Source organism: Quercus lobata, unplaced genomic scaffold (assembly GCF_001633185.2).
Source record: "Quercus lobata isolate SW786 unplaced genomic scaffold, ValleyOak3.0 Primary Assembly Scq3eQI_206, whole genome shotgun sequence".
In the NCBI taxonomy this organism is placed as follows: Eukaryota; Viridiplantae; Streptophyta; class Magnoliopsida; order Fagales; family Fagaceae; genus Quercus; species Quercus lobata.
Window position 1 is genome coordinate 462 of NW_022154783.1, and position 72,089 is coordinate 72,550.

At 34.7% G+C, this 72,089-nt stretch overlaps 3 protein-coding genes across 3 annotated transcripts; 1 reads left to right on the forward strand and 2 right to left on the reverse strand.

Moving 5' to 3' along the window:
* Window positions 1–6,075: 6,075 nt before the first annotated feature.
* On the reverse strand, window positions 6,076–7,353 carry LOC115973364. The gene has a single exon (XM_031093623.1). The coding sequence runs from the start codon at window positions 7,351–7,353 to the stop codon at window positions 6,076–6,078; it is 1,278 nt and encodes a 425-aa protein (XP_030949483.1).
* A 16,498-nt stretch (window positions 7,354–23,851) lies between these two features.
* Window positions 23,852–28,880, reverse strand: LOC115973365 (nicotianamine aminotransferase 1-like). Its single transcript, XM_031093624.1, has 7 exons — window positions 28,468–28,880; window positions 26,166–26,505; window positions 25,746–25,964; window positions 25,419–25,478; window positions 24,756–24,911; window positions 24,575–24,668; window positions 23,852–24,133 (listed from the first exon to the last, which is right to left on the reverse strand). The coding sequence occupies exons 1-7, from the start codon at window positions 28,737–28,739 to the stop codon at window positions 24,009–24,011; spliced, it is 1,266 nt and encodes a 421-aa protein (XP_030949484.1). The 5' UTR covers window positions 28,740–28,880; the 3' UTR covers window positions 23,852–24,008.
* Window positions 28,881–57,316: 28,436 nt separating this feature from the next.
* Window positions 57,317–58,386, forward strand: LOC115973363 (ethylene-responsive transcription factor 9-like). The gene has a single exon (XM_031093622.1). It carries the CDS (start codon window positions 57,465–57,467, stop codon window positions 58,143–58,145), a length of 681 nt encoding a protein of 226 aa, XP_030949482.1. The 5' UTR covers window positions 57,317–57,464; the 3' UTR covers window positions 58,146–58,386.
* The last annotated feature ends 13,703 nt before the right edge of the window (window positions 58,387–72,089 follow it).

The following is a 72,089-nucleotide window of genomic DNA, read 5'->3' on the forward strand; positions in this document are numbered from 1 at the left end:
CAACAATCATTTTAAACTTTTGAGGGACACTTGGCCACCCAGCAGGCGAAAGCGGGCATACTAGGCCATTCTCGCAAAACGAGCCCAACCACCGAATGAACAAAATCCCGTCATCGCCAATCGGTTGGCCTTGATCATTTAACGGCAATTGAATTTTGTACTCACCAGTCATTGCCCATATGTCAGCCAACCTTGTTTTCCCACGTTTTCCAGGCCTATTTTCTGATGCTCGATTTTGTTCCGGTGGTGGATTTTGTACCGGTGTTTGGGTTTGAACATAATCATCTGTATCTACAAGACCAGCAATATTAGGACTGATTTAACAAAGCTTAGAACTAGTGAAAAATATCACACCACGTGAAAATTATGCATCTACCAACTTAAATAATAAAAGGTTTACGATTTCATTTAAACAAAACAGGAGTAAATTTTGGCCTTTCTCCCACGCATTCATGTAACCCACTTACGTAGCTTTCTGAAAAGACGAGCAACCATGCTTCGTTTGGGTTGCCTTCATTTATCCTTAATAAATTTGGATTTAGAATATATAATTTCAACCCGATCTTATCTTTGATCATTCTTAAGTACATTGAATAGATGAAAGTGGACGGAGTGGACCAAAGTGGATGAAATTAGAACAACGATTGAATGTGAACTTTTTACTTTTTTATTTGTTATAATACGAGGATGACTTATCTTAAAAAAAGAAAAAGAAAAAGAAAAAGCTTTTGCATGCAAAAAATGACTTCCCTCTTAAATTGGTACACGGTATGATAAAAAAGTAGTTGCTTGTTCTCAAAGGAATGTAACTCATTGCTTCTGTAGATATTCATCTTACAAGTAAAAGAAATTCTAGTTTCAAATTTATTATTTGTCCTTTACTTTTAAGCAATTTGATGGTGATGGAATTCATTCAACTTCAGCAAATTTGTTTACCAATTTCCTAAAGTTGACTAGTAATTGGAAATTGCTAGCTTAATTAAGCAAGTATAACAATAATCTACAAGAAAGGGACACGTTATTTTTTTAATCTCTCTCAGGATAGAATGATACCCAAGATGGAATAGATCCTACATACTTGGAATTGATAACCAAGGTTTTGCATTTTTCCACACTTTGTTAATTTGGAAATACAGAGGGAATGTCTTGGTTATACTTTACTGCATATAGTTGGCTTAGAGTCAAGTATATAACATGTCAGAAAAATCCTAATTGAAAAACCAATGCCGTGAAATTGGACTGAAGTGATCGAATGGACCATAGTGGACCTAAAGGACCGAGGTAGACGCTGTAGGACCAAATGGACTGAGCATAAATGAATGGACTGAGCAGACCAAATTGGACCAAATAGACCAAAATCGACTGAATTGGACCCAAAGGAAATGAATGGACCAAACGGACCAAAGTCAGCAGAATATACTCAATATATTTAGATATTTTAATTATATTATTAGTTTTTGTAAACCACCAACTCATAATTGAAATTGCAAAACATAAATCCTACAATATTAAAAAATGTGAACCAAATGAATTCCTATAGGTATTAGAATTGATCTAAGCATCCAATAATAAACATCAAACCTTACATTCAAAAACATGACCAATACCTGGAGCCAGTGTCTCATCATCGTCACTTGCAACCGGTGTTGCCACCGGTCTTGCGTCCTCAGAAATGTGGAGTTCCTCATCAGCTGCCTCCACCCGTTGTCGTGACTGTGATGATCCTTGCCCAACGTAAACAAGTCGCAACTGACGTTTCCTCCCCATTCTTGCGTCCATCACCTTTTACAACACAAAGAGGAAAAATGGTTAACAAGCACAGCTAATAATTGTTAACTGTAGTAAAGATAATTATGTATGTTAAAACTATTATTTCTTAACAACACGAAAATATAACAGTTATAACATATATATGCAACAACATGAAGAAGTAACAGTTTCACCTAATAATTATATATGAGTATCAATCTGATTCTTAAGTCATGAGGACACATATATCCTATAACAAAGACACAAGTATAACTAGAGTCTTCATTTCAAAAAAAAAAAAAAAAAAAAAAAAAAAAAAAAAAAAAAAAAAACAAGTCAACCCCATACCAAAATCATGTTGAATGTTTTTCCCTAAAATTTTCTCTTTTAGTATAGATAAAGATTTAGTCTAGTTTGTAGCAACTTTGTTATGTAAATGAAGTAAGTTTAATTTTAGCATATTAATTTCCTACTAAAATTATTTTCACACTTCCCACTTTGTTTGAGTTAGCTTAATCACATATTAGTCATGCTCAATCACAATTAAATCATATACATACTACATACATCATCATGCGATGACTTCATTTTTCTTGATTAAGGCTATATCAAACCTTCCATTCTTGAACACCTTAATGGGGAACACTCCATCTATTTAACTCGAGAATACTCTTATTTTATAAATAGTGAGTCCAAATATGAATAAATAAATTATTTCTTTCTCACACTATCCTTCTCCTTTTCTACTATCTCAAATTAACATGAGAATTATCGATCCATTTTCAATTTTGTCCTGTATCATTATTTTTTAATCCTCTCACTCTTTTATTTATTATCTTATTAAATTTTACTCTTTATGTTGTATACCAACGGACTAAATAATATGATACTACATTCAACTTTAAATATGTGAATTAATAAAATTTGAAAATGCAATGTTAAAGATATTTTGGTCTTAGAAGTCTAAAACCTATTGTAAGTTGATGTATGGGATTGTACATATACAACAAGCACACTAACTTCCACTTAGTCTTTGGTTAATCATCTAAAGTTAAACCTAGTATATAAACCATGTATTATGTTTATTATAAGAAATATACTTAAACAACAAATATGTAGCTATCAAGAACTTTTGTCATAGGCCTAATCACATTAAACTCTCTCTCTCTCTCTCTCACTCTCTCCCTCTCTCACATCACAACTTTAACATGTAAGAAATAGACCATCTCATTTTAAATGAAATGGGGCTATGTCCTGCCCCTTTTGTAATTGCTTATGTTTTAATGTAATCGTCTTTCATCAAAAAAGAGAAAAAAAGAAACAGTATATATCTACATTCTATATATTAGTATATATTCGCATTGTATATACCATATTGGGAGTGCCGTGAACAAGTTGAGTAAAAGATAATTTTTTAAAAAAAGTAAAAAAATATTGAAGGAGAATGATAGTATGGATTAATCCAAATTCATATCATATATATTTAAGTGTCATCTTATGTTTGGTGAACCTAAATTTTTATTCTAGCAAGTGCCAATAGACTTCAATGTATAAGTCCTAAAATCCAATTACAAATTGACATCCGTAGGCAAATTGTGAAAGAGGATAGGGTCATAGACTCATAGGGAGGAATTCACAATAACAACCCTTTCAAACGTCTAGATCCTTCTGGGTTGTGCTTTTCAAGTCATACGCAGAGTCATAGTGACTCTAGAGCCCTGAACGAACCGGAAAGATACGTCTATGTTATTAGTGATTATATGTTCAAACTTTTATTTTTTAACAATTTTGACAAAATAACAGTTTGCACACATATATGCAACAATGTCAAACTTTGCACGCAATATGCCTTTACAAATGAGAACTTATAATTTCAATAATAATTAACTATAACACAATTACGCATACCACAACAATATCCTATTACACTACTCATCATCACTGTAATCAACTTCGTTGTCATCTTCATCGTTGGAGTCATCATCAATGAACTCACACTCATCCAAGTCGTCCATTTCAGGAAGATCTCTTGGGCCAATGATAGAAGCATCAATTGTCATTCCCTCCACATCATCTCGACCCCAACGAAGGTCATCCCTACCAACATCAGGACTAGTGACAGAGTACGGGATGTTCTCAAGAAACTCATTCATGTCATCCTCATCACAATGGGGCCCAATACCTACATCAAATACATCTCTGGCTTTCGTTTTAACGACAACATACCAATCTTTCTGCCTTTTATCTTCAACATAAAAAACTTGTGTAGCTTGAGACGCCAACACATATGGTTCATGCACCATTTCCTCCCCACCATGTACGGAATGATTAACATTCACCATAGGAAATCCAAACTCATCAGTCTTATATCCCCTCCTATTTTGATCATCAACTCATTTACACTTAAATAACACATGTTTGATATTGCTAGAATAATTCAACTCAATGATATCTGTCAACACACCATAGTACGTATTGTCACCTTTAGTGGCAACACTAACTCCACTATTTTGCGTTTTTCTATTTCCCTCGACATTCAAACTCCTAAATTTTAACCCATTTATGACATAATGTTTCAGCCGATTTACTGAAGTATATGGCCCTTTCGAAAGCGTGACAAGTGTATTAGTAAGTCCACTTTTTTCCCTATCAGCAGCAGTCATTGACATCACCTAATATAATCAAACAAATTAATTGAGTCTAATTAGTACCGTCATTCTACTTATGGGAAAGTTGCAAGGTTAAGAAGTTGAATATATGACACGTACGTGAGATCTAAACCAGCCACAAAAGTTCTCCATGTGGTGCTTATGAATAGTAGCATTGGATATACGATCGTGGCCTTTTTGAAGTTCATCCTTCGTCAAACTTTTGTGCATCCTACATGAGATGGCAATTGTATTAGTGTTAATACACATAGCGCACATTGGATTCTCGTGCAATTGTATTGATGTCCATAGTACTTACTCACGAAACTGGTAAATGTTCTCAGAATTGAATAGCACATAGCGATGAGCTTGGGTCAATTCCCTATTGTCTAGTGCCACACTTGAAACCGCCCCTGTTGACTCCTCCATTGTCCTTGTGGGTCGTGAGAATATAGTTTCAACTCCTTCCATATACCGTGAACAAAACGTTAAACATTCCTCCACTATGTAGCCTTCGGCAATACACCCTTCTAGAGCAACCCTGTTTCTTACATAAGACTTAAGGCGTGAGAGGTACCTATAATACGCATGACAAGGTTAGTAATTGACACTAGCTATTACAAAGCACACATGAAACCTCATACTGTACATGTATTACCTATGACTTACCTCTCAATGAGGTACATCCAACGATACTGAACTGGACCACCAATCTTGGCTTCAGTAGCCAAGTGCATGACCAAATGTACCATCACAGTGAAGAAAGATGGAGGAAATATCTTTTCCAATTCACACAACATCACTGTAATGTCTGCCTCAGCACTCGCAATATCAAACACCGTAAGAGTTTTCGAACAAATTTTCGTAAAGAAACAAGCTAACTTTATCAAAGGCCTAATAACGTGCGATGACAAAGATCCTCGTAAAGCAATTGGAAGGAGTTGTTGCATCAGGATGTGATTATCGTGACTCTTTAAACCAGAAATCTTACGTTCTTTGAGGTTGACACGGCGGGAGATGTTGGAAGCATATCCATCGGGCACTTTTATGTCTCGCAAAACTTGCAAGAAACCATCTTTCTCCAATGCAGTCATATGAAAACACGCAGGCGGTATCATATACTTATCATCACCTTTTCGCTGTAGGTGGAGTTCTCTCCTTATTCCCATTTCCGCCAAGTCAAGGCGTGCCTTGTAATTGTCCTTTGTCCAGTCCTTCACGTTTAGCAAAATGCCAAGTATATTGTCCATCACATTCTTCTCTATATGCATCACATCAAGATTGTGTCGCAACTTGTGATCCTTCCAATAAGGCAATGTGAAAAAAATACTTCTCTTCTTCCAAACACACTGGTTTGCCTCACCTCTCTTTCTTTTGTTGTATGTTTCTCGACATTTCTTCCCAGACAACGAGTAAGTAAAGTTTTAGTGTCCACAATTATGTCTGACGCAACTAGTGGCACAGGATCCACTTACATATCAGTAAATCCATCAAATAAAGTATCCTCTTTTCGAAATTCGTGGTCACTACCCAACCATCGCCTATGTCCCATGTAACAGAATTTGCGGCCATTTTTTAGATATTTCGAGTCGGTATCTGAGGCACAACAAGGACACGCAAACTTACCCTTCGTACTCCAACCCGACACATCTGTGTATGCAGGAGAATCATGTACGGTTCACATCAATGCTGCATGCAATTGGAATACATTTTTTGAAGATGCATCGTACGCTTCTACTCCAACATCCCATAATTCCCTCAGTTCTTCTACTAAGGGTTGCAAGTACACATCGATTGCAATCCCTGGCGATTTAGGACCAGGAATAACTAATGATAGAATCAAAGATGACCGTTTCATGCACAACCAAGGCGGAAGATTGTAAGGGACTAGCATGACAGGCCAAGTGCTGTGAGTAGTACTCAGCATTCCAAAGGGGTTAAACCCATCCGCAGCTAATCCAAGTCTGACATTACGAGGCTCAGACGAGAACTGTAAATGCATAGTGTCAAACATTTTCCATGCATCCGAGTCAGCAGGATGCCGCATTACCCCGTTATCTGTACAACCATTAGCATGCCATTTCATAGAACTAGCTAGGTCGGGTGACAAAAACAGTCGCTGCAATCTTGGCTTTAAGGGGAACCATCGTAGGATCTTTGCAGCTTTCTTCTTTCCCTTACTAGATGATGCATTATTACTTGTAACAGATGCCTCATTCGGTTTCCACCTACTTTCTTTGCAACAAGGACACGCCTCGAGGTTAACATTCTCCTTCCAAAATAGCATACAATCATTGGGACAAGCATGGATCTTCTCATAACCCAAACTCAAATCTCGAACTATCTTCTTAGCCTCATAATGGTCCTTTGGCAACTTAGCGTCAGAAGGGAGCATATCCATCAAGAGTTGAAGCAACATAGTAAATGACTTGTTCGTCCAACCACAAAGAGTCTTCAACTGGAACAACACAACGATGGCTGAGAATATGCTAAATTTTGTACACCTAGCATATAAAGGTTTGTCTACATCATCTATCATTTTGTAAAACTTTTGTGCACCATCATTTGGACCTTCAGCCGGTTGTTGCACAGTTTCACCTTCATCCATTAGTTCAGGTGGCATTCCATGCGTGGGGCACAAATCATGCAACATCCCACGAAAGTCATCGTATTGTTCTAGGGACTCTTGGACATGACTACTCTCACATTCAATGGCAATTGGCGCAGCCGTCGATTCCCCATGCCATTTCCAAAGTGTGTAATTTTGAAGCATCTCCTTACTCCAGAGATGTTCACGTGCCACCCTTGGCAGTACCAAATTCATATTCACACATTTGGTACAAGGACAAAAGATTTTCCCATCGCTTGCATGTTTTGATGCAAATTCCACAAATTTAAGTACACCTTCAATATATTCCATTGAACCCCTCTGCTTCTTCATCCAACTTTTATCCATTGCTATACAAAAACAATATCTGACCTACAACAACATTTGGTAATGCATAGCCAGTAAACCGTCAAATTAGATTCATAGGTGATCTGAGACCTATAGGTGATTTGTAAAGAACAAACATACCCAACTATGCATAGATTTTCATAGAACATACATATATCACTACATCTTCTCATAACCTATACTTTCAATTTTCTAAATAGTAACACTAAATGAAGCATAACTTAATGTGATATGTTTCGAATATTTTAAGCATAATTGTTGGAATAAGATATTAACAAATCACATATGCATGTAATTGTAATAATTATAACCTCCAGAATACCAACATAAGTATTTCAAACAAAGAAGTTGTCTCCTACATGTGATAATCTAAACTAAAATCATTTTCCTGTTTGTATGTTTCTTAATATGTGCCGAAGAACCCCTGTGGATTCAATAGTGGTGATTGAACCTAAAATTGTTCATTATTATTATACTATTTCCACTTGCATCTGTAAATATGACATTTACACAAATATTAATAACTGTTATTATGGAAAGAGGAATAAAGCATTTACTGACATATATAGGAAATATGAAGTGTTTTCATTTTCATAAATTACAAACAGGTTGTTAAGAAGGTTGTGCATTCCTCACAAGTCACAACATACATGTAGCAATAACGCAAATGTAATAACTATTTTCATTAAGAGTAATGTATCATAATTTTTTTGTTATGCCTATTAAATTATACAACAAAATTAAGATTTTGTGTTGTGAATCTTCCAAATTTATAAATTAAATAGAAAAGTTGACTGTGTTGGGTGATTTAAAGTTTCTTAAAACCTCACTTATTGTAACTATAGTCGTATTTTTAACATACAAACAAAAGAGTCAAAATGAATGCAGCTATGATCATGTGAAACTTATAACTTATTACAAAGGGTACCTATAGCTACGTTTTTAAAAACACTGGTATATGTGGTGGGTTTTAGCTACATTTATAAGAAACGCTACTATAGGGCAAGTATAGCTAGATTAGGTAATAAATTTTAATTGTAATCAAATATTACACCGAGGTGCATTTCCCACAAGGCAAGTAATGAAAAGAAGGCTACCTTATGTTTGATTCAGCAAGCTGTGGAAGATGAAGAATCACAGATGGCTCAGTGTCTTCCTACCTGAAACCCCCATTACGAAGCAAAAATAAAGCTCACGAATGCTTAAAATTGTAGAAGATTGGACCACATGTACACAATGTAGTACAATCATGTACACATGTAAGATGTATAAGAAAGCAATTTGTTACATTACACACCAAGTATGAGTACTTTTATTTTAGTTGGTAAGAAAAATCTGCAACTACATATTATGTCATCGCTGACCTCAACAAGATTCATTAATTGTTATTTAATTGGAACTCATTTTCAGGGAACCCATTTTGGGTTAATGACAAAGTAGAATAGAAAAAAGGTTATCTTGCTTACTGAATTGATTTTCTATAGAATTGTAATAGAGCACATATACTAAATGCTATGTATAGTGATATTCAATTTCCAAAATAAGTGAACCTGTTGCCCACTTCTTTGAGGTTTGAAGACTTGGTCTAAGTGAATTGTTACGAACAAATCGATATGATTTGTTGATTCTATATTAGCAGGAAAGAACCTAATGCATCCATGTAATTAGGTATTACTTGTTAGGAGTTGATTGTCACATTTTGTTATGGAGTTTAAAGTTGATTTAATTTATGAAAAACGTTAGTCAAGAAGGAAGTTGTATGAAGGGCTGAAATTAATTTAATTTATGAAATTTTATTTCATTTATGAAATAAGTTAATCAAAAGAGAAGATGTATGAAGTGATAGCATCTATATTTAGGTACTTCCTAGCTTATTCAGTTCAGAGGAAGTTGAAGTTGCATACACACACACACACACACACACACACACTCAGGCGTCTCTTCATGCAATATGAAGAGCGAGATATTCACCCATTCAAATATAGTACCACTTCCCTTTTCCAATACAATATTGCACGTTGGATATGTCCCAACTGTGTTTGTTTTACAAATATATTTTAAAAATTTGTATGATACGGCTACATATGTCTCAGATACGGCCCGTATGATACAAATCTTAATTTATATAATTAAAAGAAAAAAACAATTAAAAACGAAGACTTACAAAGATGCAAGTACGCATCAAATTAAGAAAGATAGTAAACAGAACAAAGGAGAGGCGTGGGAATTGGGCGGGTACCAAGACAAAATGATAGAAAATGAAGGTGAATGGCTTTTGAGAGGCATCTGGATTTTCTTGCACAGTGACCGGAAGTTTTAGTGAACTTCGTGCCTCTGCCTATAATTTCAAATCTTTGAGAACATCATGACCTGTGAAAGATATGTAAGGAACATGTTAATTAATAGATACAAAATTCTGTTACTTCATAGAAACAATTAATCATCACTGTATAATAAATTGGGGAGGGTGTTGAAAGTGAAATTCATGTATAGACATATTGTGTCACATAAACCGTTAAGTATATATCTTGACTACATAAGGAATAACAATGCAAAACAGCAAATAGGAAATTTCACTTTCAACACCCTCCCCAATTTGTTATACACTGATGATAATAATTATAATATCCAACAAAAAAAATAATCACAATAATAATAATAATAATACCCTTTATTAAAATCTTAGTACATTATATTTTCTTTGAATATATAATTTCATATGCAAAAACAACCATAATAAGTGTCTAATATCTATTGACAACTAAGTAATGCCACAAATACAATAGTATTCATAATAAATTTCACAATGGCTGAGCTAACAAAATATATATAATATACTATATAATTAGAATTCTATTCTATAGGTTTGTGTTTGCGCCAAGTGGACACACTATTTTTTAAATTTTTTTTTTTTTTTCAGTTTTCCTCTTTATATATAATGCAGCACACTATAAGTCTTTGAATTAACTAACAACTCTACGTAAAAATCTATTTTAGAAATTCAAAAAGTTTTAAAAATACTGCTCCTATAAACATTAAACTACCAAGAAATTCTAGAAATTCAAAAGAAATTTAGTTTATATTATTTTTATAACCCATGAAGATTTTTTTAACAATAACTCAAATGGTCATTACTTTTCAGTAATCATAGTTATATAAATTTCCAAAAATTATATAGAACTTATTCCAAATCGTGACTTGAAGTCACTATTATTTTTTGGGTATAAGTAAAACTGTGTACATCTTCAGAAAAAATCCATATAGAAATTAAAGGAGTTTTGAGTTTTCTTTGTCATAAAAGTGAAGCATTAATACATATCAAGAGTTAAGCATTAATTGACTACTCTCCTTTATTTGGAAAACCAAGGTTTTTAAATCCCCATATCCTTTTATAAGATGAACCTACAATAGTGATGCCGGGGAAAAGAGGAAGGAGATTTAAGGTCAGTGCTAACAAGTGGGTGCCTTTGCCAGGGTGGGACCGGTGGGTTGACTGTTAACACAGGTGTGTAAGAATTAGTAGTCATATTTGTTCTTTGAGTGGTGGTACTTTTGTGATTTTATCACCTAATTAAGGGAAAAAAGACTTACTTCGTGATAATTTTGTAAGTGAAATAAAAGGAATTTATTGACAAAATAAGGGACTAAATTGTCTAAAGTGAAAAGTTATTAGGAATTAATTTAGCAACCAAAGTAAAAATGAATGCCATAATTAAATTGTCACGTACACAGAGCTTTGAGCACTTAAACTTTTACTAAATGAATTGAAACTAGATCTGCTGTACGATTCAGCCCCAAACAAATCAAGAGATGAATTGTTTATAAAGAAAAGAACCTATTTCTTTATCTGATCTTCAAAGTTCAAAGACTTGTCCGTGCGTGAGGTTGGAGATCATATCATAGTGTAAGCCCCACCGAGATTTGCTTGTTCATCATATCATTCCAAACAAACTTTTCAATGAAGAGTACTAGTGTGAAAATATGCCTGCAATGCAAATCATGCAAAAGTAAAATATATATATATATGTAAAAAACAACGTAAAGTGCAAAAAGGTTCGGAGCACAGCTGCTACTACACTACTCCTAAAAAGGTCTTCCTCTCATCTAGAAAACAAATAAAGAATGTCTATCTTTGAAGATAAAGCTAAAGAGTTTCAACGAAAAGCAATAAGCTAAATAAAGTCTAACTTAACGAAGCCAGGGAAAGATAAATCTAGAACCCATTAGAAATTTGAGACATTCTCAGAAAAAAATTTTATTTCAATCTACTGAAAACAAGTCTAAAAAAAATACATATTTTTTAAGAGTCCTTTAGTATTTTTTACCATCTTCTTTGAAAAGTGAAAAATTCAACTTGCACGTGTTCTCACTACAAAAAAACAGGTCTGATGCAAACAAGCTTGGACAAGGGAGATTTGGAGCTGTTTGTAAAGGCTATTCGTTCAAGCATTCTCTACGGAGAACTCTCTCCTTCTCCATTCCGAAATTTCTAAAAATCAAGTGAAAACCTATTGTTACCCAACTACCTAAATAAAAATCAATTCAACCAAAGTGAATAGCATATAGAAAAACTGACCGGTCGTAGTTCTCTTAATGTTGTCTCCTTGTCATCACTATATCGCAAGGTTTATTACTTTGCTTTCCGTATCTATGGATCGCAACCAGTGTTAAAAAATTGAAAAGGAATTGAAAAGAAAGTCATTGATAATTAAAATCTGATTTCCTTAGCTGTATTTTTTGAATATAGCACTTCAAAGTTATACCCCAAATCTGATAAGCCAAATTATCTGCACAAGGAGGTAAATTGCAACTTTAGTGTTGTTTTAAATATTACATTATTTGAATATATAAATTAAGCAAATGAAGGTAAAGGCTTTCAAGCATCGAGATCAAAATTTCAGAGTATAAAATCGAAATTGACTGCAAGTCTGCAATCGATTTCTATTTCTATTTCTATGCTCGTCTTGTCGCATTCTTCAACAGGAATGCACTTCTGAAATTGTCACTTCAATTGTAACCTTTGTGGCCCCTATATTATGTTTGATTTGATAATGTGAATTACGAATTATACATATCTTCCTATACTTCAGATAAACACATTAATACAGATATTAGGAGCCTAAATGAAACAAAGATTTTTTAAAAGTAAATTCATCCTACCGAGACAATAGAAACTTTAATATCATTTTGTTATAAGTATAATTAATCACAGTAAGTTTATGTATTAAAAAAGTGAAGTATAGAACACAACACAAAGGTTTTGTGTTTATATGATTCAGTTTTGTATTTTTTAACCAAATGTGGTTCAGCTTTAAATCTATTTCCATGAGCAATAACAATATATAAGTTTCACCAAGCAAAATAGAGAATTGTAAGAATGCAGACAACAATTTTTTCAGAAAGAAAAAATCAGAACTCTCTCTCATAAAAAAACATGACAAAAGAATTTGGTTTTAAATTATTTGCAGCAACTTAAACTCTCTCTATAAAATAGAGAATAATGCTAAGAACACCTATCTTTCCACGTCCGCGTTTACACTTTACTTACTTGTTAACTCCTGATTGAATTTTAATATTTTCACGTAAATTCCTAACATTATTTTAAAATGAACACGCGTCAGATATATAGAAACCCGCAAACAAAGTGAGCATAGTTGACTTGTATTCGGGAATATTGTCTAATCTAAGTACGAATTTGAGTCAATACAAGCCATATTTTGTTTGTGTTTCCAAACCTACTTTCTAATGTGTGTAATTTATTGTGACGTGGAGAATGGAATACCTTGCATCAAGTAATAAGGAAAAAAAGAAAAAAATTCCTGCAAGAGGAAAAAAAAAGTTGAAGGCTGATCTTTTGCATGTATTTGATCAAATATTTTCATTTTTTATTAAATAAAAGTATGCGAATTCCATTGACTAGACCATTATTTTAAAGCACATGCATTTAACAAAAATTTATAATTCTATCAATGATCATCACCATTCTTTTCATCTGGCCTCTAATCAAAAGAAAAGCAAAAAAAACCTTTGCTACTATGAATATGTAAAATCTGACACAAAAAAAGCTTAATTGACATGAGTCCTCAATGCAGAAATGACTTTTCAATTCTCCATCTCCTAAAGTTTAGACAATTATGTATAGCACGCTTGAAGAGGGAATTAAGAATATTTTTCCAAAAGGGATTCAAGTCATTGATCAGAAGAAGGTGGGACTCTTGGACCTTGTAATTGTATCTACACTTGGCTCCTATAAGGCACTGGAAGAATTCCTTGGTTTGAAGCTTATAGACCTACAGAAGACCCCCCTTCTATTTGCTTGGCTGTCAGCACTAGTTGAGTTACCTGTGGTGAAGGAGGCACTCCTCCTCCTCCTCCCTCATGAAAAGGTGGTGGGGTTTCTCAAATATATGAGAGAGACGGCTCTCAAATCTACTTCAGCTTGACCCTGTGGGCTGTAGTGAAATAAGTGGCAGCAAAGAAGCTGGATGGGTTGTTGGGTTTCACTGACCACTCTTCTATTTCCAGTATTTTTTTTTTTTTTTTTTGGTACTCTTTCTTCCTTTTAATTAAATTGGCTGTTCTAAGGCATATAGCTACTTATGTCTTATATATTTAGTTCCAATATCATAAAACTTTGCTATCAAATTTACATTCTCGTGATAATTAATATATAACTCTACTGAGTATATACTACCAATGGAAAAGTTGAAATAAATCCTACCCAGTTAATCTAGTAGTTCTCAAGGTCTAACGAAATTCATGAGGTCTTAGATTCAAAACCTCCAATTGGCATCTTAAGGTCATTATAATAGATTTTTCCGTTTAATTATATGTTTTCTACGGTGTGGGCGGGGGACTACACCTACATTGGTTAAATCTATATTTTAGTACTCTTTTACTTTTTGTTACTAAGCCCCCATGAACAACATGTTCAAATGATATGAAGCTATTCTTTTATTCAATTTTAACCTATATTCTCAATCTATCCCTCCGAATGTTGGCATCTATCCCTCCGAATGTTGGCAGTAGGGCACACAAATGAGAGACCAAACAATTAGTGAAAATGTTAAATTTATATGCAGGTAGTCTCCTCTACAATGACTTAAACAATTTGTCCAACGAATCTGCCATTTACAGTTAGGTTAGTTTTTTCAACTGTTATAGGATCCGCTGAAGTTCAACAAATTATTCAATCCTCGAGGATAACATGTCACCTTTACCTAATGGTCCTCCCAAATAATAAAATACTGCTACCTTTTTTAAAATTATTGTGTCAGATCCTAGTTAGAGTAGTTTGAAAACTCTCATTTCCCATTTTATATTAGGGCTATTATAACAATTCACAATTGCTTAATGCTAACAGTAGAACACAAGCAAACAGTAGGATATCGTAAATCATATTTGCATGTACGGGCTAAAATATTACCTTAGGAGAGCTTGTGGATAGTGGCAATTTAATGAAACTTCCCAATGCAAAGCCAAGAAAAATAGAGAATCAGAAAGTTGAAGTCTTCATGCCAGTGCTTCCTCTCACCAAAGCTTAGAAAGCTCTCCCTTGTCCACAGAACTATCTTCCTCTGAACTCTTCTCTTTGAGCTATGATCATCCACCTGTAACCGGCAAGTTTCTGCCCTACAAGGATCTATTTTTATAACTAACAATTGCAATGGTGACTGATTGTAAAATATTAAAATAATGCTTGGGATATTCCTCTAGCTACAAACAGCCACCTAAATGTCAGATATGTGCAAGCGATCGTGCACGCAAGTTTATTCTTGCTGCTATAATAATGCAAGGAATACATGTTATACATATGTAGCTTTTGGGCTAGCTTGTAAAGTTCAACTTCCTAATGATCAAGGAAATAATTCTTGTAATCATCCTAATCAGATTCCTATTACTATAAGTTAATTTATTCTTCAGTTCCTGATTTTTAGATAAGTGATAATTGGATTATTAGGTCTGGATTCTGTCTAAAAATCATGATATTAGTATCTTCTCCATTTAAAATGGATCTATTTAATGGTTTTAATGAATTTAACAAATTTAAAGGTGGATCTAATGTCATATCATAAACTGTTAAATTTAAAAAGTAAAATATTTCCCATAAACTAGACTATCTCAATTTCGCTAATATGAGGCTATATATATATAATATGAGAAAGATTATACACTTTATTGGATTCATATTGGATGACACAAATGGCGTTAATTTGCACAAAAATGTGATACTTTATGTGCACCATAAGCAATGCAGCAACCAAAAACATTTCAAGGGTTAGGTACGTATATACAGGGCATATTCAATTGAATTTATCATTACACTGATGACATGGTATGATGGCATTAACCATTTCAAATGCAACTACCTCAAAATATAGAAAAAATAGGCTGGTCCATATAGCTATGCAAGTCAAAGGAACTAAAATATTTAGGACATGTTTTGTACATGGTAATAGATCTTGCAATGAAATGGTTATTTATGTGTTATATATATTCGGTTATTTGGTGCATCCGGGAATGATTTTTACTTAGGAATAACTCATTAAATTGAGAATAGTTATTTATCTTTAAAATGATTGTAATAGTTATTCCTAAGTATGTCTAACAATTTTGAAATTAATATATTTTCAAAAAAATACAAAAGTTCCACGTGCATTACATTTTACAAATATTTCATATGTAAACAATTAATTTTTACAACTAAACAAATGAACAGTAATAGTTATTCAATTACAATATCTTTTAATCCTAGTAATACAAATTACTATTCTTATCATAATCTCTATTTACTGTAACAAACATACACTTACATGATGAGACATTTATTGGAGTCCCAATTAATAAACTCAAAGCATACATGTATAGAACAGTTTATGCATTTCTCTCATGCATTTGAAAATAATAATAGTAATAAAAAACAATTAAACAATTTAGACATGAATTTAGTAAGAAAAGTTTAAATATTCTTTCTCTAATTCATTTAATAAATAGGTTGTAGTGTGTGTGAAAGGAAAGAATCAGTGGCGGCTCAAGGCCCCATTAAAAAAAAGGTTATACCCCTTAAAAAAAATTGCTCACCTAGTTATAAAAAGGCCAAAAATGGTAGAGTAATGTTAGGGATATTGAGTTAATATTACTTTGTCTCACCAATCAAAAAATCAAATCAAATCAAACATTCATTTATAATTACATAATTGAATCTCAACAATATTATTGTCACATTAGTTTGTATGTTTTATATAATAAAATTTGTACCACCTTTAGCATTTTTTTTTTTTTTAAAGAAAATTGTATGATAATAAATAATTTAGACAATATAAAAGGGTTGTGCACTATTTTTTGTTTCACCTCCAAAAGGGTTTAAAACATATTAGACCAATAGAAACTCAATCTAACAAAATCTAAACTGTCGAAGGAAAAAAAAAATGTTTTGAGACTTTCCAATACCTTATAACATATATCCTCAACATTATATACCTAATCTCCCACACAAACACACATACAAAACAATCTCTATCACTTTGTTAACACTAAAATTAAAATTGAAAACTAGATTACAGATTTACTTAAAGAGGCATTTTCTTATCCACGATAAAGTAAACTTCAATTTGATTATTTAAAAAAAGGAAAGTAAACTTCAATTTCTAAAATAAAAATGAAAATTTTCATTTATTTTAGGTACTTAACATTATTTCTGATTCTCTATATAAAATTAACATTATTTTGGTTAATATTAATTTATTAAATTATTTATTTATATTGATAGTTAAATACAGAAATGTCAACTTAAATTTAGGGCTTTAAGCTCCAAAATATATGGCGCCGGCCCTGGAGTGAATCATACCCTTGAATGGTGAAAAACGTGTGGCTGAAGAATGTAGACTTGTGATCGATGGAACCAGTGATTAGAGACCTCCGATTGGGAGTGTATGATCGACGTTCTCCAACAATATCAACATGCCACCGCGAGGAGGATTGGAACCTTCGGTGGAAAAAGCTAGACAATCAACACTGCACAGCCATGAAGGGGTAGATCTAATAAGTTAAATTCGGGGTGTTTTGAGGGCATTCAAGTCATCAAGAAATTCACGTATATACCCCCCAATTTGAGCAATTTCCATCACATTAACCATATATGATTCTATAAAGGAAATTGAATCTTAAATCACATTTTAAATTCTATAGTTTAAGAGACGTATGAAATTGAATCTTATAGTTTCAAATTACATTGATATGTTACTTTTTAAAACTCCATGGATTTTTTTTTTTTTTGACATATTAAAGTTTCATTTGTTACTTCTTTAATATATAGTCCACCATATTATACATTCTAGTATACTTCAGTCGTAGTGTTGATTCAGTAAAATTGTTTTACAGCACGAGTTACCACTGTTTAAGTTAGAGGATCAGTACAGTCAATCTGTATACTCTGTATAAAAGAGCTACTGATTCAATAACACATACCACCATTTCAATTAATAAAGCTTTATATCAGGAAAGTTCTAATATTATAACTTTACAGCGAAAACGCATTCACACAAACAAGAAATTAGTAACATTACTAAAAGACAATGGTACATACAAATGTAGAAAAAACTCAAAACTCCTAAGTCTCAATCACTAGCTAGATCATTCTCCATGCTTAATTTATTTCAAAATTGAAATAGACTTCTTTGATTTATAGAAATTTACCAACGTTCAAAAACATGAGAATAGGAACACCAATAACAAATCAGATACTAGCTAAAAACAAGGTACAATACTTGATTGGCCTAACAACTCAATCATATACTCCCTAAAGATTGTGAACTACGTACTTTGATATAAACCAAATCAGGATCTGATATGGTCAAGCACCCACGTCCACCATCTCTACACGTACTGCTTGCATCAGACAACAATGTTAGATGTAGTTCAATTAATTCCTTGAATACAACTTTGGACGACTCCAATTGATTGAGATATTCCACCATATACAATTGCTCTTAATGAACGAAATTCAAAGGAAAAAAAAAATTTGAATCTTTTTTTTTTTTAAACAAAAAACTTTTAATTTCAATCATTAAATTTAAAAAAAATTGTGAGAAAAATAAGGGTAATAGTACCCCCACACAATACCGTAGACATTGCATGTGGCACTAGGGTATTGCATAAAATCCTAATCCGCCAAAATCCAATATTATTAACAAAATGGATTACAAATGGACACTTAAGCACGATTGAAATATTATAAATAAAGACAAACAAAATCAACGACTAAGAGCTCCTTCATAATATATATGAAAAATTTTTCATATACCCAGAATAAAAAATTTATACCCAAAATTGAATATTTATACTTAAGCACGTACAATTCAAATATATAAACTGAACATTTATACCCAAAATCAAAACCCTAGATTGACGGCCGAAATACCCTAAACCTAAAATCGACACCCTAAACCAAAAGTAGGAAGCCTAAAATAGAAATCAAAACAAACAATTTTCAAAAACTTACTGTTAGTCGCCCTTGCGAGAGTGTGTGTGTGTGCCACCGATCGATGAGAAGGGAACGGAGAGGAGGAAGAGCGGAGGGAGGAAGGGGATTCACATAGGGTGGAAGTGAGGTAGCTTGAGATCGGTGAGAGTGGTCTGAGATCGGTGAGGGGAGTGTGTTGGATCGGTGAGAGTTGTCTGGGATCGGTGAGGGGTTGGATCGGTGAGAGTGGTTGATCTGAGAGCGAGTGTGAATTTGGGGAGTTAGGGTATTTTTGTGTTTGGATGAGGGAATTTTTTTTTTTTTTTTTTGTTTTTTATACTGAAACTTGAAGCCGCGTTTAAAGAAACGCAGCTCCAAACATGTAGAAGCTGCGTTTTTTAAACGCAGCTCAAGCTAAATGTCTAAGCTGTGTTTTAAACGTAGCCCCAAACTTGTAAAGGGTATTTGAAGCATGTTTGAAGCTGCATTTTTTAAACGCAGCTCAAGCATTACTTAAAAAATAATAATAATAAAAAAAAAAAAAAAAAAAACTCGGACAGGACTGAAGCCGCGTTTTTTAAAAACGCGGCTTCAGTCCTAGGCAGCTAAACACAGCCTGACCGGGAAAAAACGCAGCCAGACCAGGGGTGGAGTCGCGTTTTTTAAAAACGCGGCTCCAGCCCTTCCTTTGAGCCGCGTTCATTAAAAACGCGGCTCAAGGGAGAAGCTGTAGCCGTGTTTTTGAAAAACACGGCTACAAAATGCGGCATCAGAGCGCGTTTTTTGTAGTGTGGGGTCTCAACGCAGGAGTGGTTAGGATACTATTATAGTAATGTCTAGATAGGAAAGTCTCATCGATCATCCCCTCTAACCATTTTTAGTTTACCAAAAATAAAACTACAAACCACTTGTGACTCGTTGATCATTCACGTTACTGTCCCTACCAATTGTTAGACAGTGAAACGGGCAACAATATTGTTAGGGTCATATTTTATATTTTATTGTAATTAGCTAATCTTTTAACAAAATACACCTTACTTGTAATTGGGTAGATCTAAGATGGGTTTAGTACTTCAAGAAACATGTTGTTCAAGTCAAGTATTAAAGACATGAAGATTGGTCCAAGAAACAAGTGAATAAAAGTTGTTCATTAAGTCTCGATAGATGCCTGCTATCAAGACTTAATATGAAGCTCGATAAATAGCTTGATAGTAGCTCGATCTATCGAGAATTACGATTTCAGAATTTCTAGTTTTGAAATCCGACCTAGACTTTTGTATTTGTTTAGGGTTTTTTTTTTTTTTTCCTCACAACTCTAGACATATATGAGACTTATTTTAAGATTCATCATACGTGGACACAGAGACCAAGAGACTTATTTTCTTTGTGTGAAGTTACTACGTTTGTATACTATAGGGTTTTGTAACCAAGTGCTTCCTGATCTTCATTGTTGATAAAGTTAAGAACTTTGCAGCCAACAATATCTATGTAAGTTGCTAGAGTTAGTCACGTACTGAGATCCGTGCAAAGCGCTAGTCACAAATTGGAGGTTTGTACATCAAAGAAAAGAAGGCTACTACAAGATCAAGTCCAATTAGATATTAGAGTAAAAATTCAACTATAGGTTGGTATTTCAGGATAGAACAGAGTAGTTGGTAAGATTCCTTATACTTGTAACAGTTTGATTGTTGATTAGTAGATTTTTAGGAATGGTAACCTTAAAATCACTCCATGGGATTTTTGCTTTGCGAGGTTTTTCCTATTTATCAACAAATCACTGTGTCTAATTTATTTTCCGCTGCACTTAGTATTTTTGGTGATTTGTTGATGTCTTCACATTTTGCATACAATTAAATTTAATTAATCAACTTGGTTAATTATTCAATTAACCAGATCAAGCTATCTTAACCCAACAAATATGAAAGCCAAAGATATGCAATCATAGTAAAAACTAAAAAGAAATAGAAAGTGAACTAAACTACCAAAATGGAAAGGAAAATATGAAATTCATCAGAGTACATGGTTCTAATCTAAATCTACCTGAAAAAAGACATAATAATATAGTATGTACTATGTAGTAGTAGTACTAGTATTATTTACCTCCTTGTGGGAAGGAGTCCAGGCTTTGGTGAATAATAATTAAATTCAGCGGAGCGGACAGCGTCAACAATGGCATCTTCGGCAATTGTGGTGGTCCGAAAGCATGGGAAAAGCGAGGGGTCGCCATGGCCAAGAGGCACAGTTGGCCTGGGATCATCTTTGTCAACATTTCTTCTTATATTCAAGAGAACACCATGAACGGTGGTGGTTCCCGACGTTGCTTTCAGCTTTCCGTCCCCCAAAAAATTCCATCTTTCTGCCCCGTTTTCCATTTCTTGGTTCAGCTGGGTTGGGTGTGAACTGAGTGAGTCATATATACATATATATATATATATATATATATATATTGCTTTGACTTCGATGCTGTCGGCCTGTCACTCGCAACTACATATATGCACAGCCCAAAAACAGGAAAAGTGAGGTTGGGAATATTTATATAATAAGCAACTACGTATCCTGTGATCTGACAACGGATGCTTGGATGGGAAGCAAGCTACCTTGACCATCTTTCTAAGTTTTTAAAATGAATTAATACAACAAAATATATATATATATATATATATATATAAATATAAAATAAGCAACTACGTACCCTGTGATTTGATAACGGATGCTCGGATGAGAAGCAAGCTACCTTGACATCTTTCTAAGTTTTTAAAATGAATTAATACGACTATATATATATATATATATATATATATAAATGAATTAATATGACTATATATATATATATATATATATATAAATGAATATTGAGAGTTAACATGAAAGATAAGTAACCATTGCATGTTCTTAGTGCAATGGTCACTTCACAAGTATAAGTGTTTGTGGGGTGTAGGGGACAAGGGCCGGAGTTTAAATCTCCAAGTGGAAGTTTCACACATATATACACTTAAATTAGGTTAGAATAAAAATTCTATCTTGTAAAAAAAAAAAAAAAAAAAAAACATGAAAGATGAGTAGTTAGTGAAATGTTTAATCTCACATTGAAAATAAGAGACTTTTTTTTTTTTTTTTTAACTGTGGTGATTAATTAATTAATATATATTGAAATAGATTTTGGACTAGATCGATATGTGAGCAATGGATAATCAATTTTGTTACAACAATATTCTATAGACTTGCTCTTGGAGTGGATTAAGTTAATTAGCAAGTAAATCGCGTGTTTAAAACACAATTTCAATTATAAACTTAAAATTGTAATACATCAAGACATCACTATAAAAAATAGAAGAAATGGAGATTGGTTTTTGTAACAATAAAATTGAGTTTAACAATTTCAAAGTGAGTGTTAAATGAACTTTCTATTTGACTTTTAAGTCATTCACTTTTTTTTTTTCTTTTTTTCTTTTTGAGAAAGAAGTCATTCACTAATTAAGTGAACTCTTTAAGTGAAATGACTTATGGTGTTCCTTCAACGAGATATAAATAAGTGTTTAAATTATCTTTCATGATTAAGGATATATCAGTTTGTAAGACTTATATAGTAAAATTTGTACTAGTATTATTTCATAATTTAATACCTATTCATTTTGAGAAGAAAAGAAAATATATCTAAATTTGGGGGGCTAGTTCTATGTACATACATGAGTGAATGACATTTTTAACTTGACTATTTAATCGATGCTCCCATTTATTTTTCAGTTTATAATTTTTTTAACTTATGCATCATGGATTCCACTTTTCATGATCTTCTCTATCATTGAATGTCTTACTCTTTTTTTTTTTTTTGTCTATGTTAAATTTGTATGGAGGAAAGTATATCAACAATATCTTACAAGCCTTTTTTTTTTTTTTTTCAGGAGCCCAAAAAAGAAGAAGAAGACGAAAGGCCTAACATAATTCTCTCAAAAATATGTATGTGAGATTTAGAGGAAAATTGACGTTTAATATATATATATATATATATATATTTTTTTTATATATATAAATAGGTAAATTTGAGAGAAAATTTAATTAGATTTCAAATTGGAATTCAATTAAAGTCTAATTTCATGCCATGTAGTGTTCTATCTAATCTAAGTTTTTAATTTTTGATGTTAAGTGAGTTAATTCAATGTAAAAATTGGATTTCAATTAGAGTTTAATTTTGCGGCACGTGTCCCATCTAATCTAAGTTTTTTAATTTTTGTGCCAAATGAGTTAATTTAGTGTAAAAAACGAGGAGTTCAATATAAAAAAAGCCATAAAAAAACATAACCATATATCTAACTCTATGTCTAAAATTAGAGGAAAAGAGAGTTTGAATGATTTTATATTTATGAGCATTTTTTTTTTTTTTTTGGTATAGCTAAAAACAATTCAAATTTATAAATTATTTATGTAATATACTATGATTATGTATAGTCCATTGTTAACTAGGTAATACATACATTTGCTTTTTTAAATCGAAGTTTATAGAAAATTCAGTTAGAATCAAAATTGGATTTTGCTTTTGTTAGCTTTTCATACAAATTAAATTGTTTAGATTTTTGCTATTATTTTTTCTCTGAACTAATGAGCATATTTTTTTTATACTATTTCTATTTAGATATTTTGTATGCTAAGATATTAAATATAACAAACTGTAATTAAGTTAAACAATCCAATGCACCTATCCCCATTCAATTTAGAAATTACTATTTGACCAATTTATTATTTTATTTTGTGTTATATTTAGTAGAATTTCACATAAAATAATTGTGAATTGATATTGTATAGATAGTATCCACTAGTAATTTTCAAAATTATATACATAATAGCAATATAATGAGAAATTTAACGTAACCAATATCCTGAAAATTGCAAGGAAAAATTATTTTAATATCTCCAAATGTTCTAGTCGAACTATGTCATATATATTTAATAACTCGAACTAACGTTAATAGCACCACTACAATTCATCATTTCTGTGCATAAGCACAAATTACATACTAGTGCAATAATGGGAAAAAGCAATTAGTTTTTTCCTTCTCTTCTTCACTTTATTTTCTCTTGTAGAATATAAATTACCAATTAATTGTTTCAGTCTCTCACTTTTTGCATGTGATTTGAAAGGAGACAGTTAGTATGTAACTGTCATACTAGTGCACTAAATTACATACTAGCATAAGCACTAAATCTTATTGTTCTTGGCATGCCTTTGGCAGAAGGCTTTTATCCTTGTAAGGCCATCTTCAAGAATGGAAAGCTCAGTGGCGATAGTTATGCGCAACCAGTTCTTCATCCCCATAGCCATCCCTGAGATAATGCGTATTGTAAATGTCAAATGTGTCACTCAGCTAACACCATTTTAGTGCAACAAATCCCAATATTTCCCTCCCCCCAAAAAAGGAGAGCTTAAACAAAGGCTCTATCCCTTTGAGATCTATATAAACATAAAACATACTTGTAATGTGCATAAATATATATATATATATATATATATATTTATATATATATGCATACTTGAAGTCATACTCGTTGAGAAGCTGAAATGCATAGATAAAGAAAGATTGAAAGCAAGTATAAGACAATGACCTTTAGGTTAATTGACAATGTTTCCAATGGAGATGTACAGGATTCAAACTTTATTCCCTCCACTTAAGATGCATCAATAAAGCATTGAAAGTGTCTTGGCATTTATAAACCGTGATGAATTTGATTTACCAACTGAAGACTCTTAGACTATTTGTGTCTTACCCGGTAGAACGATGACTGATTCCTCTTTTGCCAGCTTGAGGCAGAACTCCATATCATCACCGATGTCTTCCAGTAGGCACAGGTTGATCTTGACCTAAAATTGAAAGTTGGTAACTAAAAGTATATGTATCTGATTTTTAACGAAGGGGCACAAAATATGCTAAATATGTGATTCCCTTACCATTGTGTACATGGAACCTTCAGGTTTATATGGGCAAGTAATGCAAGGGATTTCCTTGATTCTCTCATAACACAAATTTGCAGCTTCCCTTATTATGTAGATGATTTTTGAAAAGAAATCCTCCTTTGTATTTTCTAAGATTTGAGGAATTGCCCCCTGAAACATAAATCAAATTAATTATAATTGTACGAGAAAAAGGTAAAGAATACATGTGATATGTATCATTAGTAGGCTCAATGTCTACAAATAAAATTTAGAAGCAGCTGGGTGGCTGAATATTTATGCAAATTGAAGTAGATGATTCGATTGAAATTTCTTTTATGATGAAAATTTTGCAAAAAAAAAAGTGAAAACATTGAATAAATAAAATTTTAAAACATTACTGTGGGAGTTTGCTTTTAGTAAGAAAACTCTCAACTAAATGAGATCACATATATAGGCTAGGAAATTCCAAGTTACATATTAAAAAGGGTAACAGCTAAAAATTGAAAAATTTGCCTTACAAACGATGCTACTGTAACTGTTACATAATATTGTTGTAGATCATGCATTTGATTTTTTTAAGTGGGCTGTTATAAACTCTAGTAGTGCTTGAAAGGATGAAATATATAGCTAGTAGTCACTCCAGTATGCTCTTCACTAATAGCATCTTATATTACAAACCTGAATGAAGGTTGCAGGATCAGAAGAGACATCAAGGCAGCCCTTAATGCTATCAACAATCTGAGGAAGAAAAAATGACAAAAACTCCATGTAAACAATAATGCTACCCATTAAAACAAGTACAAGGATGTTATATATAGGTTGCAGACTCGTTAATGTCATTGCACATGTATTTCATGAACAAGTTCTATATAAGGAGATCCGTAGTGTTTAAAACATTGGAAAATTGTTCTTACACACTTATTGATATATACTTCATACACACAATGTCCATAATTTGATTAATTTCATGTGTTATATCCACATTTTGTAAGGATGTTCACATACCCCAGTTTTTCGAAGGATGCCATTTGGATCATTTGTAACAAGCCAACCACAACGCCAACCAGGTACAATCCATCTCTTTGAAATAGACCCTAGTGTAATAACGGGTGCAATTGATCCAAAGGTCCCCAGAGGGACAAAGGGATTACTTCCAAAAGTGAGATGGTTATAAACCTCATCTGTAATCACCAGAATCCCAAGCTTTCTTGCTGTCTCTGCAATCTAAAATTCAACAAACCAACTTCCACTAATACCGATTAGGAAATTGAAAAAAACAATAGTATTAATCAACTAATAATAATATGTAAGATGCTGATATATTATGTGAGTAAATATTAATTCTAGAAAGGATCTAATCCTCAAACTCGTGTAGGATTAGTACAAGCTTGTAGCTTTTAACATGAAAGAAGTAATTGAACTCACTTTCTCCAAATGTTGGTGTGAGTAGACATTGCCACAAGGATTTCCAGGGTTGATGATCACCATGGCAACAGTGTTCTGATCTGCAAGAGCTTCAACAGCTTCAAGATTAACCTCCCAACCCTTTTCAGGAAGAAGATCAAAATGGCGAACTTCAAGTCGGCTACAGGCAGCGCGAGCTTCATAGTATGGGAAGCCTGGTCTTGGAAGCAAAATGTTGGCACCCGGACGAGCAAGGACAGTTAATATGACTTCTATTGCTTGTGTGCATCCAATTGTAAGATAAACATCATCTGCTGACAACTTGTACGGGAGGTCCCGAGAGAGATAATCCGCTATAGACCTTTTGGAGTTTAAGCATCTAATTAATTAAATCAGACTAATCTGAATGGTAAGCCATAAACTAATGAGCACTTTTTTTTACACCATTTTATGTATATATATATATATATATATATGATTCTTTGCATTGGCAGCCATAGATAGACAGCATTCCTCTTTCTAACTTTGTCCAAAAACAACCGTATTAATTTGCCTTTTTTAGAGTAGGGAATACCATGTGTATATATATATATATATATATGGAAGAAAATAAAGGTTCCTCTATTATATCTATAATTTTTTGGGGTAATGATACTATGATATCCATCCTAGAATTACTACTTTTATGTGACGTGAATTACCAGGCGACAAAGTTACCATCAGTACAGGTGGACAATCCAAAATGACAAAAGTGAAGATTAAATAAATAAATAAGAAGAAGAAAGACACATCATTTGCCATGTAACATGGAGGAATTGTAGTCAAATTTAAGATGGTGCTGCCTAATGTGACCCTATGTCACAGTCTAATTTGAAAAAATAAAAATACTAGAAAACTATGGTGTTAATATTCAATATCACTAGAGTTATGAGCGAATATAAAAAAATTTACTGTCATGTGTAACCCTGCTATTAACTGTTCAAGGTGATTAAAAAGAAAAAAGAAAAAAGAAAAAAAAGAGGAACCAAGGTTATACCACATGACATAACATAAAGTACTATCACATTTAATGTAAATACTTTCTTATATGACACTATAACAATCTTAACTTGAGAAAGAAATGTTAGAAATCATAAAATTATTATGTTTAACGTGACTTATACCACCAATAGATTTGAAAAAATTATTATGACGTGAAATCCTACTGTTGTTTGTCCAAAAAAAACAAAAAAAAAAAACCAAAAAAACAAAAAAAAAAAAACTAAAGAGAGAGAGAAGAGAGGGGTCCCCATGTGATCTAGCATAAGTTACCAATAAATATAATAAAGTTAGTACATGTGTTATAAGGGTTATCACACACCCAAAAAGTTATAGAGGCATTGTATTTAATGAATTAAAGTGAAAATTTAGAGACATTGCGAAAGTTCTCTGTTAGTTTACCTTAAACATGCAAACTACTTTTACGAAATTTCACCATTTTATCTATAGGAAAATACTTAGGTAGTTTCGGAGTACTACTCCAAGCTCTTGCAAAAGGGGTGGATCACACTATTAAGCCCACACCTTTTGTGATAGTCCAAAGCAGTGATCTAGGACTGCCTAAATTATTTCCTTTGCCTATAACATGAGGCTTTTGGAAATAGTACAATCATGTATAAAATACTAGCCTCATCACACGCCTTCTGCACAGATTTTGAAAATAAGTAAACTGCTAGATTTAGTGTGCTCTAATTTTTAGGGAAAAATGTATCAAACATATGTGCGATATATTTATATAGATTATAGAGAGTGTTAATTTCAGTTTCTTAGTTAGTTTTTTTTTTTTGAATTTTGTTAAATTACAATTTTAACCATATTTTTCTATTTTTTAGGAATAATAATTATCTAATTAGATTATGGCAATTTTTTAAAGTCATAACTAACTCTCTAAATCTTCTTATCAAAACATTAATGACCTGTTTGGATGGAAGAGAGGAAGGAGAGGGAGTAGAATAGAGTTGGTTAAAAATAAGCTAATTTTGTGTTAAATCTACTCTACTCTACTCTACTCTATTCTCCCTCTCCCTCTCTCAATCTAAACGAACCATAAAGAAAATAATAATAATGTGAATATGTGATGATGCCAACAGATTTTTGGCTAATAACACTTTCAATTTCATAAGCATGGAGGAGATGCATGAGTTAATTACCCAGAAAAAAAAAAAGGATAATTACAACTTTGAAGGAACATAAAAATTAAAAAGAATTTGAGTCAGCAAATCCATGGAAGAGAATAATTTTATATAAAAGAAATAATCGATATCACATTTATAGAGTTACGTACCTTCTCGCTGGAAGAACGCCAACAGTTGGTGCATAACAATTGTAGTTAGCTGTTCGAAGGGCATCAACAATGGCATCTTCGGCAATGCCAGTGGTCCGAAAGGATGGAAATGCCGAGGGATCTCCATGGCCAAGAGGAACCGTTGGTCTATCATCATCTTTGTTGACATGAAACATTAACGAGTTGAGAAATCCTCGAACAGTTATCTCAGATGCAATCTTCAGCTCTTCGTTACCCCTAAACCCCCATATCTGCTTTGTCCCGTTTTCCATTTCTTTTTGTTTTTGGTGATCAAGTTGAGTTATGCATGTGATTTTATAGCCCAGACATACTCACACTTATTTAGGCTTTTTAGCTCCATCTTTCCTAAAAATTAGGCCTGAGTAACAATCCATTCAATCCGAGTGACCACACCCCGCATGGATCTGATATTTATTTTCAAGTAGATTCAAGTCATTCAACTATTAAAGTGGAGAGTCGGGTTAGCTGGCCAATTCGACTGCCAAGACTACTGGACCCCCACATATATATATTCATCTATTGTTAGTCTATATATCACATCAAATTTAAAGGTTTTTTTAATTAAGTACTTCAAAATGTTATACTTGTCCTACATATTCGTAAGCATATATACATAGATATACTTTAAAGCCTTTTTTTTTTAATTTTTTTTATTATAGAGAAAATGTTAGAAAATACTCATACTATAAGATGTATGTACTTTAATGTATGAAAAAGTGGACAATTTTTATGATTTATTTCCTTTAATGGTTTATATTTTTGTTGCAAGTCCTTCAATAGTTTATAGGATTTAGAGGAAATAATTTTTAAATTTATTCATAAATGATAAAATAAATTTTGAAGTTTAGTATACAACACATAACAAAGCCTAACTAGCCCAATTCGCCAAGTTGAAATTGCTCAAACTTTCAACCGACCTATCATTTTTATAATTTGGTGGGTTGGCGGTGATTTGGAATTTTTCCAATCCACTAATGGCGGATTGGTTAAAAAAAATTTAATATTGATATTTCATTTATAATAAATAGTCAAGATTATGCCATGTCATAAATCTACTACCAAAACTCCTAATAAAAAAAATAAAAACTCTTAAAATTGTACAAAATATAATCTGTAATTCTCCTTACTTAATCCAAGAAAGACTTGGCTATCAAAAATCCACCTAAGAAGATAATTCACATGTGGCTGTAATATAAAGAAGATGTATATTATCAAGAAAAAAAAGATGTATTATTGGTTGGCTGACACCCCACATGGGTGGCTATCATAGAGGAATAAAAAAACAAATTCTATCAAACTCTTGTATTCTAAAGCATGGTAGAGCTTCTCACGCAGAATTCTAAAAAAATCTTGTATTCTAAAGCATTTCGGAATACTCCAAACCAAATTCTATCAACCTCTTGTACAAATTAGATGTGTTTGTGTAATGAAAATGATATACAACAAAAAGAACTTGGTTTAAGTTCAGTACTTTCAGAGTAAACACATGTCATTATCTCAACGAGTTTAGTGCCACTAGACACATAGAATACAGACAATATAGCAATATAGACAAAATATAAGTACAGTACTTTAGGTGTTGTTCCTTAAGTTCCCTTCTTAAAATTCATCTATATGACTATTTAACTAAGAAATATACTTCTATTTCATGAGAAAAAATTCGCATAACAGAATTAAAAAAAAAAAAAAAAAAAACCTAAAGAACAGCGTTTAAGTACTATATCTAAATCTTGCTCTAGCAATATTATGTGCTTCGTGAGATTTGATTCTTTCTCTAAAAACTTTACCAAAGAAAGGCAAGAAGCCAAAAAAGTGTCCCGTCAAACTTATCTGTGGAATCACCAAAAAATAAAATCCTTTTCAGAATTATCATATATGTGCTGCTGGCTTGTTGTTACTAGTCCGTGAAGGAGGCAGATCTGCTTGAATTTTGAAAAGAACAGTGTCTCATACTCTCATCACTTAACAATAATATAAAATTTTCACGTTCTTTCATTTTTATTTTACCAAGTTATAGGAAAGTTAGCTCCAAATTAAAACCTTGAACAGTATTAAACCAAGTATTTGGATGCGATGTCTATTTGACAAAATTTGGAGCTTTTTATATTTTTAATTGGCAAAATTGTTGGGTTCAAATTTCAAAAACCCATCTAAATTCTAATGCTGACTAGTCCATGCAATTAAGTTATCTTGTTGCATCCTCTAATTATAAGCAAATCCTAGATAATCATTAATTGTTGCTCAAACTTAAAAATTTGTTCATAATTTTCATTTAGTAAACTAAGGTCAATTAAAAGAAAGAGGGAAAGGAACTTTGTTTAATTGAGTATGACTTTTCAAATAATTCCAATTGTAAACTTTTTTAGCAAAGAGCAAATTGTAAAAAGTCTTTTCTTTGGCTAAAAGACTTATAGTTCAACTGGTACCTTTTAGTGTCTTTAACAAAAACAATCAGGCTTTGAATACTCCCTCCCCCAACAAACGAATTATCAAAAAGAAAATTTGTTGCTGTCTACAGTTGTATTAGCTTCAGTTCTGTGAAATTTGAACAATAAAGGCTTTTCCTAATTTGATTTTTTTTTTTTTTTTTCCTATAACGAAGTAAAAAAAACATGCTCTTTTACTTAGAAGAATTTAATATACATCTGACTCAACTTCCGTACTCTTAACGAAGTATAAGCCTAAAAGGACGAATTATTTTACTTTTGATTGGTTCACTAGTGACAAACAAGACCCATTCCTACATTTCAAAGTAAATATACTTACCAGATGTGACTCGATCAAAGAAAAACGAGGGTTTGACTCAATCAAAGAAAAAGCAGCATTATTTAGAGGTATCCGTGTGTTTGACTTCTCTTGATACGTGTGCTGCTAAGAACAATTTTTCCCATGGATATCTTGATATTTAGTATTTGGCGCACCAAACACTAAAAAATATCTCTCATGAGATATTCTAAATCTCAAAAAATTTGATATTCATCAATAGGACATTCTCAAATATGAAAATGTACGGAAAGATGTATAATTTTAATGAATTTTTTATTCTTTTCTCTCTCATATCTTTGTCAGTCTCTTCCTCCTTTTTTTTCTTAAAAACCGATCATAGCTCTCTCATCCTCTCATATTTTCTTCTCTCACCATTAGTTCTCTTCCACGCCGACGCATCACTTCCACGCCAATCTCTCTAATTGTGGTTTTTGTTTTTTGGCCGTGGTTTGATGGGTGGGTTGGGCAATGGGTGGGTTCGGATGGGCAGATCGCCGTCCATCTCAAATCGCCTTGGTTTTTTTTTTTTGGGTGGATGTGGGTTGAGTTTCATGGATTGTAATGGGCTGATGTTGGTGGGTTATGGCGGTGGGTGGGCTGATTTTCATAGGTTGTGATGGGCTGATGTTGGTGGGTTATAGCAGTGGGTGTGGGCTAATTTTGGGTTTTGGTTGATTTTGGATTTTAGCTATGGTGGTCGGTGGTAGTGGGTTGGTTGATTTTGGGTTTTGGTTATGGTTGTCGGCGGTGGTGGATTGCGGTGGTTATAGGGGTGGGCTACTATGGGCAGTGGTGGTGGTGTGCTATGGGCAGTGGTGGTAGTGGGCTGTGTAGTATATATTACTGTCTGAATTTTTTTTAATGATATTTTAATGTGATATATATATATATATATATTATTTTAATGTATGTGATTGAATAATAGAACATCTGATAAATTGTATTGTAAAATAATGTGTTAAAATAATAAAGTAGGTTTTAGGTGTGTCAAAATAACATTTTTTATGGAAGACCTGATGGTGATGCTCTAAACCCATTAAGCATTTTATGCCTTAGAAAATGCCTAGGTATGGGAGTCTCGCATACAATTGAAGGCCGAGCTTTTCTCCAGTTCATCAATTTTCCTCATCCAAAAAGCCCATGAAAGCATAGTTTATCAATCAACTAAAGATAATGGCGTCATATTTGCAGGTCCAATCATGCGCAAGTTTATGAATAAAGCATCCCCTTACAACTTCAAAGTTGGTTTCGTGCCACTACAAGCTAAATAATATGCCATTATTTGAAAAACAGTGTCATACCAAGATATAGAATCCAAGAGAGAGAGAGAGAGAGAGAGAGAGAGAGAGAGAGAAACAAAGTGAGCATTGCGTCCATCTTTGTCAATTTTGCTCAAAAAATGACTTCAAAGCTTTGTCACCACGTTGACACATTCAGTAAACAATTTGGTACTATGGCACCCTACCTCGCAAGATTGAGATATCATACAATGGAAGTATAAACAAAATAAGCTTTTGCACTTGTAATTTCTTCAAAATGGTTAGTATCTTGTTCTTGAGACTTCAAATCTAGACTTGCTATGACAGTATTCAATTCAATCGTATATTGTAACTTGTCAGGATTAATACATATGAGTATATATGACCCAACCTTTTGTAATTCATTGTCTAATCTAATTCATGAGGAAAATCAAGGTTGGGGAGTCTTCATTTTTCACTTGTTTTAATAGTTGAGCTATAAAATAAATAATAATAATAATAACTTTTTGTTTTTAGACCCCTTAAAATTTACAACCAGATTAACCTAGTTATTTAGCCAAATGATTACTTAGTCCAATTATCAGATCTAGGTTAACACAAATATATTATATTAATGTAAAGTGCGGAAAATAAAGAACACAAAAATATGATGACCCAGGAAACCAAACCAGTAAAAACCTGGGGAGGATTTAATCTAGCTATTCTCAAGGTAAACCTAAATCCACTATAAAAGAATTGAAGTTTACACAATAGCGACTTAGACCACTAACATCCTATTGCTACCTCGAGTAGGAAACTTACTACCATGACCACGTGACAGCTCTGAGTCCACAGACTACTTCTTTCTTGAATTCACAGCAAGTACAAACACTCCAGCTTGTGTATCTTTAAGCTTCTTGAATGCAGCAACTGAATGATCACCAAGTTCTTGACATAATTTTGAATCTTGGAAACCCTAAGTATGTGTGAAGACAACCACCTCTTGATCTCACAAAAGATTCACACATACAATATAAGGAGCAACATAAAACGTGGCTAGGGTTTTCCCTTTTATACTTAAGACAAAACATAAAAATCTACACGTTAAACGGGCTTGGACTGAGTTAGAAATTCTGCAGAAAAAATAATCTGCACGACTTTCGATCGATCGAGTCTAATTCTCGATCGATCGAGCTAGATAGAATTGCACTATAAGTTCTGCAGTAACTCGATTCAAACTTTACATAAAACGCATACACTTTGAGCAAGTCTAAACAAGACTTAAAACCTGTTTTAATCATGGTTTGCTAACATTACAAATTAGTGTTCTAATACATTAATTCCTAATCCTTAGAACCTAACAATAATAATAATAATAACAACAACAATAATAAAATAGGGAAATTAACATATAAGGCAAAGTAAAAGAGAAAAGATGCAACATAAAACTTTTTCAAGCAAAAAAGAAAATTGCTTTTTCCATGGCTCCCAATCCCAAACTCATATTGATCCTAACATTACTACTTGCAATTTCTACCATCGTGGCCTTGTGCCATTCCACATGTGACATGGTTAACAGTTAACACCAACACCATTGATAAAAAGAAGACACTTGGCTGTACTACGAAACTCTCCTTCTTCTTTAGTCGAAAATAACACATTAAGAATGTCCCCAGCAGGAGAGTTCTTTTGCCAGAGTTAACACAAACCCAAACATTACCACTTCCTAAATCATATCATATCATATATTATATAATAAAAGTTAGGTTTAGAAGTCGTGGTTGTGCCAAGTGACTGCACCAAATTGCATCAAATTTGTAGATAAAACAACTTCTTATTTGTTCTTATCAACTATATTGTTTTATCACTAATTTTTAGATAAAAATAACAACAATTTTTTAGATAAAAACAACTTCTTATTTGTTTTTATCAACTATTACTTTACCACTTTTTTATTGATGAGACTTAGCTGTGTTATTGAAAGGACTTTTGATTATTTGGCCAACTAATGCTATCTCACCAAATTTTTAAGTTAAAAAAAAATAATAATAAAATTAAAAAATTAAAAAAAATTAAAAAAAAAAAAAAAAAAAAAAAAAAAAACCAACATGCATAGTTAGGAAGAGTTAGACATGTGCATGACTTGGAAGAGTTACATCTATATAATTATTGAGATAAAAATAAGGGTAAATTCCACAAACCTCCCCTGAGGTTTGGACTAATACCAATAAATTCCACAACATTTAAAAAGTGACCATTTTGGTCCTTATTCCCAAATGGTTTGTAACACTGTTACATAACCTCTGTCCTCTCCCTCACCCCTCTCCTGAGTCTTCTCTCTTCCCTTTCTCTAATTCAGAGAAGAAGAAGAAAATTGAAGAACATAACCCACAAAGCTAGCAACTCGATCCAGGAAAACCCACAAAAAGCCAGCGACCACCAACCACTGATCACCAGCAAAACCACAAAACCATCAACCACCAGCAAAGCAATGACATCAACAAAACCCACAAACCCAAAACCATCGACCACCAACAAAACCCACAAACTCATCAGCAATACCGACCACCCCAAAACAAACCCAAAACTAGAAACACAAACCAAAACCCACAAAAATCCAACACACCCACAAAAAACCAAATTCTCTATCACCAATCCAAACCAAAATTGACCCACTACAAAACCCACCACCACAGCACCACCGCAAAGAGGAAGAGAGAAGAGAAATTGCAAACCCACCACCACGGTGCCGAATTTGAGCAGAGGAGATTGAAATGTAGCTGGACATCGCCTGATTCGAGCGGAGGAGAGTGAAACATTACCAATCTAAGCTTAAACATCGCTGAATCTAAGCGGGTTTTTGAAAAATATCTTCAGATCTAAGCCAAAATCATCGGCTCTAAGTAGATCTGAGAAAAATCGTCGTCGGAGCTGAGCGAAGTAGCGCTTATCATTGCCAGATTTGAGTAGAGGATGGTTAATTTAAAGTGCTTGTGGGTCGAGTCGGGTGGCTAGGGTTGCTCGGTTTGGTCAAAGGTTATGGACTCAAAGGAAGAGAGAGAGAGAGAGAGAGAGAGAGGCGATTTTGGAGAGAGGAAATAACAAAGAAGAATGAAGGAAAAAAAAAAAAGTAACGGTGTTACAAACCGTTTGGGAATAAGGACCAAGATGGTCACTTTTTAAAGGTTGTGGACTTTATCGGCATTAGCCCAAACCTCAGGGGAGGTTTGTGGAATTTACCCTAAAAATAATCTTCATTGTGAATGAGTTATAGTATAATATTAATTCCTAATTAGCATAAATGGGAAATCTATAATGTATATTTATCTACTATATATATCAGTTAATAAATATAAAAAAATTGGATATTTGAAACCAAGAAGGGCAATGTGAGTAATCTCGGAGAAGAAATTAATTGCTTTGAGAGAACAGGCCTAAATGGTCCATGCCTAAATACAGATCTTTTGCCTTTTATAGAGAGCAAGGCTATTGAGAGAGAGAGGAAATCAACCTATTGGTATATGCCTACCGTTCTAAACTTTCGGTTTTTCTTTTCCTCTCCTTCCTACTTCCTGGTTTTCTTTTTCTTTTGTTTTACTTCCTTTCCTTCTCAATGCTTACTTTTGGGTTATGTCTTTCTCTAGAAATTCCTATTATTGTGATTTTTGAATCTCCTTTCTCAGTGCACAGCAAGGGGTCCTTTATAGAGCCTGTCGTAGCTGGTATTTACTGTTTTAGCCCTTAACTGCCTTTGTCTAGTGCAAGTGTCCTTGCCGACCACTTACTGGTCGTCAGTGGTTCAACCACCACCACTTACCTATGCTAGCTGCGCCGCTCCCCTCTGCCAAACAAAGAAGGCTATTTAGTTTGTTTGCTTGCTGTGGCTTTTTCTACCCGTTACAGTGTGTGTGCTCTCTCTCTCTATCCCTCATGGCATGCACCTGGTGGTTCCAACTCATCCTTACTTCTTTTGGGTGGTATGTCATCCCAGCAAGACATTTCCCCCAAAAGAGCCTGAGCAAGAACCCCAGAATAGGTTTTTTCCCTCTCCCCACCGCCAGACCATGCCCTTTGACCCATGACCCACCACTTTCTATATCGGTTGGGTACAGACTAGTGGTGCCTGGCGCGTGCTTCACCTTCTTCACCCGCTGCTCATGCACATGCCGTGTTCTGGAGATTATTCTATACGTTTTGCCGTGCACTTTTGGCTTGTTATGGCGTGGGTTGTTCTCCGATCTGCCATTCTTAATGACTTGTTTCTTTTAGGGATTGGGCCTTATTGGATCATGGGCCTTTCTTCCCTTGGCCTATTCTGTTTTCACTCCGTGGCCTTATTCCCATGCTCCTGTTGTACCACTATGTTATTCCTACTGTAATGTTGTTTAACTCAATCCTGCCGGGCCTCTTTAGGCCTGCTATTTATTTCCCTCCTAGTGACTCAGTGTGTTCACTGAGCCTTTCCTTACACTGTTTGCTGGCTCTTGTGTCTCATTTCCCTCTTGGACATCCTTGGCTCATTTGCTTTCCTTGGGCTTTCTCAGCCCTTTACTAATCCTACTTTCCCATAGGCCTTTACTAACTCTCTTTGGGCTTCCCTAGCCCAATTACTTTATACTTCATCCTCGGGGTTGATGGGTCTTCCATTAAACCCCTTACTTTCTTTGTTTACATTACTTTGGGCTTGCTGTAGCACATTCCCGCTTTTCTAAATACTGCCCATGGGTTTGCTTCCTCTCTTTTTCCAGGCCCCTTCAAGCCCGTTTGCTTCTTCAAGACCCACTTTATGAGCCCGTGAGCCATTTATTTCTGCCACTTGGGCAATGGCTTTTTCTTGCTTGCTAACTTTGGTCTACCCATGTTGCTGGGCCTTTTCTCTTACTGGGCTTGCCAAAAATAAGCCTCAACGCCCTTTTATGGCTTCCATCAATAGTCATCCCCTATCTTCCAAGTTCAAGATGTCTTCCTTGTACTCATATGATGGAACACGCTACTCATGTGATCACATAGCCACTTTCAAGACTACAATGCACCTTCAAGGTGTTCCAGATAAGATAATGTGTAGGACTTTCTCAACTACCCTTAAGGGGCCAACACGGGTGTGGTTTAGCAAGATACCTCCAAACATTGTTGGTTCTTTTAAAGAGTTAAGTAAGTTGTTCGTCAACAACTTTATCGGAGGACAAAGGCATAAACGCTTCTCATCCAACCTGCTGACTACAGAACAAAGAGAAAATGAAAGCTTGTGGTCCTTTATCACTCGCTTTAACAGGGAAGCCCTGACAGTAGACAAGACGAATGACAAGTTGCTATTGGCAGTCTTCCACAATAGAGTTAGTTCCAATTTATTCATCTACAAGCTCTATAATCAAGAGCCGTAAACCATGGCTGAACTCGTCCATTCAGCCCAAAACTTCATGAACGCAGAGGATGCAATCATTACCAAGAAAAGGAAAAGAGCAGAGCGAATGGAAGCAGAACTCCCACGCCATCCTGAACAAGGCCCTCGTCTAAAGAAGGCTCGAACAGGAGAGAAGAAAGATAGAGATAACAGGAAGGTAGGGTCATCGTCAAAAGGAGTCAGCACTACATGCCCTTAAACTTTCCACTTGATCAAGTGCTTATGCAAATCAATGATGACCCATCCTTGAAGTGGCCAAAGAAGATGAAGGAAGATCCTAATAAGCACAATAAGAACAAGTATTGCCGCTTCCATAAAAATCACAGCCATGACACAGACGAGTGCTATGACTTAAAGCAGCAAATAAAGAATTTTATCAAACAGGAAAAGTTGAGACATTTTATTGGACGAGATCATAAAGACGAGAAGTTGAAAGGAATGGTAGAAGAGCCATCATGACCCCCACTTGGAGAAATTAGAGTTATTATAGGAGAAACTTTAACAAGGCAATCTTCTAAGTCAAGGAAGACGTACCTGAAGGTGGTATAGAACGTCCAACTCTCTAGACAACCACCAAGGACCAGGGGCGCAAACAAGCAAGCCATTACATTCATAGATGAAGATGCTGGAAGGGTCCATCATCCACATGACGATGCAATCGTCATCACTTTGCTCATTGCAAATTATACAACTAGAAGGGTGTTGGTAGATAATAGGAGTTCGGCAGACATGTTATATTATCCCGCCTTCCAACAAATTAGGCTTGGACGAGATTAACTTCATCCAGTAAGTTCGCCCTTGGTAGGATTTGGAGGAATGAAAGTGCAACCTATGGGCACTATAACATTACCTGTAGTGGTGGGAACATATCCACAATAGATAGTCAAAGAAGTAAATTTCCTCGTTGTGGATTGTTCATCTTCTTCTAACGCCAACATTGGACGACCAACTTTAAACAATTGGAAAGCAGTAACATCTATCTACCACCTATCTGTCAAATTCCCAACAGATTATGGGATAGGACAAGTGCAAGGAGACCAATTAGCTGCTAGAGAATGCTACCTAGCCATGTTAGCTATGGATGAGCATGTATAGACAATGAGCATAGAGGAGAGAAGGGTTATTGCAGAGCTCATTGAAGTACTAGAAGACATCCCTCTAGAAGAGGATAATCCTGAGAAGTTTACTAGAATTGCAATAAGTATGGAGGAGAAGATGAAGCAATACCTCGTCCAGTTCTTGAGAAAGAGCATTGATGTCTTCGTGTGGAGTCATAAAGACATGCCAGGAATTGACCCAAGTGTTATTATTCATTGATTGAATGTGCATCCATCTTCCAAGCCTATTCGTCAGAAGAAGATGGTCTTTGCTCCTGAGCAAGATAATGCCATTAAGGAAGAAGTATAGAAGTTAACCACAGCAGAATTCATTCGAGAAGTTTATTACCCGGATTGGTTAGTTAATGTGGTGATGGTCAAGAAGGCTAATGGCAAGTGGAGGGTGTGTGTAGACTTCACTGATTTGAACAAGGTTTTCCCTAAGGATAGTTATCATTTGCCACGCATTAATCAGTTGGTAGACTCAACAGTAGGTCATCAGTTACTAAGCTTCATAGACGCCTTCTCATGGTATAACTAGATAAAGATGGATGAAGCAGACCAAGAGAAGACATCCTTCATTACCGGTCAAGATTTATTTTGTTATAAAGTGATGCCCTTTAGATTGAAGAATGCGGGGGGCAACTTATTAGAGGCTAGTCAATCACATGTTTCTTCCACAAATAGGACGGAATGTAGAAGTTTATGTGGACTATATGTTGGTGAAGAGTTTGGACGAGAAGAAACATCTGAATGACTTACAAAAGACCTTTGACACACTTAGACGATACAATATGAAGCTGAATCCAAGTAAGTGTGCCTTTGGGGTTTCGTCAGGGAAGTTTCTAGGATTCATGGTTTCATTGAAAGGAATTTAAGCGAATCTAGAAAAGATCCAAGCCATACTGAACATGAAACCATCAAAGAATGTCAAGGAAGTCCAATCCTTCACTAGACGAGTTGCAACTCTAAACAAGTTTGTTTCAAAAGCTTTTTAAAGTTCTCAGAAAGGCATTCAAATGGAAGGACGAGTGCCAAAAGGCCTTCCAGGATCTTAAAGTCTATCTTACCACAACTCCCCTGCTTAGTCCATCCATACCAGGTAAGGAGTTATATTTATACTTGGCAATGACCCTATATGCGATAAGTTCAGCATTAATCAAGGAAGAAGGGAAGGTGGAGAAACTTGTGTATTATACAAGCTGAGCACTAAGGGGAGCAAAAGGATGATATCTGATGATTGAAAAGTTGGCTTTTGCATTAATAACGGCTTCTAGGAAGTTAAGGCATTTCTCCCAGGCTCATGTCATCAATGTCATGACAGATCATCCGCTCAAGAAGGTGTTGAACAAGTTGGAAGCCGCAAGACAACTAATCCGATGGGCTATTAAGCTTAGTGAGTTTGACATCAAGTACCAACCAAGGAATGCAATAAAGGCTCAAACTCTAGCAGATTTCATTGTGGAATTCACTCTAAGTCATGATGATTTAGACGGGGTGGAAGAGGTTAAAGTATGGGTCGTCCATGTAGATGGGTCGTCTACACTATATGCAGGAGGAATAGGAATTGTGTTGCAGTCCCTAAAAGGAAATAAGTTAAAGTATAAGGTTTGTCTACAGTATCAAACAACCAACAATGAAGTTGAGTATGAAACCCTCCTCAAAGGGTTAGAATTGGCTAAGTCCTTTGAGGCAGAGTCAATAGTCGTCCAGGGAGACTCTCAATTGGTCATAGGTCAAGTAAATGGAACCGTGTGAATCTAAAGACGAACAAATGAAGAAATATCTTAATAGGGTGAGACGCCTTATTAAGAAATTTAAAGAAGCTAGTTTTATTCAAGTCCCAAGGGAAGAAAACATAGAAGCAAATGCCTTGGCAAAAGCAACGTCAACAGAAGGATCGATGGACAAGTTTGATGAAGTCCAATGCATGCCTAGCATAGATCTTCCAGAGGTACAGCAAATAGAAGGTGAGGAAAACTGGATGACCCCAATAGTCGCTTACCTAAAGGATGGAAGACTTCCAGAAGAAAGAGACGAGACCAGAAACCTAAGGACTAGATCAGCTAAGTACGTCCTTATAGACGAGATGCTATACAAAAGAGGCTTCTCTAAACCTTACCTAAAGTGTTTAGCTCTAGACGAAGCAAATTATGTATTTAGAGAAGTTCATGAAGGAGCATGTGATAACCATTCAGAAGCTAGAGCACTTGTCCACAAGGTTGTCTGTGTAGGTTATTATTGGCCAACCATTCAAGCAGATGCTAAGGCTTATGTGAAGGTGTGTGATCAATGTCAACGATTCAGTTATGTCCATAAACAACAATCGGAGTACCTTACCCCGATGATGGCCCCATCTCCCTTTATGCAATAGGGATTGGACATTTTGGGACCCTTTCCAATGGGAACCAGGCAGATGAAGTTTCTGGTGGTTAGGATCGATTACTTCATTAAATGGGTGCAAGCTAAACCCTTAGCAAAAATCACACAGCAGAATGTAAAAAACCTCGTCTAGATGAGCATTGTGGGCCAGTTTGGAGTACCTAGGGTACTAATATCAGACAATGGATGACAGTTTGATGACACACCCTTCAGAGATTTCTGCGAGCAACTTGGAATCAAGAATCATTATTCATCACCCTTCCACCCACAAGCAAACGGACAAGAAGAAGTAGCAAATCGATCCTTGTTGAAAATCATTAAGACTCAGCTTAAGGGGGCAAAGAGAGTATAGCCAGGCGAGCTACCAGGTGTTCTATGGGCCTACAGGACGACTATGAGGACCCACACAAGGGAAACTCCTTTCAAACTAGCCTATGGAAGCGAAGCATTCATACCTGTAGAGGTGCACATAGCCAACCACAGGGTGATGAAGTATCAGGACAAGGAGAATGAAGAACAACTTCGTCTTAACCTCGATCTAATAGACCAGGTGAGGATGGATGCGGAGCATAAAATAGCAAGGTATAAAAATCTTATGACTAGATAATATGATACAATGGTGAAATCCAGGCGCTTCAACATTGGGGACCTCGTCCTAAAAAGGTTCTCCTTGGCAACTAGAAACCCGGCTCATGGAAAGCTTGGGCCTAATTGGGAAAGACCTTACAGGGTTATCAACTACAAAAGACAGAGATCATACTACTTGGAAGCCCTAAATGGACGAAAACTAGAGCACCCTTGGAATGTTGAGCATCTAAGAAGATACTATCAATGAAGGGTCAGCTTGGACGAGCATCATCTTGGACGAGCATCATCATGGACGAGTATTATTATGGATGAAGTTGAAGTTATGTGTTGCTTTCCTCATATTTATTTTTGTTTAGTACTAGAACTACATATTTTTAATATTTTAATTCCCTAAAAGTGCATTAGTTTCCAACTTTTGCACTGTCTATGGACGAATTTGTGATAGACGAAGTCATTAACTTAGTCTGTTTGCTTGTACATAAGTATGTTTAATTCCCTAAAGGCATTAGCTTTTAAGCATGTGCCATGCTTGTGGACAATGTTTATGTTGTGTATATACAGTTTGGATTCCCAATGTATACAATGATGTGTCAATTCTTAATTTTCATGTTATTTTCATTCAAACTAATCCACAAGAAGGCTACAAGCCCAAGGCCAGTAAAATCTCTAGTCGCAGGGATGTAATGTCTATAAGCTTTCCTTAAAATAAGGATGAAGCATAGGAAAATAAACCTAAGGTATATTCGTCTAATCAATGGATGAGGTAAAACCTTAGGTATATTTGTCTAATCAATGGACGAGGAAAAACGTGCACGTAAAAATACTTAAAATCCATGGATGAATTTGACCAGCCAAACAATCTAATCTTTGGACGAGTAAATGTTGGGAATGTCTTACCCAAAGAATCATCCAGCTTATGGACGAGGGACAATGCAAGCTATAAGTCAAATTTATGGACGAATAAAGCTAGCAAAAGAAATACCATTCATAGACGAGTTATACTTGGGAAACAAAGAATGGTAGAAGTGTTAAGCATGAAAAATTTATCCTAAAATAGATTATTTAAACAAAGGAAATTTTTTCATTCAACTAGGACGATATAAAATGTTTTCATGAGTGGACGGACCACACTTAAAACCATAGAAATAACATGGACGATATAAACAAAGGAAAATCATTCATATATAAAGTATACAACATGTTCAACACTAAGTAAGGAATGAAAATAAAAATAGACATTCATTCATAAAATTTAAAGAAGGGTAGATGACCACCGTCCAAAAACCCTTAAGTTATTCAAAGCCAATGAAAGCAATTGTATTTGTAGCTCGTCAAAAAACTTGGACGAGGGAATTGTACTTACATGAATCTTAAAAGGAAAAGCCCAAAACAACGAGCACTTTCAAACAAGCTAAAAATAAATAAAATAAATTACTGGGATAAACCACTGGGGGCATCACCCCCGACTTTGGGTCATCCTTGTTGGCATTAGTGGTGTTTTGGGTGGGTTCAATTAAAGCATCTTCCATCACATTGACATCCTCGAAGCTCGTCGGAAGCAGGGAACTCTCTACGGAAATGAGGATTATGAAGGAGTCAAAATCCATCTCAAGGTAGGCCTCTTTGGCATCAGAATGGAAGTCTTCATAGCCAGTAGCATAATGACGATCTAGACGAGTCTTGAACTCATTTGAGCTCTTGAAGGCTGCGACGGCTTCCTCTTAAGCCTTCTCCATAGACGAAGCAAACTCTTGAACCTTCACCTCAAGGTGAGTGATATGAGCTTCCTTCTCAATAGAGTCTGCCTTGAGCTCCTCCGCTTCATTCTTTAGTTTCTGCTCAATTCCCTGTAGACGATTAAGCTTCTCATTCAACCTGATTACTTCCCCCTTTTTCAAGAGGACCTCGTTAGTTAGCTCCTTACTCTTCTCCTTGGCAACCTTAGCCTCATTACAAAACTCTTTAGCTTAGGTGGACACAATGTAAAACTTTGACATGGCCTGAAGGATAGATGGACGAAAGAGAGTTAGAAATTTTCCTTAAATTTCTTAGAAAATAAAATAAAGATAATAAAAAACTACGTACCTTGAAAAGGTCATGGATGGCAAAATGCTCAAAGTCCTTCACTAACATGTTGTAGCAAGCGTTCACCTCATGCTCAGTGACGAGTCCTTTGAACGACCTCCAAGCATAACCCTTGTCCAACACCAAGTTAGGAGGACGTTTGATTGGCTTTGAAGGATGGGTCCTATGAGAAGTTTTGGTTGCAAAAGGAGGAAGATTCTCAGGTTAAACAGATGGAGTGGTCTGGACGGGTACCAAGTTCACTGCCGAGTCATCCAGGTCTACCGTCGTAGAAGGGAATTTTGGAACCTTGGGAGGAGTAGTCTTGCTAGACTTTTACTTCATAGGACCTCAACGAGTGGGAAGGTCACCAAGGTCCACAGAACTAGATATGCCCTTCCTCTTCCCAGTCTAGATGACAGGCTTCTAGACGACCAAAACGATAACATCGTCTTGGACATAGACGTCCTCTTCACCCTCAGTATCACTTGCAACACCTTTCCCTTTATTTTCCTTCATAGTGGCTAACCCTATGGTTAAAAAATAAAAAAATAAAAAATAAATAAAAAAGAGAAGAAGAAGAAGTTGGATGAAGCTTACTTCAACAAGTGGTCTCCTGATGGGCAAGGTTTTCAGCAATAGGCTTAGGACTAAGTCCCCAAGTAGTTAGACGACTCAGGGTTACCAAGCTGTGGAAGGACTTCTCAGGGAAGGCACGAACTCTGTCAATACACTCTAAATAAAAACTGTCCAAGTGCGGACAAGTAACAGCTGCACCAATATAAGAGAAGGTTAGACGAGGAAAAAGTTACATAAAATAAATGAAGAAAGACATACCCTTAGGACGAAGACGACCTAGAAGGTTGGTAAAAGGAGGGAAGGAGGCACTATTTACATCAATTGGGTCCCCAACCCAATTTCCAGAAATTAACAAATAAAAAATTATTTTTTCCAAAGCCTGTCAGAAGAACTACGACCCTTAATCAAACTAAATTAATGGCCCTTAGAAGAGAACTAGTAAAAACCAGCAGATTGTTTAATCTCTGAAGGCTTATAGCAATAAAGGAACTCGTCCACTATGATTGGACAGTTCCCATCAAGCGTCTCATGCAATAACACTTGCATGGCAACTATTGTCCTCCATCCATTAAGGTTGAGCTGGTTTGATCCAATACCCAACCTATGGAAGAGACCTCTAAAAAGAAGTTCAAATAAAATCTAAGATCTGCTAGAAGATAAGAGGTATATACACCAAAACTTGAAGAATGAGAATAGCACCATTCCCCCTCTTCAGGTAGACAAGGTCAAAACTTGCTAGGAATTTGGTATCTACCTATAAGAGTTTTTAACTTACTTGAGTCCAGAGTAGACGCTACCTCAGGGGCCCAACTATAGATTACATTCTCTTCCTCCTCTTCATCTTAAGGAGGACTAGGTGACCATCTGGACAAGCTAGCCTCAGCCCCAGAAGTCATCCTACGTTGCATCTCCTGAAAATCCTTTAAAGGAAAACCAGGGACCCTAGACGAATAATGCTCGTCTAAGGAACTACTATCACTACTATAACTTATACTACCCCCACTACTCTCATAACTACCACCACCACTCCCAGAGGACACGTCCTGATACTCGTCTATCTCTCTCTCTAGGCTACTACTAGACGCAAACATAATTAGAAGAATGAACAAAGGCGAAAACCTAAGGATGAAGGGAAAGAAGTACCTTACGAGACTAAAAGACGAGGACTAAATGAGGCTCTTGGATGAAATGGTAGAAATGAAATTATCAGAACAATAAAAGGTAAGAGAGAGAGAATGTACATATTTATAAGGACTAGAGGTGGGTCAACGAAACGACATGGACCAACCAAAAATTGACACGTGGCATTTTCATCGAAAAATAAATTGATACGACCAGCCAACCATTGAGATTATGACATGTGGCACAATCTGGAACAATAAAATTCACCCTGAGTAAGGTTGACACGCGGTACAACAATTGACCATAAAAATGTTGACGCTTGTAAAAAACCAATAGTTATACTACAGTGTTCTGGACAACCCTTAGATAAGGGGGTAACTGATGGTGAACTAAAAGTTGAACCATCTCCAGTTTGTCCATAGAGTCGTCCAGGACCAAGAAGGTTAACCCAACATAGGAAGGCCATCCACCGTGGGGAGGTCATCCGTGGGTATGAAGGTTATCCATCAAGGAAGTAGCTAGACGACCTCTCAATCCTTAGAAAATTTTCAGAATGAATTTATGTACAAAAGCTTATGATTCACGTTCTACTGTTTAAAAGTATGAGCAAAATCTTTATTCATCGCTATAACTTCCCACTAAGTTCTTAACTTCTACTGGCAGTTGTAGAAGATAAGATTGAACCTTCTAACTGCTATAGCAGTTGTGGAAATTAAGTCTGAACTTTCTAACTTTCGTACACGTTGAGGAAGTTACTAAACAAGTAACCACTCTAAAGCTCACTATATAAGGACTCATCCACATCAAATGAAAGTAAGTTTCTACTACTCCTAAAGTTGGAATTCTTGAGCTCTAGAGGAAAAACTAACTTAAGAATCAGAGGGTTCTTGGCCGGTTCACCCCAGTCACCTTTGATTTTTTTGTTTCTTTCTTTTCAAGCCTTCCAAACAACCACTAGCCCATTAAAGCCCGAAGAATTGAGCCTACTGATTTTCTTTGCATCATCAGAGTTCATTTGAAAATTTTCTTTAATTGTTAAGAAAATAATAGAAATCAATTTTTTTTTTTTATATGATTCATGCTTTTTTTTTCCCTTTAGCAAAATTAAATTGTTTATAAAATCTTTGATTACATATTTGTTTTTTTCTTTATATATGTGTGAAGGTAACAAACCGGAGAGCCCATACCAATATACATGTTGGGCCAAGGGCCCAGTCCAAGGAAGAACCCTTCCTCGGCCATGGAAAGAACCCCTCCTCGACCAAGTATGGCCGAGGACAAAGGGAACGGCCTATCACTAAGGGTGGCATTCCAGGTCACTCCATGGAATAGGAAAAGTATTAAAACAGAAAAGGACAACGGAAAGAATAGAAATATCTAAGGGAAAACCTGTCATTATTGCATTTAGTGCCTTGTACCTGACATAGCCATGCTTTTTTGCCTTTACAACCACTTCCAACAATTGGGAGGAAGGGCTGATGGGACAAGTATCAGCATTAGGAACCCAAATCGGGAGGAAGGAAACTAATATAAAAAAAGGGGGCTTAAACCCCCATCACTTAAGAGGCACCAGAAAAAGCTCCTCAGATTGTGCCGAGGACCAACCGTCTTTGATAAACTCAGTTTGTTCTTGTTTGATCGTGATAAACACCATATTAACTGTTATCCATGCACTGAGGCCTAGCTCTTTGACCCACCCTCTACAAATTTATTGTACAGGGCTCACAGGTCCAAGATCCCATACATCTTGGGCTTGGGCTGCAAAACGTGACCCTACAATTGGCGCCGTCTATGGGAAAAGCTCGTGTGTTAGTGAGTGCAACGGTTAATCATAGTGGGATCAAGTTCCTATCAGCAAGAGTCCCTCAAGAGGACCATTTTGGCGGTGGTGCATGCTACACGAAAGCTTTCGCATCATTTCCAAGAATACACAGTTATTGTCATAACTCAGCTTCCGCTCAAGGCTACTCTTCAAGGTACTGATTACGCGGAGGGGGTTGCTAAATGGGGCATGGTTCTAGGGGCTTCTGACATCAAGCATATGCCCCGTACATACGTTAAGGGGCTAGTTCTCGTGGGTCTAGTTGCCAGGCTCAATGAATCCCTATTGGGGAAAGAAGTCGAGAACCAAGGTCTTGTATGGTCCTCGGACTCAAACCTATGGGGAAACTAGTTACTTAAAAGAAGAATCTAAGTACTAGACAGAACCAAGGTCTTGCATGGTCCTCAGACTCATACCTATGGGGAAACTAGTCACTTCAAAGAATAATCTAAGTACTAGACAGAACCAAGGTCTTGCATGGTCTTCGGACTCAAACCTATGGGGAAACTAGTCACTTCAAAGTACTAGACAGAACCAAGGTCTTGCATGGTTCTCGGACTCAAACCTATGGGGAAACAAGTCACTTCAAAGAAGAATCTAAGTACTAGACAGAACCAAGGTCTTGCATGGTCCTCGAACTCAAACCTATGGGGAAACTAGTCACTTCAAAGAAGAATCTAAATACTAGACAGAACCAAGGTCTTGCATGGTCCTCAGACTCAAACCTATAGGGAAACTAGTTACTTCAAAGAAGAATCTAAGTACTAGATAGAACCAAGGTCTTGCATGATCCTCGAACTCAAACATATGGGGAAACTAGTCACTTCAAAGAAGAATCTAAGTACTAGACAGAACCAAGGTCTTGCATGGTCCTCAAACTCAAACCTATGGGGAAACTAGTCACTTCAAAGAAGAATCTAAGTACTAGACAAAACTAAGATCTTGCATGGTCCTCGAACTCAAGCCTATGGGGAAACTAGTCACTTCAAAGAAGAAACTAAGTACTAGACAGAATCAAGATCTTGCATGGTCCTCGAACTCAACCTATGGGGAAACTAGTCACTTCAAAGAAGAATCTAAGTACTAGACAGAACCAAGGTCTTGCATGGTCCTCGGACTCAAACCTACGGGGAAACTAGCGACTTCAAAGAAAAATCTAAGTACTAGACAGAACTAAGGTCTTGCATGGTCCTCGGACTCAAAGCTATGGGAAAACTAGTCACTTTAAAGAAGAATTTAAGTACTAGACAGAATCAAGGTCTTGCATGGTCCTCGAACTCAAACCTATGGGGAAACTAGTCACTTCAAAAAAGAATCTAAGTACTAGACAAAACCAAGGTCTTGCATGGTCCTCGAACTCAAACCTATGGGGAAACTAATCACTTCAAAGAAGAATCTAAGTACTAGACAGAACTAAGGTCTTGCATGGTCCTCAGACTCAAACCTATAAGGAAACTAGTCACTTCAAAGAAGAATCTAAGTACTAGACAGAACCAAGGTCTTGCATGGTCCTCAGACTCAAACCTATAGGGAAACTAGTCACTTCAAAGAAGAATCTAAGTACAAAACAGAACCAAGGTCTTGCATGATTCTCGGACTCAAACCTATGGGGAAACTAGTCACTTCAAATAAGAATCTAAGTACTAGACAAAACCAAGATCTTGCATGGTCCTCGAACTCAAACCTATGGGGAAACTAGTCACTTCAAAGAAGAATCTAAGTACTAGACAGAACCAAGGTCTTGCATGGTTCTCGAACTCAAACCTATGGGGAAACTAGTGACTTCAAAGAAGAATCTAAGTACTAGACAGAACCAAGGTCTTGCATGGTCCTCGAACTCAAACCTATGGGGAAACTAGTCACTTCAAAGAAGAATCTAAGTACTAGACAGAACCAAGGTCTTGCATGATCCTCAGACTCAAACCTATAGGGAAACTAGTCACTTCAAAGAAGAATCTAAGTACTAGACAGAACTAAGGTCTTGCATGATCCTCGAACTCAAACCTATGGAGAAACTAGTCACTTCAAAGAAGAATCTAAGTACTAGACAGAACCAAAGTCTTGCATGGTCCTCGAACTCAAACATATGGGGAAACTAGTCACTTCAAAGAAGAATCTAAGTACTAGACAGAACCAAGGTCTTGCATGGTCCTCGAACTTAAACCTATGGGGAAACTAGTCACTTCAAAGAAGAATCTAAGTACTAGACAGAACCAAGGTCTTGCATGGTCCTCAGACTCAAACCTATAAGGAAACTAGTCACTTCAAAGAAGAATCTAAGTACAAAACAGAACCAAGGTCTTGCATGATCCTTGGACTCAAACCTATTGGGAAACTAGTCACTTCAAAGAAGAATCTAAGTATTAGATAGAACCAAGGTCTTGCATGGTCCTCAGACTCAAACCTATGGGAAAACTAGTCACTTCAAAGAAGAAGTTAAGTACTAAACAGAACCAAGGTCTTGCATGGTCCTCGGACCTCCTGCTTTGTGGAAACTAACACACACTGGCAACTTTCAAAGTGTTTAAGCTAAATTCAGTCATGTCTCGGTCCTCATACTAGACGCTTAAGGGAAGTTAACGCTATAAACATCATTGTAAATGTTGAAAAGAACCTTAGTACCCGATGATCCCCTCGGACCGTTTACTTTAAATTACACGTCCTTTGGCAATTGCGCTATTTGCAATGTAAAGCACACGGTTATTTTCCTGATTAGTCCTATATAGTTAACTTATTTAAAGTTATCGGTTGTGTGCCCGTTAGATTTGATAAATTCATGGTGATAACTCTTTACCATCAATGGCATCAATTCTAAATACTATTCGAAAGAAAAGATACCAACACACCCATTCATAAAACAATTATTGCATAAAAGGAAAGGTTCACAAAGTAAAATAAAGTCATCTTTTTATTAGATAAAGAAGAACTACATTGTACATAAAAGGGCTTAGACAAGCTTGTTTCAAAAGCTAACTATATAAAAAGCAGTCCATGGTAACGATAAATCCACAATCTCGTTCTAGCAGCAATCGAACAAGTATGGATGGTACCGGCGATGGGAGAGAAGAAGAAGTAGAGATGCCAGATCCACAATCTTGTTCCAGCAGCAATCAAGCAAGTATGGATGGTACCGGCGATGGGAGAGAAGAAGAAGCAGAGACGCCAGATCCACAATCTTGCTCTAGCAGCAATCGAGCAAGTATGGATGGTACCGACGATGAGAAATCCAGATCCGCACACGTGTGACACACGGCACCGAATGAAATCCAAATTTTGTCGCACCAAAAATCTAATGCGACCTACACCTGCTTCGGATTTTGGCTGAAGGAAGAGAAACTTCTTTCTTGTCCAGTCGAAGGGGGGAAATATCTTTGGCCTCTGCTTCCCTTGCCTTAACTGTGTCATTCTGAATCTTGGCAACGCCCTTGGCTTCTGAAGAGGGCTTGGTTCCTTCACCCTCACCCTCATCCTTGGCCATTTCATTCCCTAAATTTTAATCACCACCTTGGTGGGGCCTTTAGGAACATTTGAAAAGCTAAGAGCCTGAAACTTCCGCAGAACTCAAGGATTTGTAAATGAAGAAGAACAACCCCCCCTATGTGTCTTATATAGGAGGCAAACCTGATGGCAATCAATTCGCCCAAATCTCCAAGAATGAATTATAAGCGAGATAAATCTCGCTCAATTTCCAAAGCAGTTTTCAGCCGTTGGATTTGCGTCACCTCGTAAAAAGACCTTAATGAAAGCGCGCCTCGTGTACCGAAACGGCAGGAACGCGACTTGGATAAACTAAAAGAATGTCTTACAACCAAACATAGTGCAAAATGGGCGCAAAAAGACTATCATCACATCGAGATCCTCCTTTCCTCCCATGGTGAAGAAAAGAAGAATCTCAAGGGGCTATTATGAGGGTAACGGACCGGGGAGCCCATACTAATATACACGTTGGGCCAAGGACCCAGTCCAAGGAAGAACCCCTCCTTGGCCATGGGAAGAATCCCTCATTGGCCAGGTCTAGCCGAGAACAAAGGGAACAGCCTATCACTGAGAGTGGCACTTCGGGTCACTCCATGGAATAGGAAAAGTATTAAAACAGAAAAGGATAACGGAAAGAATAGAAATATCTAAGGGAAAAGCTGTCATTATTGCATTCAGTGCCTTGTACCTAACATAGCCATGCTTTTCTACCTTTACAACCACTCCCAACAACTGGGAGGAAGGGCTGATGGGATAAGTATCAGCACTAGGAACCCAAATTGGGAGGAAGGAAACTAATATAAAAAAGGGGGGCTGAAACCTCCATCACTCAAGAGGCACCATAAAAAGCTCCTCAGACTATGCCAAGGACCAACCGTCTTTGATAAACTCAATTCGTCCTTGCTTGACCGTGATAAACACCATATTAACTGTTATCCATGCACTGAGGCCTAGCTCTTTGACCCACCCTCTACAAATTTATTGTACAGGGCTCACAGGTCCAAGATTCCATACATCTTGGGCTTGGGCTGTGAAACATGACCCTACAATATATTTATTAATTTGATAAGGCAAATAAATGAGGATGCTTTTCTAGAAATTTTACCATAAAAGAAAGGTCAAGATTAATAGACAATTATTTTTTAAGGACAACCATTCAATTCCCATGTAAGTAATTTTTTTCTCTATTAACTCTACTTCTAATTTTTTTAAATAATTTTTTCTTTAACCAAAATTGCCATATATTCATTATATGATAAGTTATTCCATTCTAACCTTTTGTCTTTCTTAAAATAATCATTTTTATTCTCATATAATCATCATCCCAATGTATTAAATTTGTCCTTAGTTGTGTGTAGTCTTACTATCAAAGAGTTAAAATCTCCTTTATAAGTTCAAAATTTTTAATTTAATATTTTTAGATAAGTAATTTAATTATATTAATGAAATAAACTATTTAATTTAGATTTTTTTTTCTATTAAGCCTGCATCGCACGGGCATAACACTAGTATAATATAAATTCAGGCATACCAAAGCCCACATTTATTTTTATTTTTATTTTTTTCCTGAATGATTATGCATTACTCAAAAAAGGCCAAGGGGCCCGATCCATATTTTCCTACAGATGAAAACCCAATTCAGAATAAGACAGAGGAATAGGGGCCCAAAGGTATTACACTAAAAGCCCAACCCGCACGGTTATGGGCCACAGAGTTAACAAATAAACAGACAACAGACGTGAATAAAATCCCAAGCTACAAATTTAGGGGCAGGCATTGGAACTGGGTTGCAGTTGTTTCTTACATTACTCGTGGCATCTACAATCTTGGTTGTCTTACTCTTATCATTAGTGTCTTTGTTTTTGTATAACATATTTTGTTTAAACTTTAAACTTTTTAGCTTATTTGTTTTTTTACAATTTTAAAAATTTTGACCATTTTTTTTAAAATGAACAACTATACTTTAACCGATTTATAGCATAAGCATTCAAAAAAAGTTTCTCCAAAAAAAAAAAAAAGCTTTTAGCAAAAAGTTATATCCTAACACACTCTAATGTAATTGTGCTCTACCTCAAGCAGGTTTTTCCTACCCTGAAGTGGTGATGGGGCAATGATGGTTTTTACTTGTCTTGTCCCTCGCCAATAAATAAATAAATAAATATATATATATATATATATAATCTAATAATCTTTATATACCATTCTTACTTAAAATTTTGTTTGTACTCTTTCTATTACCATCTCCCAAAATACTTATCTTTGATCTCTTTTAGCACTTTCTTGAATGCTCATCCCTTTTATCTTTCATCTTTATTTCATTAATGTTGAAACCACCTCATTAAGAATGACAAAATACCTCTAACTTGCCACTCTCCCCATATGCCATGTTCTTACCCCGAAGAAGAGATTGGGTAGGGACATTATATCCCTAATCAATCCCCATCCCATCATGCCTGCCTCACCTCATTACCATCTTTGATAATTGATACAATGTGAAATTAAAATGAAGTTCCTTGTTTTCAATTTAGCACTCATATTATATCCAATTCTATTGGTTAAATACACTATCTAAAGGCACCAGCTAAATGCTTATTGATGTACAATTTTAAGGATAACCACCAAAGTGGTTGCAGAATTTCAGAGTTGAGACTCAAACTCGACAAAAGATAAATGAATATCATGCTTATCTTTTTTGTGGATGCTCTTAGACAAACTTGAATACCCATCAATGTGTGTTTCCTTGTCAATTTGCAGCTCACATGCAAAAAATAAAATATACACTATGATTTGCATTTTTTTTTTTTTATGGGGAACAGAATATTCCCAAGTTATAAATCTTGATGTTGATTCTATTCTTGTTATAAATTGGCTAACATTGTATGGTGTTATGGCACCGAACTTGGCTTCACTTATTTTTTATTGCAAGGCCCTCTTGGTCTGAGAGTGGACCGTCCTTCAACACCACGTTTTTTGAGAAACTTGAAGAATACTGTGAATGTCCAGATTTTGTATATTGTAAATATATATATGGGACTATTTTGCAATATTGTACTCCTAATAAGAAGTACCCTATTAACCCTTTTGTATCTAATCACCTAGCTGGGGTGTACTATAATCCCTATATTAAATTAAATAAATTTCCTCTTTCTACCCATAGAATAATAATAATTAAAAGATTAAATTTAAAACAAATCAAAGCAAAAAAGTTGTAATTTGTAATTTAGTAAAAAAAAATATTACTCTTTTAGCCGGTTCAGAAAAACAATACCATTAATCATATATACAAATGTTGCTTATACTTTCCTCAAAAAAAAAAAATGTTGATTATATAATTTGAGGTGATTATTCATGGAACTTTATAGTAATCAATAAATTGCCATGTAAGAACTGTTTCTCATACAAATCGCCGAAAAAAAAAAAATTTCTACACCCCCCGTAATGCTAACAATGATGAGACACAACCATATCCGTTACCGGTTTTTCTATTCAGCTGCGAATCTTAACATTGTCATAAATTTCTGCTACATTAAAATATTAACAAACAAACAATCATCCAAACGGCCCCCACGCGCTTCACAAACTTTGACGCCCACGTTCTCCAATCAATGACACCACCGACTGAGCACACACGTTGCGAGTTGACGCACGCAAGACGGAAGCGCTTGGGGATTAAAATTACATTACAAATGAAGATAAAAAAAAAAGATAATATTAAATGTGTAAAAAGCGCACAGACAAAATCAAAGAGGGGAGACTTAATAAAAAGCAAGAAGACAAAGACAAATATGGGAGAGAGAGGTGGCGGTGAGTAATTGTAAAACTTAAAAAGGTTGTGAATTAGGTTGATTGCACCGAAACAAACAAACAAACAAACAATGATGCGCACGACACGGCTCTCTCTGCCTCTGGAGTCATAGCATTAAACATTTAACATTAAAACGAACGCGTCGAGCGCAAGACATGGACACGCGTCGTGTGCTTAATGGGGTCACTGTTTATGAACGAGCTGTCGGTCCAAAAGAGCGATTCAAAAGGCTACCAAAGGAAAGAAAATATACCATGAGAGAGAGACGGCGATATGACGGACTATAAAGACAACTTTTTAAACAAAAAGAAATGGTCTTAAGTTTTACCCACTTGACTTAGCTCCCTATGCCATTCTCACAAATGGAGCGTGTCTATAACGCTCCTCATTTTCAAAATTCTAGATTTCTCTCCTTTAAAGTATGTAATTTTGATTAAATTAAGACAATTAAGAAGAGTTGTCTTTTTTTATTAAAAAAAAAAAATTTAAAGCGTAAAAATTGGGTCCAATGCTTCACTGAACCTGTTAGGATTATAATATATGCATACTTTCCATAGTGTATCAAATCTTAATATATCAAATGCATAGGAGCATTGAACATGATGATGCACAAAATCGTCAGTAAGTCAATCATCCATACATATAGTGACTGGAGGTACCTGAAGAACAAAAGGTGAACCTATAGACAGCATCAGTGGGATGCCGGTTAAAAACCCTCCAAAAGTTAAGTCAGTGACTAAATGATCTCTAGCAACTTTAAAAGCATGAAAGTTAGGAAATTCTACATACCTAGTAAAGGGAGTGGCTTGATGTTTATATAATAGTATAAAGATAACCAATATATGTGAATGTAGGGTCTTTCCTTATAGGGAAAATATGAAGTTAATGCTTCGAGATCCTCGGAGCATAACTTTCCATGTTTGGAGGATACGAATATGTAGACGAATCTTTGGCCATAGTACCCAAGTTCTTTCCATATGAAGATACTAGAATGGAGGACACACAAATGGTGTGGAGCTAAGTATTAGGGGTTGTCTGTTAGGATTCCTTGTCAGTCACATGACGTACCAAACGAGCATACAGCTGACTGTTGCTTTACCAGATATATGAAGGCCAATTGTCATTTAGGCTTGACGATGCTTTTAATCCCTACTAGGCTATGAGTACCTGATGACTCTAAGGTGTTAGCCAAATTTGAAGACGATGAAAACGACCCTATCAGAACACAAACTAAGTCATTTAAAAAATATATATATATTTATTTCTATAATTTTTCAAAGAGAAGTGCTAGTGTGCTACATACACAACATTTTCACAACAAATTTTAGACAAACTATTAGTGATTTTTATTTGGGTCCACCACTGATATCACTTTTTTACCTATCACTAACAATTTACCACATAAGATCTATTGTGAAAATATTGTATATCTTTTTCTTTGTTTTTTTTTAGAGAGTTTCAACTTACAACGTCCGTTTTTAATGATAGCTCTATATAATACCAAGACACTAATCGGTTTTTGGTATAAGTAAGGATTGAACTTTAAATCTCTTATTCGATTATCAGAGACTTTACCAATTGAACTAATTGGAACCCACAAATATTGTGTACCTAATATTTCTCTTTTTCAAAAAGGTATTAAAGTTTTTGTTTATTAGTAATGCTAAGTCCACAACATTTTCACAAGTCTTAAGTGGTAGTCTTTTATTGATTATAATCTGAGTTCACCACTAATGTCACTTTCAATCACCACTAATAATCTACTAGCTACAAATTATTCCGAAAGTGTTGTGTACCTATCATTTATTTATTTATTTTCATAAAAACAGAGTTTCTTGATAAAAGTTAACTCTTATTACTTTTGCAAAAATCCTTCCAGAAATAAACTATTTTCCTAAAATAATTGATAAAAAAATTGGCTTCACCGACATCCTTTCCTCTGCAATTAGGATGATAAATAAATTCCTTGTATCATGTGTTTAATTTTGTATCCACAAGACTTGAGAAAAAGTAGGAATCAGATGCATATTCTATGATCTATCCGTGTGAAGCCTTAGAAAAAAAATATTCCAAGCAAAGTGGTAGTAGAAGAGTTTTTTTGAAAAGGAGGGGAGACTGGGACATACGCTCTAAAGCAAAAGCGTGGAAGAGCAATGGAGAAAAAGGGGAGCCGTAACAGCGGCTTCTAGGCAAAAAGCCGGCACACATGAACTCCTCGCCGCTTGCCCCGAAATTCCCGCGTGCCACGTAACCCCTAGACAACATCATCATAAATCTCACCCCACTCTTGGGCGGCGCCTCTTTCTCAGTCAAACCCCTCGTTGACTGCGCCCCTCTCTCTCTCTCTCTACTTTCTTTAAATATTACTGTATATTAAAATATTAAATATAATTTCCTTAATTACATGGCTGATTCCTGATTGATACTTCTTTTTTTTTTGAGAAACTCCTGATTGATACTTCTAGATACACAGGAACACCCAACACATACATTACACACAAACACAACAACCTTCTCCTATCTATAAATACAACCCCCCACCTCATCCATTTTTTCCCTAAGCTCAAAAAACTCAATTCATTTTTTTATTGTATCCTTTTTGTGTTTGTTAAAACTGATCTTATACTCTATTATAATGGCTATCAAAGAAAAACAACTTGGTGTTAAAAAGGGGAGCAGTATTGGAAAGGCAAGTAACGAGAAAGAGATGCATTATAGGGGAGTGAGGAAGAGGCCGTGGGGCCGGTACGCCGCCGAAATCCGAGATCCCGGCAAGAAGAGCAGGGTCTGGCTCGGCACCTTCGACACCGCCGAGGAAGCGGCGCGTGCTTACGACGCCGCCGCCAGGGAATTCCGTGGTGCCAAGGCCAAGACCAACTTCCATCTGCCCAACGAGGACTTGCCCATCAACCACAGCCCCAGCGAGAGCAGCACCGTGGAGTCGTCCAGCCCTGATGCGCCGGCTCGTGATGCCACGCGCCGCAGGGAGAGTGGCGCTGAGAGTGGCGTCGTTGTCGGTCGGTTTCCGTTTCTTAATCAGCAGCAGCAGCCGTATGTCGGCGCGTGTGCTGGAGTGGTGGGTGGTTTTCCTGTCCACGCGCGGCCGGTTTTGTTTTTCGACCCGATGGTGAGGCCCGAGTTTGTGGCTCAGAGTTACCCTCTCCGGTTCGACCCGAGTCCGGTTGAGTTCAATTCCGGAATTGTAGGTGGGCCCCAGACCCAGAGCGACTCAGATTCATCATGGGTCGTTGATTACAAGCCAAGAAAAGAAGTTCTTAACCTTGATCTTAACCTTGCTCCTCCAATGGACGCTTAATTTTCCAACAATTTTTGTAATAATCAAAGGCAAAAGTGTTTTCTCTTTTTTTTTTTTTTTTTTAATTTACCTAGAGAGTGATGGACCTATCTGCTAGTTCGTCCTTGCTGTGTAAACTAGTTAGGAATGTAGTAATGGTTTTTTCTTTTTTTTCTTTTTTCTTTTCTCTCTCATTAAGGAGGGAAAAGAATCAAATTCTCTCTAAGTTGTTTTTTGTTGTAACCGCTCATTCCTTTACTAACGTTTGAATATCAAGTTTACTTTTTTTCTTGATAATTTTGTGTCTCATTTTTTGTCATTTGCTATTGGTGATTTTGGCAAGAAATGAATTTTGGCCTTATAATCATTCGAAGCATGTGGGGATATCAGAATTAGCTTATCAAACAATTATGCCTTATAAACGTCGGCAGGTTTTCCCTTATCATATCTAATAAAAGCCAAGAAAGAAGCAAAAATAAGTTGAGCATTCAGTTAATACATTCCGAAGTACCCAAAAAAGAGATAAATTGTCTTTAGTAGGGAGTAATTAGAGCTTATGATCCTGGATTAGTGTATCTCAGAATTACAAAATGAAAAGGGATTTCTCTTCAAAAAAACAAAAAAAGGAAAGAAGTTTTTATTACTATGAGTTCACTTTTTCTAAAGTCTGTGAACACAATTTTTTAGGAAATTGAGTGAGACAGAGCAAAAGAAATCGTACTAATTAGTCAGTAATAATGCGCGATTGTAGTCTCAGAATAGAATTTATTCTTTGCACTAATGATATAATATATTAAGAATTTTACTAATGTGTGTCCTTAGGGTACATATTAATTTCTATTTTTAGAAAAAAAATTTAAAAATTGAAAAAATAATGACAGCTTTTTCAATTCTCGAGAAAATATTTCCAAAAATAAAAAGTTTAATGTGTGCTCTAAGGACACACGTTAACCGGACCCATATATTAATATCAAGAAAACATTATTAGTGGATCTCAATCTTAACTGAAATTTTGTCCATTATTTAAAAATCCAATATATCGCGTCCAATTTATTGCAGATTTGAGAAGCTAGCAATTACTACTTTTACTAGCAAAACTTTGCCCCCAAGGCGTTGGGAAAAGGAATCATACCACTTTATATGTGAAATGAATGAGAAATGAACCTGTAATCAATAACCCCCATAAAACTTTTGAAACGATTATAATTCAGAACTAGCATTATCTGTACAAATCATACCGCATTGTTCCTTAATTTAAAGGGTACAATATTTGGGGAAATTTGTAAAAACCCACAATAAAATATGAACCCAAAAGCTCAAATTGTGCATAATTAATTCAAAAAAAGAAATCCCAATTGATTTTGTTTAATTAATAAAATTTGTGGGTGATTAAAAAGCTGATCACGGTACACGTAGAGACACTCTTTTCCCTGCTAGGCTAGGTGAGGCTACTCTTCTCTCTCACCTTGTTATTAGTTATAAGTTTCCACCGACTGCAGCAACGGTACAGTGGGCCAGAAAATCACGGAGTATGAGGGTAATGGGACCTACAAAAAGAATTCCGTGTTGACGGGTTGCATGTCGTGTTAACGGTGGACGACGGCACGTGTACTTTCGCCGTCCATTTATTATTGAATTCAATTCGAAAGATTTTTTTTTATTTTATTAAAAATTAAAAAATTTATGTGAGGGCGGTTTCTTCTTGGTAAGTGATAGGAAAGCGTAGAGTGGAGGAAGGAATAGACAGTGAAAGAGAGACAACAACAGCCTCTTTGGGACCCACGCTCCTACATGCTGCCGTCGCTGCCGCTTTCGGTGGGGCCTCCTTTTTTTTTTTTCGCGTCTGCGGAGAGAGAGTTTCATTCACTAATTTTCATACACGTTTTACCAAAAATTGCCTTATGTTGACAACTGTAATTGGTCGGTCTTTATCGCATAAATTTTTTTTTTTTTTTCCTTTTTTCCACCGTTTACCGCGTAAAATTGTTGTAGTAGCGTGAGTATAAAAATGTGTGGTATTATAATTATTTGGAGGTACTCATTTTTCCCTTCTTTTTTTTTTTTTTAAAGTTATGTAAAATACTATTTGAATTCTTAAATTTTAGGGAAATTTTATTTTTTGTCTTTAAATTTTGAAAAGTTCTCTTTCATCCTTAAATTTTGTAATGAGTTTTTTTTTTTTTTTTTTTAGTTTAAAAACAAAAATAGAGATAAAAAACTATTTTTATTAAAAATGAAAAAAAAAACTTTTGATAAAGTTCAAGGATAAAAATTAAAATTAATGGACTAAAAACGTACTTTTTAGTAGTCTATGAACGAAAAACGAACTTTTTAAAGTTTAAAAATAAAAAATAATCTTTTTTTGGTAAAGTTTAAAAACCAAAATAATAATTTATCATTTTTATTTTTATTTTATTATTTATATGATAAGTGGTGTATTATTATTTGATCATATTATTCGGTTTTAATATATGAGATAGACCAAAAATCCCATGGACCCCAATTATGTGGTGAATAGAATTTATGGACCTCTAACTCTAAAGCTTATAAGTCACATTAGATCCACCACATATTTATCCTACAAGAATATGAATTATATAAAAAACATGTATGCATTGTATTTATCACTGATGGATTAGTATTAAAGTTAAACATACCCCATGCCAATTGACACGTGTGAATCAGTGTGATGCATGTATCTCTGTCCTCAATAGTTTGTGATTGGAATCGAATCGCATCGCATCAACTTCAACTAACTGGCTATCACCTACTGCATTAATTTTTATTGGCATGCATAGTATGTTTTTAGATAGATGGATTGATAATTAAGCGGTGCAAAGAGGACACAAAACACCAACTTGTCAGTTCAAAAGTGTTCAATGTATTCCATTCTAAGACACACGTAATGTTTATCCATTTCAACAAAACGCGTGAATTGATTTGTTCGCTTTTCTGCTCATTGTTTTAAAAATGGATGAGACACAGAGAGTGGGAATTTACATAAAGCCTTAATATGTCCGGCTGTGGCTCTAGAATTTTTCCTTTTAACATGTGTAATTAAGTTGTGTCATTAACAAAATTAAAATTAAATATAATTTAGTACAAATAGAACTTGAATATATTCATCAACAAAAATAATGCAAATACATGAACTCTTTTTTTAAGAAGAAAATACATGAAGTTTTACTATTTCTTTTTAAGAGTTTTCATATTTTGAAATAATTACATGATAATTTGTTATTAATTTTCATTATCTATTACAAGAGTTAGACCCTTTTGTAATGATACTTTGGGTTAAGTAATGCGTTTAAGCTTGGTAAGAGGGTGTAATTAAGTGTGTGTGTGTGTGTTTTTTTTTTTTTAACAGTTAGGTAGTTAATTAGTTTTTTTTTTTTTTTTAATTGTCATTATCTATTATCCCTTTTTTTTAGGAAAGTCATTATCTATTGTCAATGTGGAATAATGTGACCATTTTACTTTATTAAGTTTGTATAACATTTTATTTTTATACTTGGCATGTTTGGTAGACTGTAATAAGCGCTGTAATGTAATAATTGCTGTAATATAATAATTATTCTTATGGTTTAGTTATTCTTTAGTTTGGTTATATTTTTATTACAATGAATAATCATTCCTTATAAATAGCTATTCTTCAAAATGAGGAATAACGATTCTTCTTTAAAAGGTTGTATTAGCTATTCCTTAGTAAATGCAATAATTTCAAAACTTAATATATTTCCAAATAAACAAACTTTCCATATACATCTAACAATTATAAAAATAAAAAATTATAAAAAATAACACATATCTCTCTTAAATTTAAAAATAACAAATTTTAAGGAAATATAATTGTATGAGTAAGAAAATTCCTAAAATAAATGTTAAGCTTCATTCTAATGTTATAACTCACAACCAAACTAATGAATAAGTTTAATTATTACATTACAACACATTTTATTCCTAGTAATAAAGATTACAATTCCTGCCGTAATTCTCATTCAATGTACCAAACATACCCTAAATGACAAAACTCAACCGATTGACATTGTATTAATTATTGACCCACATAGCCACACTCATTTATACATAAATAATATATTAAGTGTCTACTTAACCAATCAAATACTTTAAACATCACTTACTCTTTTTTTTTTCTTGAATCACTAACTTTATAACAAAAAATTATTATAACATTGCAACAATACACACATATATAACAAGCTCTTTGTATTTTCTAATTATTAAATTATATAAAGTTATATTGTATTTATAATATACATGCACACATTCACACACATCACAATTCACACAAATAATATTATAACAAAATAAATAAATAATGCATAAATCAACATCTCACACACATAATATAAATTTATAATAAAAAGAGATACTAAATTTTGAGATAGTTAGATAAAAAAGAGAGATGAGATGAGATTCATAAGAATGCGATTAGAGATCAAATTACAGAGAGAAAGTTAGAGTAATCTATTTTGTTGTTTGGTATTGAGATGGGCTGATCTGTGTAGTTATTTGGTTTTGGGTTGGGCTGATCTGTGATCAAGAGGTTCAAAGATACTTTTAAGTGTAAATCAAACTAATAAAAAAATATTATATATATATAATATATTTTTATTTCCAAGTTAGGTAGTTCATTTGAACTCCTTTGAAGATAACATAAAGCTGCCCTTGAATATGTCTGAATGAAGAATAATTATAGGAATTATAAAAATTAAGTTTTAGTGGTTTGCTTGAACGATTTTAGTGTCAATTAGAAAACTGTAAAGGCATGTGACACAACATATGATAAGGCTGAAGCATATGATAAGGCAGAAGGGAAACGACATGTAGTAGAGTAGCTTTATAGTCTAAACTATAGATAGTTTATGCTTAAATGTATTAGTGAAGTTAGCTATGGTTGCAAGTCCACGTGTAAGCATCTGATGAGTCAGGCTATAGTTAGTTACAATGATCCCAAATTTTACAGAATAGGTTGAGTATATGTACTGGATTCAGTGAATGAATGAAATCAAGAAACTCAGATTTAGTTCATCAAATTTTATCTCTTCCTTGCTTTCTTCTTTGCTCTTTACTCTGCTTCTTCATATTTTTCTTTTCTTCATATTGCTTTTCAAAAACAATGTTCCTTTATCAACAGAATAATTAGATTGACACTTCAATTGACCATGAGCAACATATATATGTTACTCCCAAACAAGATTATTTACATTCCATTCATTTTCATTTTTTTATTTTAAAACATCTAATCAAGGTTACTTAATTCTATTACATTCTATTCTTTTCCATTCCCTTATAATCATTTCATTCCATTATATTCTCTTATGAACTCTCAAACTAAGCCTTAATATATTTTTATTGGTGGTGAATTTTGATAAACTATTGGATTGCATTTTCTTCTTATATTTTTAATACTTATAAAAATTTTAGAAAATTAAAGATCAATAGTTATATCATCAATAAATCGTTTAAATTAAAATATTTTGTAGTTTAAAACTATATATAAAATATAAGCTTATAAATCATATGGTAAATAATATCCAATTAACACAAAACTTGACATATATATATTAATAGTGTAAAGAATATACAATTTAACAATTAAAATTTTAAAATATATAGTAATATTAATTTTTATAAAGGAAGTTATAGTTTAGGCTACTAATCAATTTTGTATTTAAATTTTGTAAAAAATATATATATATTCTTTATTGTGAAAAATTGGTTAATGCAACCAATTTTTCCTCTTCAGGCTTTAGAAAAAAATAAATAAATAAATAAAAATCACCTGTTTCCTACGCACACCACACAGGGCGTTAAGGCGTTGACAGGAGAAATGTAGAGAGAGAGAGAGAGAGAGAGAGAGAGAGAGCGGAAAGAAAGAGTGAGCAGACAGGCAAACAAGGAGAAGCATCACAGCACGTGAAGTGGTACGTACGGCGCACAGGAACCACGACGACGCTCCACGTGTCCGGACGATGAGACAGAAAAGCTTCGCCGCCAGGGTAGGCGTGGGTCACTGACTTTGACTTCGCTTAGTTTGATGTGCGGCTGGGTCCCACTTTCCCACAAGTTTCACAGATCACTCTCCACGTGTCCTTACTCATTATAACCAAGCGTCAAAAGCCCCAAACCCAAGGCCAAATTAAAAAAAAAAAAAAAGAGTCACTGTTGTCGGCCAGTGATACTGCCACACCTGTCTGTGAGGAGCCTTGAATGTTGAACCTTAATTTGTGGCCCTGTGTGCTGCCGTATGCTTACAAGCATATTGACAATTGTATTTTGTTAGCGGCGCTTTTCAATTTTAGCACCCACCGTATCCTTCCAGATGATTTGACGGCACCCACCCTATCTACATTATTACACTCTTTTTTTAATTGGGATATTAGTACAATACTTGGTACAATATTTATCACCAAATAACGTCACTGTGTTTGACAATGTCAAAGTTTTCCGCGAGTTATTTGGTTAGGTTTTGCATGGCTCGGATTGAAGACAAATTTTTCAATTTTAACTTACCATATTTTCAGGCTGAAAAAAACTCAATCCAATTCAATTTTAATCAATATTTTCAGGTTGAAAAAAAACTCAATCCAATTCAATTTTAATCTATTATAGGGGCTCAACGTTTTAACTTAACCCAACTTACATGAATCAGGTTAAATTGGAATAGACCCACAAACCAAACTTATTGTAAAAAAATAAAAATAGAAACTCAACCCAAGCCATATGAATTGGGTTTAATTGAAATGGACCCATGAACCTAACCCACTATTTAAAAAAAATAAAAAAAAATAAAAAACAAAAACAAACAAACAAAGGAGAAGTTAGATATCAAATTTTGAATTTAATCAAGATTTTGTCTAAGTGATGAAAAGTTGGTTCTTGAACATTAAATTTAAGTAGTGACTCCAATTTTTCTGTTCTAGTCCATGAGGTTAATTTGCATCATATTCACAAGTTTAAATTTAAGTTAGACCTATACACATCACACATGTATACCCAAAATGTTATTTATCTAACTCATAATAATAAACCTAAATCGAGCAAACAAGACCTGCTCACATATTACTTGTGACTTTGTAAACTATAAGGTATCAATTATGAATCAAGAGTGCTATTTAAATTTATAAATTGTAAGAGATTAATAAACCTATGCACCTTCATTAGAAAACAAGAAAGTATCAATTTAGCTATAAAGCTCTCAATTGCCATACTACACTGTATAATAATGTAGTATGTCATAAATTAAACTTTTATCACATAGAAATTGGCCTTTAAAAAAAGTAGATTCTAATTAGTTCAAAAAAATAAAATTTCTAATAGTTGAATAAGAGATTTGGAGTTTAATCATTGTCTACACTAAAAACTAATTGATATCTTAGTTTGATGATAAAAAACAAAAATCACATAAGCAGATGTTACATATTGAAACTCTATATAGAAAAAGAAAAATTGGCATCACATAAGCACCCAATAATATTCATACATTTATAAAAAAAAAAAAATATATTCATACATTTCCAAAAAGAAAAATAGACACAACATGATTTTTTTAATATTTTTTTTTCGGACTAAAGATGATCATAGACGCAACATGATGATCATGTCGTAGGTTTTTTTTGGCTGAATGTTGATCATGTCGTAGTTAACCTCTTTTGCTTAAGCGTTCATCAATGATTGGAAGGTGCCCTCGGTTTTGAATTTCAAATCCGGGGATTCTGATTGGAAAAGTGTCAACCTCCAAAGCCGTGAGTCACTTTAAAAAAGCTTTGTTTTTTAAAAATTGTTCCTGTTCGTTGAGTTTTATAATTGGGCTATAGGTTGAGAGGTTGTTTAGGTCGGCAAGCAGGCAAAGTCACTTTTCCTTGTGAAGAATTATAAAGGTGGTAAAAAACATTACGAGGACGTGTAAGAAAATTATTAGAAGTAGGAAACCTGTCATTTTCATTACACTTTTCATTCATGATCTAAGCATTATTTTGAAAGGAAGCAAGAACGAAGAAACCCACCAAGCCATATATATATTATAGAGAATTATTTTCATTAAACATTGAAATGGACCTACAACTTTTGCTATTAACCTATACAGGAAATTGGATTTGGTGTCACTCTCTTGGGATATGAATGTGACCCTTGCTCCTTTGAAGTTTTCTCCTAAACATACGGTTTTAAAGTTCTGCAAGTAATTTTTGTTGTTTTTATTACTAGAATAATCATTTCACTTTTCATAAAGATACAATAAATAAAAAAACCATTATACCAATAGAGGTCTTGAATGGCTCTTGATTTCCTTATCGCTTTTTGGTCAGGCCCACCGTGCTTCGGCCCTTTAGGCAGCCTTTTTAAATACGTGCGATTGGGTTAATTCAGTTATCTATTTATTTATAGGAGGGGTTTGTTGCTCATATATTATAAAAAATAAAAAATAAAAAGGGGGTGGTTAGAAATGGGTTAATTCATAGAGTAATGCTACACACATTAAAAAAAAAAAATTGAAAATATTTTTCACACAAGTTGAGTCGACGAGTTTTTATATAGACTCACTACCCACATCATATTTTTTTACTTACCATTAATAATATGCCACGTCAGCGAGTGTCAAATTTTTTTATAAACTTCTCTTGTGTTTCTAGACTTTTCCTAATTCATAATTTGACCATAGGTTCTTGGGATTCTGTATAATTTTAATGTAATGTAATTCAAAGAATGGCTAAATAAAAAGGATGACGTTTACATTCTTTCTTTTTCTTTTTCTTTTTTTAAAAGAAGAAGGTGAGATTTAGTTATAACAACTTAGGTGAAGTGTATTAGATTCTCCAATTAAATTCAAATCCTTAGATGTGTGAGTTTGTTAATCTCAACAAGTGAGAAACCCTCCAAAAAAAAAAAAAAAAAAAATTTGTGACTATAATAAAATATCTAGACTACAAGAATAAAATTAAATTACAGAAGCTATAGAGTATAGACCAATAGGGGGGGCTTTAAATTACAGATTATCTACTTTCGTCCAACACATTTAACGTGTCTCCAATAATCAAATAATAACCTACTTTCAATCTTTGACCTTTGTACTGCAAACGAAACAGCCCTAGTTTAATGTGTCCTTTAAGTAACCAAACAACTTCTCACTATCACACCAAAGTTAAATGGGAAATTATAGGCCTCATGAATATTGCTTATTCAGTTAAGAGTCTTTTAATTCAATTAGTACCTCTTAGTATATTTAATGAGGACATTTGAGATTCAAATCACTTATTTTCTAATCATCAAATTATCACATATTACTTGTAAAGTCGTAATGGCTTCCATGATTATCCACTTCTCAGCGCTGTAGATCTACAGAACTTTAAGGACACATCCAACATTTACATTGTCAATGGACAGTGAAACAAAATTCTTATCGAAGGACAGCCATTAAAAAAACAGTAGGAAAAGGTCATGGTACTGGGACTTTGAATATGTCAAAATTCGAAATACGCCGAATATGACAGACACCCATGAAAAAGAGTTGCATAGGAATCAAGACATTATTTTTTAGATCCCTTGCTTTGATACAATTGAGTCTGTATGAGGAGTCACTCTCGTCGCACTGCTCCACGAGAACGATGGTGACAAGACTTGCAGTAGCTCCATCCATTCCATTGCGTGTGGGCACCACAACAATATTTATCTCAATTTGCCGCATTGTATAGTATAATCAATATGCTGGCTCACACCGCAACCACAACTTATTAATTAAAATTAACGAAAGCAGCTTTTCAAGTTTGAAACTTTGAATCATTTTTTTTCATGTAGCAAAAATGACTTTTGTGCGATCTGCAATCATGCTTGGATTGGATACTGTTTTCTTGATTAAGCATTTGTTTATTGAGCTAAGTTTCCTAATCCAACTACACAACCCCCTGGCCACAGCGTTTTCTCTGACCTGACCAAACTTGACCAATGCCCACACACACAGGCTTTCTTGTTGTTCCCAAGCCCTCACCACCCATACCTAGCCAAGTCTAAAATTAAATAAAGCAACATGCTTCATGTTCAAGTAGCTAGACCTGAATTCAAGAGCCTTTATAGGCTTATATAGCCTGGTTCACTGGTACTCTTTTGGCATTTTCAATTAAAAAATCATGGGTTTAAATTCTTCATCATCAATTATCAAATTATTAGAAATAAAAATAAAAAATTTCTCGAAAATTGAAAAAACTGTCATTATTTTTTCAATTTTTGAGAAGTTTTTTTTCAAAAATAGAAATTAATGTGTGTCCTAAGGGCACACATTAGTAAAATCCATAAAAATAAAAGACCTTATTATATCAATAGCACATTTGTACACGTATCTAAATTCAGGCTTCTGCACTAATGGGTTGAACTGGGGTCAGGGTCGTAACCTTGTCGGCTGGTTTATGTTTTCACTTTTCTTATTTCTATTGCTGTAATTAACTAGGTTTTAAGTTATAAGTTTCAACCCAAAAGAAATATAAAATTGGACAATAATTTTTCTTTGGTGGTGAATTTCAACGAGACTAAACCCATGCATGAATGTGAGCCATTGACGCTAGAAATTATGCTTTTAATTTGTTTTATTATAGTCCTACCGCCTGCGAGTAAATTTTGGTTGTCTTCGTCAACACCAAAGACAAAGGACCTTTTGGAAAGGAAACAAAATGGAAAAGCCTCTAGATTCATAAAAGTCAATCTTACTAAGCCCAATCTATTTATGATGACAATCTTTAGTAGGCCCATAGGACATTATCGCTTGCCATGGGGCCTCCTCTCAATAGAATTCTCCATCACAGCCCCCATTAAAAGGGGAAAAAAAAATCAGTTCTCTATTTTACGATCAACAATCTATGAAAAGGTTTGCATTTGAAGACGTGGAATTGGATAGGATTAGACTGTAGTAATAGTACCCATCATTTTTTTTAATGGGTGGAATTGTGTTTGAATCTATGTATATAAAATGGGCCCAAAAGAAAAATGCACAGATGTACAAAGCTTCTTATATTGGGCCGGACCGAGCAACATTGCATAATGGTAACTTTGCTTGTAGCTAAGGTTGTCCATGCAGATGCTTCCCGTTATGGGCTACACTTGGGCTTCAGAACCTAAATAAGTTGAGCTTAGCCACCCTTGTACTGTCTTTTTGACAATTTCAAACCTTTTCTTAGAGGACTAGACAGTCCTAATCTCACTATTGAGAGACATATTACAAATAATTATAACTTTAATGGATGTCAGTTTTGTTGTTTAGAGCCTATATGAAAAATCCTACACCAATACAAATTGACTCTATGTGGTAGGATTATAAGGATTCTATAGAGTAGGATGTAGGATCTTATATTCCATCATCTAGGAATGCGATCCCATGTAAATCCTACTCAAGAAAATATTCTACACTAATCTAAATCATTTTTATGGAATAGGATAGTAGGATCTTAGGATTCTAAGATCCAAGATCAAGATTCTAACAACCATTAATGGACCTCACAGTGGATATCATCAAAGTTGACACAATTAAGAACCAAAAATACATTGTTTTAGGGCTTCAATGGCTATTTAGTTGACGGAAATTGAAGGAAGGACCATATTAAAAATGAACTAAAGGTTGAAGAACAAAATTAAAAAAAATATTAAAAATTTAATTACCAAACTTAGGACGCATAATTTTTATTTATTTTTTTAATATAGAATAAAGTCAATAAACATTAGAATTTTATTCAAAGAAAGGAACAAGTCTATAAAATAGCAAGGCAGTATCTTAGACCAACCATGCTAATAAGACCATAACAGCTACTGAGCTTTCTCTTCCCCAACAAATAACACAATGTCTATATACAAATTTATATCAAGGAGTGCATAAGAAAAAGCAAGACAATCTTACAAATACTTAAGGGAAGCTTCAATAGCAAGACAATCTTACAAATAATACGTATTTAAAGTTTAAACCTTTATTAGTTGACAAATAACAAGGCAAAAACTAAAAGGGTAAATTGTAAATTACACCCTTAAAATTTGGAGGTGTTTGGATATTAAACTCTAAAGTTGAAGAATGAAACTAAAAAATATTAAAAATTTAATTACCAAACTTAGGACGTGTAATTTGTAATTTTTTTTTTTTATAGAATAAAGTCAATAAACACAAAATTTTATTCAAAGCAAGGAACAAGTCTATACAATAGCAAGACAACATCTTTTGGGAACACCAAGACGTACACACAGAGAGAGAGAGAGAGAGAGAGGGCGGGTGGCGCGGAGCGAGACAGAGGCGGGTGGATTGGGCCTGCGGAGAAGAGAGAGAGAGAGAGAGAGAAGGAGAGAGAGAGAGAGAGAGAAGAGAAGGAGGAGAGAGAGAGAGTAATCACATTTTTTTTTTTTTTTGGAAGAGAATAACAAATTTATAGAATAAAAGATAATGAGAAGAATATTCAAAACAAAAAATATAGGCAGTATATGTAATAGAATAACATTATATCATTATATAATATAGGCGAAAACACTATTTTGGTCTCTATATTTTGGGATCACAATCAATTTGGTCCATACATTTTAGCAACAGTCAATTTGGTTTATGTTATTTTCAACTTACAATCAATTTGGTCCCTACCGTTAACTCACTAACGAAAAATGCCTATGTGACAAACGGTTTTCATTGTTGACATAATTAGGTGGAGTTTGGATAGCGTCTGCATTGCGCATTTGTGTTACTTTTTTGTGGGTCTCATGCACTGTTCATAGGACCTGCAAGTACTTTTTTCAGCAAAAACAACTTTAAAACTCAGTCCCACGGCACTATTCATATATTTAAAAATTATTTTGCTATAATGTTTTCAGTTTTCAACAATAAATGGTATCCAAACAGACTTTTAATGTTAAAATATTAAATGAGATGCTGACATATCAAAATTTTAGTGGCTACCTTAGTGCTTAGATGGCTAAAAACCACGACAGTTTTTTTTTTTGTTTTTAAATTCTTTTCTCTACCAAAATTTTTCCTTTCCTTCTTTTTTTTCCTTTTAGTTTTCTTATAATTTCTTGGCGTAAATGCATTTTTTGTCCCTACATTTTGGGCAATTTCTCGATTTGGTCCTTAAACTGATTTTGTTCCTAGGTCAGTCCCTAAAATCAGAAAATCATTTCTATTTTGGTCTTTGCCATCAACCCACTAACGGAAGATGTTGATGTGGTAAACGGAAGTGCCAGGTGGCATGTTAGATCTAATCTGGCTAATAAAATAAAAAAAAAAAATTATTTGGCTTTTAAAAAATAAAACATCAGCATTTTAATAATAAAAAATCCATGTCAGAAAATAAATAAATAAAAAAAACCTTAAATCTCATTAAATTAAATAATTAAATTTGTATTTTTTTAATTGCTTTTCATTGTTTTTTTTTTGGATTAACAGAACTAACACAATCAAACTCAACAAATTCTAACACAATTAACACCGAATTCTACAGCAAATCAAACCCATAAACTCAAAAAAAAAAAAAAAAACTAACTAATCTCCAACAAACCCAAACCTAGAAATTTTCTTGGGAAACAAACACCAAAAAAAAAAAAAGCCCAAAAAATTCAACAAAGACCCATGCCCAAATCTCCATAACTTTTTCAGTTTAAATCTGGGTTTCGTTTGGATCTGTGATTGACCGAAGCTCCATCAGCGTTGGCGTTTTGTTTGGGTCATCTTGCTTCAACGAAATCATCAATCGATTAGGTTGCAGTGGTGGCATGGCCATAGGTCTTGGTGGCATATGGGTTGCGGGTTGTGGGTTAGGTGTGTTATGGGTCATCTTGCTTCAACGGAATCACCTCCACCGTTGCCCCACCAGCTACAACCACAAACCACAGCAGCCACAACCCAACAACCTTCCTCTTCCACCACTTCTCAATCTGCAACCACCAACCACAGCCAAAAAAAAAAAAAAAAAAAAAAAAACCACAGCAAAA

Coding starts and splice junctions, on each gene's coding strand:
- LOC115973364 (XM_031093623.1), bottom strand. CDS start 7,353: ATGGATAAAAGTTGGATGAAGAAGCAGAGGGGTTCAATGGAATATATT.
- LOC115973365 (XM_031093624.1), bottom strand. CDS start 28,739: ATGGAAAACGGGACAAAGCAGATATGGGGGTTTAGGGGTAACGAAGAG. Junction 25,965..26,165: donor CACACCAACATTTGGAGAAA/GTGAGTTCAATT, acceptor GTTGAATTTTAG/ATTGCAGAGACAGCAAGAAA. Junction 24,912..25,418: donor ATCCTGCAACCTTCATTCAG/GTTTGTAATATA, acceptor TTTATGTTTCAG/GGGGCAATTCCTCAAATCTT.
- LOC115973363 (XM_031093622.1), top strand. CDS start 57,465: ATGGCTATCAAAGAAAAACAACTTGGTGTTAAAAAGGGGAGCAGTATT.